The sequence below is a fragment of the Chenopodium album genome, chromosome 9, assembly GCF_948465745.1.
Source record: "Chenopodium album chromosome 9, dcCheAlbu1.1, whole genome shotgun sequence".
Lineage (NCBI taxonomy): Eukaryota > Viridiplantae > Streptophyta > Magnoliopsida > Caryophyllales > Amaranthaceae > Chenopodium > Chenopodium album.
The window spans coordinates 55,401,950-55,474,038 of NC_137842.1; the positions used below are offsets into that span (position 1 = coordinate 55,401,950).

At 35.9% G+C, this 72,089-nt stretch overlaps 3 protein-coding genes across 3 annotated transcripts; 2 read left to right on the top strand and 1 right to left on the bottom strand.

Moving 5' to 3' along the window:
* Positions 1-37,551: 37,551 nt before the first annotated feature.
* LOC145558586 (aspartic proteinase 36-like) lies at positions 37,552-42,318 on the top strand. Its single transcript, XM_081619873.1, has 9 exons — positions 37,552-38,188; positions 38,910-39,039; positions 39,186-39,436; positions 39,543-39,770; positions 40,561-40,723; positions 40,919-41,089; positions 41,303-41,369; positions 41,546-41,617; positions 41,775-42,318. Exons 1-9 carry the CDS (start codon positions 37,941-37,943, stop codon positions 41,930-41,932), a joined length of 1,488 nt encoding a protein of 495 aa, XP_081475999.1. The 5' UTR covers positions 37,552-37,940; the 3' UTR covers positions 41,933-42,318.
* Positions 42,319-44,420: 2,102 nt separating this feature from the next.
* Positions 44,421-47,621, bottom strand: LOC145557747 (alpha-galactosidase-like). Its single transcript, XM_081618918.1, has 15 exons — positions 47,410-47,621; positions 47,266-47,324; positions 47,109-47,165; positions 46,985-47,019; positions 46,766-46,869; positions 46,578-46,653; positions 46,383-46,441; positions 46,147-46,212; positions 45,914-45,997; positions 45,773-45,837; positions 45,594-45,676; positions 45,284-45,374; positions 45,168-45,217; positions 44,635-44,775; positions 44,421-44,510 (listed from the first exon to the last, which is right to left on the bottom strand). Exons 1-15 carry the CDS (start codon positions 47,619-47,621, stop codon positions 44,421-44,423), a joined length of 1,272 nt encoding a protein of 423 aa, XP_081475044.1.
* Positions 47,622-53,679: 6,058 nt separating this feature from the next.
* On the top strand, positions 53,680-56,516 carry LOC145557748 (uncharacterized). Its single transcript, XM_081618919.1, has 4 exons — positions 53,680-53,700; positions 53,791-54,139; positions 54,840-55,291; positions 55,551-56,516. The coding sequence occupies exons 1-4, from the start codon at positions 53,680-53,682 to the stop codon at positions 56,514-56,516; spliced, it is 1,788 nt and encodes a 595-aa protein (XP_081475045.1).
* The last annotated feature ends 15,573 nt before the right edge of the window (positions 56,517-72,089 follow it).

Genomic DNA, 72,089 nt, shown 5'->3' on the forward strand with positions numbered 1-72,089 from the left:
GTGGAGGAGGAGACCAATGCATTGGAGTGTGCTCTATTCTAGCTGACTGGTTTGTGGAATAAAACCATTCAGTAGCAGCCCACAAGCATTGGGATTGAGATTTTTTAACTGGGGTGTTTTGTTTTGAGAAGAGCCAGTAGTTCCTTCTTTTCCAGATTTGCTAAATGGAGAAGCAGAAGGTAGTATTCCAAGGTATATTGTTATGGAAGGGTTGGTTATTTTTGAGGTTTTTGAAAAGCCAATGATGGAAGGTTTCATTTTGGAGTTTCTAGGAGTTTGATGGAGGTTTAATGTGTTTCCAGAATTCATCAGCTCTGATACAGTCCAAGAAGATGTGCTCTGAAGATTCAGTCACAGATGGGCAGAAGGTACAGGTGTTTGAGTGGGTTATTTTTCTCAGATGTAGGTTCTTAGCTGAGGGTATTCTATCCCAGGCAAGCTGCCAAATGAACATTTTAATTTTGGGATAAGTATTAGAGTTCCATATTAGATTCCAGTCCCCCTCTGAGACACCCCTTTTTTCCCTGAAGTCTAGTCTGCAATCATTCAGACACTCTCTGGCTCTTCTACTATCAAAACTACCCCTTTTTGTCCAGCTGGTGAAGTTATAGTCATGTAAGGTGGATAATTGAATACATTCAATTCTAGAATAGTGTTGGGGTTTGGTGAGTCCGACTCACCGCGGAAACAACCCCGACCCGAGGAACCACTCGCAATAATTAAAATCATAAAGCATAAATAAATAATCACAAAGAAAAGATAACGAATCTTACCCTCGAAGCGAGCTTCGCCCAAAAACCGGGGCTCTTACTTGAAAGCTACGAGCACGTCAAGCGCCGCGCCTCCAACGGAATCCACCCACAAAAAGGCGAACACAAATTTAAGGTCTGCTACCTTGGGGTTAGCAAGGTCCGACCAAAACCCGAGTGTTATATGAGTTTAAGAGTTTTCCCAAAAATTATGGAATGCTCTTTTTAACTCCCACTCAAGCACTTTACTCCAAATCCCAAGGTTGGTATTTATAGAGGAAAGTATGAGTGGGAATTTCTATCCCATCAATGTGGGATCATGAAATTCCACAAATTAATTTAAAGCTAAATTAAATTAAAATTGCAAACTAATAATAAATCTACAAGTGGCATTACCATGTGAGATGGGTTGGTGAGGACCACATGGAGAGTAGGGGACCATACTTGCTCCCCACTCAATACTCTCCTTGTGCCACATGTCCTCTCCCACTTGCTCCCATATTCCATGCTTCCCCTTAATCCACGGCCCTATGGCCCGAGCCAAGCCACGAGCCAAGCCCGAGCCCGGACCGAGCCCAGCCCGCACCCAGCCCGCACCCAGCTGCTGCTGTGGTGCGGTGCGGCTGCTGCTGTGCTAGCGTGCCTAGCCGCGGCAGCTAGCTGCTGCACGCACCACGTGCTGCGGCTGCTAGCTGCTGCTGGCCGTGGCTGCTAGCACGGTGCGCTAGCACGCACCAGCCAGCCATGCTAGGCTCGGCTTGGTGTTTGCTATCCACCTTTGCTAGGACATTTTTGCCCCTAGCATTCGGATGCTCGGGGCACTCGATGCTAGGGGTATTTTGGGAATATGGTCGATTTATTATTATTTTTGCGCGTCTCGTCTTTTATTATTTTGACTCGACTTCCGACGATCGGTTTCGACGCTCTAAGCTCGAATTACCGACGTCTAAATATTTAACACTCGGGCGACGAATTAATTTCTTCCGAATTAATTCGTCAAGTTGGTTCGTATATTTTGCTTGGGTGTGACTCGAAGGGTTCAGTCAAGATTAAGCTGTAATATTAATTATATTAATATTACTGATCGGAAGCGGCCTCCACCCAGGCATTCCGATCACTTGACCTTACTGAATATATTAGCTTTCTAATAATTCTGAACCCGCTATCAGAATAATACACTTGTTCGAAGGACACCATTCCTTTCAATCTCCCACTTGTCCTTCCGGACAAGTGTGCATTTAGTGTATAGCCCTTATCCTATGTCTCTTCATGAACTACAGAGTAAGATTACTAGTCATCTCTGTTACGTCTAGAAGTGTTTCTCGAAATCCGAGTTTGACTGTCAATAAGCAGATGATTTCTGAAATCCATCTGAGCACGGCCATGCATTTTTCACAGTCTCGCTCTTCGAGAGGCCTTGTAAACAACAAGACATGTTCCCTATTGTTAGTAGGGGGACATTTCCAGTCTTGTAATGTAGCTTCTCTTACTAAGAGGACTCACCCGCCTGATATCTGTCTTTATAATCCCCAGTTACGGCAGACGTTTGGCGGATACCAAAGCGGACCAGTACTCAAACAAGAGATCTCCCACTACTCATGGTCAAAGGAAAAGAGTTCCGATAGTAATAATGAGAAAATACTTATGACGATTTTTAAATCTCTTAAAGTATCCTCATAGGTCGATCCAGTATGGTTCTAAACCAATACCTGTGCAAATGATTTATATCCTCATAGCACAAGAAACGGTGCTACAAATCATACTACACACTAATCTCTGATGGTCATCAATCGTCCACAAAATATGACCTTAATTAGGGATAATTTTCGATTAAAATATTCAATGTTCACTTAATAGGTGTTTCTTTATCCAAGCCATTGACTTGATACCCTATTTTGAATATTTATTAAAATCGAATGGACTCATTATTTAATTCTAAACCACAATTAAATAGAGACGGAGTGATTTAAATTGCATGAAAATTTTAATTACTCCAGAACTGAATGGTTCATCATGGTGCTTTACATCAACATTGTTCAAAATTTGATTAAAACACTATAAAATGGAATTCAAAGCCAGTTCACGACATGCTTGATTCCCATTGCCTCAATGTGTTTGTTGTGCTTCACTTGAGACAAAGGTTTAGTAAGTGGATCGGCTACATTGTCATCCGTTCCAACTTTGCAAATTCTGATTTCACCTTCTGACTTCCACTCTCGAATCATATGAAATCGCCTCTTGACATGTTTGACCTTCTGATGTTCTCGTGGCTCTCTAGCCTGAGCAATAGCTCCATTGTTGTCACAATAGAGGTCTATTGGACCCTTGATGGAGGGTACAACACCAAGTTCATCAATGAACTTGCGAATCTAAACTGCCTCCTTGGCTGCCTCAGATGCTGCCAAGTACTCGGCTTCAGTTGTAGAATCAGCGGTTGTGCTTTGCTTTGCACTCTTCCAACTAAACGCTCCTCCATTGAGACAGAATATGTATCCTGATTGTGACTTGAAGTCGTCTCTGTCTGTCTGGAAGCTTGCGTCGGTATATCCCTCAACAACCAATTCATTTTTACCACCATAGACCAGGAATTTATCCTTGTTCCTTTTCAGGTACTTTAGAATATTCTTGTCCGCAGTCCAATGCGCCTCTCCTGGGTCTGATTGGTATTGGCTCGTAGCACTTAAGGCATACGATACATCCGGCCTAGTACATATCATGGCATACATGATCGATTCAATAAGCGAAGCATACGGAATTCGACTCATCCTTTCTCGCTCATCAGGTGTCTTTGGACACTGCTTCTTGCTTAAGGTTATGCCATGTGACATGGGTAGGTGCCCTCTCTTGGCTCCTTCCATTTGGAATCGAGCCAGTACCTTATCGATGTAAGTACTCTGACTCATTCCTATCATCCTTTTTGATCTATCCCTATAGATCTTGATGCCTAATATGTACTGAGCCTCTCCCAAGTCTTTCATTGAAAAACATTTCCCGAGCCAAGCCTTTACAGACTCTAGCAATGGAATGTTATTTCCAATGAGCAAAATGTCATCGACATATAAGACTAGGAAGGCGATGTCACTCCCACTGACCTTCTTGTAGACACAAGACTCATCTGGATTCTTGATAAAACCAAACTTACTGATGGCTTCATCAAATCGCAGATTCCAACTTCTGCTTGCTTGCTTTAATCCATAAATGGACTTCTTAAGCTTGCATACCTTCTTAGGATTATTCTTGTCGAAAAAACCTTCAAGCTGTGTCATATACACAGTTTCTTCCAAAATCCCATTGAGGAAGGCGGTTGTGACGTCCATCTGCCATATTTCATAATTGTAATATGCAGCAATCGCTAGAAGAATTCGAACGGACTTAAGCATAGAAACTGGAGAAAAGGTTTCATCATAATCAACGCCATGAATTTGCCTGTAACCTTTTGCTACCAGCCTTGCTTTGTAAATAAATACATTTCCATATTTGTCGGTTTTCATCTTGAAAATCCATTTACATCCGATAGGTGTGTAACCTGCGGGTAAATCAACCAAGTCCCATACTTGATTTTCAAACATGGAGTCCATTTCGTATTTCATGGCCTCTTGCCATTTTGCAGAGTCGGGGCTCGTCATAGCTTGCTTGTAGGTTGCCGGCTCATCTCCATCCACTACTAGGATGTCCTGATCTTCGGTTAATACAACACTAAGATATCTGTCAGGTTGAGATCTTGGCCGAGTCGACCTACGTAGGGTAATGGACTGAGCATTTGCATTGTCGGGTTGACTTTGCATATTTTGACTTTGACCAATGTCAACAGCTGCTTGGTAAGCACTTTGATTGTCAACTTGTCCTTGTTGCTCGTCTTCTCGAACTTCGTCGAGTTCGATTTTCCTCCCACTTGTCATTTTGGAGAGATGCTCCTTCTCCAAGAAGACACCATCACGAGCAACAACACTTTGTTCTCGGATTGGTTGTAGAAGTAATACCCTTTGGTTTCTTTTGGATAACCCACAAAGTAAACCTTGTCAGATTTCGGATGAAGTTTGTCAGAAATGAGTTTCTTGACATATGCTTCGCATCCCCAAATCTTGAGAAAAGACAACCTTGGCGGTTTGCTTGTCCATAATTCATATGGAGTCTTTTCCACTGCTTTTGACGGAGCACGATTTAGTGTGAGTGCCGCAGTTAAAAGTGCATGTCCCCAGAAGAGATTGGAAGTTCACTAAGACCCATAGTAGATCGGACCATGTCTAACAGGGTTCGATTCCTCCTTTCAGATACTCCATTCCATTGAGGAGTTCCCGGAGGTGTCAACTCTGAAAGTATTCCATGTTCTTTCAGATGGTCATCAAACTCTTGGCTCAAATATTCGCCACCTCGATCCGATCGAAGCGCTTTGATTTTCTTGCCGAGTTGGTTTTCAACTTCTTTCTGAAATTCTTTGAATTTATCAAACGATTCAGATTTGTGCGACATTAGATAGACATAACCATATCTACTAAAGTCGTCCGTGAAGGTTATGAAATACCGATAACCACTCCTTGCGGGTGTACTCATTGGTCCACATACATCGGTGTGTATTAGTCCCAACAAGTCACCGGCCCTTTCTCCTAACTTGGAGAACGGTTGCTTTATCATCTTGCCTAATAAACATCCTTCGCAATTCTCAAAGGATTCTAAATCAAATGAGTCAAGAATACCTTCTTGTAGAAGTTTCTTGATGCGTTTGATGTTAATGTGGCCAAGGTGACAATGCCACAAGTAATTTTGACTAGACTGTGTAGTCTTAGCTTTCTTTGCAGGATTATTAACGTTATAAATTTCCTTGTCTAGTGATAACACATAAAGACCATTTTCTGAATGTGCCGTACCATATAAAACATTATCGAGATAAAATGAACATGTTTGGTCTTTAACTCGAAATTCAAAACCTTTGGCGTCCAACGCCGAAATTGAAATGATGTTTTTGGTAATGTTGGGAACACAATAAACATTTTCAAGTTCCAAAACTAGCCCCGTGGGCAAAGACAAACTAAGAGATCCTACGAAAATAGCACCAATCCTTGCTCCATTTCCTACCCGGAGCTCGATCTCTCCCTTCGCTAGCCTCCTAGTGTTCCTTAGTGCCTGTGAATTGGAACAAAGGTGTGAGCCACATCCGGTATCTAATACCCATGAAGCCGAGCTAGTGAAGTTAAAGTCTATAACGTAAATACCTGATGTAGAAGCAACGGTTCCGTTCTTCTTATCTTCCTTGAATTTGAGGCAGTCTCTCTTCCAATGTCCCTTCTTCATGCAATAGAAGCATTCGAAATCAGACTTAGAAGATGCTACCTTTTTATCCTTGTTGTCTTTGGTAGCTTTCGGCTTAGGCGGAAAGTTCTTCTTCCCTTTCCCCTTGAAGCCCTTCTTCCTTTTGCCCGCCCTTTTGAACGGCTTACCCTTCTTAATCATGAGCATATCATGCTTTCCCTCATCCTTGAGCGTCTGCTCAGCTTGCTTCAACATCCCATGAAGCTCGGTGAGGGTTTTCTCCATGCTATGCATGTTGTAGTTCATCTTGAACTGGTCATAGCCTTTGTGAAGGGAATGGAGAATGATGTCAATAGCCATTTCAGTTGAATACCCCGCATCAAGCCTTCCCATGTTCTCAAATAATCCGATCATTTTGAGCACATGTGGGCTGACTGGCTCTCCTTTCTTGAGCTTAGTCTCAAGGATCTGCCTGTGGGTTTCAAACCTTTTAGTTCGAGCCTGCTCTTGAAACATATTCTGTAACTCAGAAATGATCTCATAGGCCGATTCCTTCTCGAAGAAGGTTTTCTGAAGTTCAGGAGACATAGTGGCTAGCATTACGCATTTGACATCCCGATCGGCTACTTGCCATCGGTTAAGGGCCGCTTGAGTTACCTCCTCATTGGGAGCCTCGGGCATTTCCTCATCAAGGACATACTCTTTCTGTTCTTGCATAAGAACGATGCGCAAATTCCTTTGCCAATCAAGGAAATTGGTACCACTCAACTTCTCCTTGTCGAGAATTGAGCGTAATGAAAACTGGTTGTTTGAGGTTGAAGACATGATTCTACAATTGAAAGAATTTTAATGAAAAACCATTCAAAATTACTTAAATAAGATTGAATTTTATTCATGCAAATTTTCAATACTTATTTAACGTCTTATTCACACGTAAAATTTGTCCCTATTTTGTGAAAATAAGGCGATTCCAAGATCCGAAGAAACAAATAGTGGTTAAGCATGCTTTGGCTTGTCTTAAACACTCAATCTTCTAGGGTAAGCATTGCCTTGCTAATGGCTCTAAGCCACTCTTGGTTAGACAATCGTCGCATCTAATTCATCTTTGACGATGTATCTCTTTTGCCACGGTATGTGAGGACTCCTCACTCATACCGATGAGTTAAACCAAAACCAACGTGTACACCCGGTGTGCCTTATGCCCCTTGGAGAAGTGATGGCACCTCGCTTTGGCGTAGCCTACCATCACCATCGTCTGGTTAGTAAGTGTTGTTTTGGAAAGGCAAGTTTGACTCAATATTATTAGGGATCTAGGATTTCTATGTTGGTTGATTTAAGTGAACTTAACTAATCATCGCAACATCAAGAAAACCTAAACATGCATCTAACGAATAATTCACACACACATATATATAAGCATAAAATATAGAGCGAAATTATAGATGCATATTGGCAACTAGCATGACCCCTTGAAATCTTCATATCTTCAAAAGGTCTTCATTTGCAATTCAAGGCTTTGTCTTCCAAGATACGCCGTCTTCAAGACTTAACCAAACTATGCAAAAAAAAAACTAGTGCCTACAACTAGGAATAATCTAAATATTAAAGTACAAAAATACTTAACGGTGCGTAGACCGTATTTAGATTTACAAAAATACATAACGGCACGTAGTCCGTATTTTCTATCCTAGTCGGGTCCCACTAGTTGCCATTTCATAAAACCTGTGAGAGAGAATATATATATATTCCATTCATCCATTCACTATTTGTGAATGACCCATGCAATTTACAAATTTAAAACAAAGTAAAAATGCATTTAAACAACTCGCGCACTAGTAACTAATCTAGGTGATTAATCCGATTAACACGCCTAATTAAAACTAGTCAAAGTTGTTTAACCGATTATATAATTTACGTCATTAATAATTGAAGCTCCCACTAAATTCCGCATTTCCTTAATTAATCTAATTAATTAAGTCGGTAGCACCCAAACTTGTCAAAATGAAATTTTGCCAATGCCGCTCAAAACCGAGGCCTAGCCTCCCAAAATTTTAATTAAAATAAACAAAATTAATTAAAATAAGTAAAACGGCAAAAAAATTAACATCAAGCCTTACTACGGCTAGTCACCTCACCGCACCAAGAATACGCACACGCCAAAAAAACGAACACACGACCCACGGCACACGGCCGCGAGCTGCTGCCGCGCGTGTGGCCGCAAGCAAGGCGGCGCTGCCACCTTGGCAGCCACATATGGGCTGCTATGCAGCCCGGCTCGCCAAGGTGGTGTATTGCCTCGTTTTGCGTGCCACGGCCTTGGGATCCGATCCCTTTTTCGCGAGACAAAAATAATTAATTCTAAATTAATTTTAGAACTAATTTAGAGAGAAAAATAAAATTTTAAACAAGTCTAACTTAATAAAATTTTCAAAGTGCAAATAACCAAAATAATTCCAAGAACCATTCTTAATTAAATTGGTTTAGCTTGGTGCAACATAAAATTGAGGCAATTTCTCACTTTCAATTTAATCAATTTAAATTAAACTTGAGAATTTGACAAAGTAAAGGGAAGTTGGAAAAATATGAACTTTAATGTTCAAATGAAAATTCCAACATCTAAATTTTGTGAACCTTTGAAAATTATATCTTCCAACATGAAGATAACCAAATTTCTATCACAAAAATCAAAACTTTATGTTTCCAATCAACTCAAAATGATTAAAACAACAAAGTTTAACACAAAATAACATGGAATTTAGTGGTTTTTAAAGTTTCAATCACTTATCACAAATAAAGATTGAATCTTTAACACTTAGGAAGCCTCAAAAATAAAACTTTCACACTAAAAAGCAATTAGTTTGCAATTATGTGAAAATAAATCAACCTTTAAGCATCAAATACTACCAAGTAAGTGTGCTTTAAGGGGACATAAAAATGCAAAAAATAATGCAAATAATCAACCATATAATCAACAATTTATGCCATTAATTTCAAGGTTAGAAAAGACTTAAAATTTTTCGTAAAAAACGAAAAACCCCTCGAAAAAGGCATTTCTGGTCAGAATTTGGCTAAAATCACAATCCCCTTAAGAGGAAAACCTTTCCAGAACACGTTTTCCACCCAAAATTCACTAGTCTTGGGCGAAAATCTGGGTTCTGGGCCAAACTCGACATTAAAAACGAGATTAAAAAAAAAAAAAAAAAAAAAACCGAGCTACTAATCTAATTAGCAACTTAAACCAGAAAATTAAGCCAAAATAAACCTTGAAAAACATGATTATAAAAATAAACGAGCGGGGCTCCGATACCGCTGTTGGGGTTTGGTGAGTCCGACTCACCGCGGAAACAACCCCGACCCGAGGAACCACTCGCAATAATTAAAATCATAAAGCATAAATAAATAATCACAAAGAAAAGATAACGAATCTTACCCTCGAAGCGAGCTTCGCCCAAAAACCGGGGCTCTTACTTGAAAGCTACGAGCACGTCAAGCGCCGCGCCTTCGACGGAATCCGCCCACAAAAAGGCGAACACAACTTTAAGGTCCGCTACCTTGGGGTTAGCAAGGTCCGACCAAAACCCGAGTGTTATATGAGTTTAAGAGTTTTCCCAAAAATTATGGAATGCTCTTTTTAACTCCCACTCAAGCACTTTACTCCAAATCCCAAGGTTGGTATTTATAGAGGAAAGTATGAGTGGGAATTTCTATCCCATCAATGTGGGATCATGAAATTCCACAAATTAATTTAAAGCTAAATTAAATTAAAATTGCAAACTAATAATAAATCTACAAGTGGCATTACCATGTGAGATGGGTTGGTGAGGACCACATGGAGAGTAGGGGACCATACTTGCTCCCCACTCAATACTCTCCTTGTGCCACATGTCCTCTCCCACTTGCTCCCATATTCCATGCTTCCCCTTAATCCACGGCCCTATGGCCCGAGCCAAGCCACGAGCCAAGCCCGAGCCCGGCCCGAGCCCAGCCCGCACCCAGCTGCTGCTGTGCTAGCGTGCCTTGGCGCGGCAGCTAGCTGCTGCACGCACCACGTGCTGCGGCTGCTAGCTGCTGCTGGCCGTGGCTGCTAGCACGGTGCGCTAGCACGCACCAGCCAGCCATGCTAGGCTCGGCTTGGTGTTTGCTAGCCACCTTTGCTAGGACATTTTTGCCCCTAGCATTCGGATGCTCGGGGCACTCGATGCTAGGGGTATTTTGGGAATATGGTCGATTTATTATTATTTTTGCGCGTCTCGTCTTTTATTATTTTGACTCGACTTCCGACGATCGGTTTCGACGCTCTAAGCTTGAATTACCGACGTCTAAATATTTAACACTCGGGCGACGAATTAATTTCTTCCGAATTAATTCGTCGAGTTGGTTCGTATATTTTGCTTGGGTGTGACCCGAAGGGTTCAGTCAAGATTAAGCTGTAATATTAATTATATTAATATTACTGATCGGAAGCGGCCTTCACCCAGGCATTCCGATCACTTGACCTTACTGAATATATTAGCTTTCTAATAATTCTGAACCCGCTATCAGAATAATACACTTGTTCGAAGGACACCATTCCTTTCAAATAGATGTCCTCTTGAATCTGAAAACTGATGGCTTCCTCTAGATCAGGTTTTGTGTGGATAGGGAGGGTAGCTAAGGTTGTTGACTCAGAATTACAAGGCAGTGGACCTACCAGTAAAGCCCGCATGCTATCAGAATGTAACAAGTCTCCCCAGAAGTTTATGTGTTCTCCATTCCCCACCTCCCAATTTAAACTATGTTTGAACAGCTCCCACCCTTTCCCCACAGCACTCCAAATGTGAGACCCTTTATTAAAAGGGGTTGGGGACTGCTTATTTCTAACATACTTCTCAAAAAGGATCTTCCCATCCTAGTTTGACTGAGTGTCCACCATCCAGCAGAGCCTTGCCAATCCTAATAGATTTGCCTCAGAATTTGACAGTAAACCCAACCCACCCTTTTTCTTTCTCTTGGCAGATGTTTTTCCAGGATATCCAAGATGTCTTTCTACTATTTGAGCTACCATTCCAAAGGAATTTAGAGCAAATTGAGTCAAGCTTTGATAAAATGAAAGAAGGGAGTCTAATGCAAGACATGGAATACCTAGGGATGGTAAGCATAGTGGATTGTAATAGAGTTAACTTTCCCCCCTTTGATAGGGAGTTTGCCTTCCAAGTGGAAAGCTTTTTCCCCATTTTATCAATTATAGAAGAAAGTTGTCTCCTATTAGGTTTCTTCTCAGTTAAAGGAAACCCTAGATAAGTCCCTAAATCATTTGCCTTACACACACTTAGGGCTTGCTCAAATTCATCAATCATATGGATGGTAGTGTTTTTTGAGAAATAAATTTGGCTCTTATATTCATTTATTTTTTGGCCTGATATTGAACAGAAATGTTTAAGAGTGTTTATTACAGAGGTGAGGGTTTTCTTGTCTGCCATGCCAAACAACAGCACATCATCAGCAAAAAGTAGGTGAGAAATGTCAGTGGTTCCCCCTCTGAATCTGAACGGTTTCCACTCTCTGGCTAGGCATTGCTCATAGATTTTTCTGGAGAGATATTCAAGGCATATGATGAATATGTAAGGTGAAAGAGGGTCCCCTTGTCTTATCCCCCTAGAAGGCTTAAATTCCTCAGACAGTTTACCATTTATAAGGACCTGAGAAGAAGCCGAGGATATGCAGGACATAATTAAAGAGATGGTGTTGGGTGAGAAGTTGAAGAAGTGTAGACAATGGTTGATAAAAGACCACTCAAGTCTGTCATAGGCTTTCTCTAGATCCAACTTTAGAGCAAATAAACCTTTTGATCCCTTTTTCTTTGATAATGAATGCAAGATTTCAGAGGCTATAATATAATTGACCTCAGTTCCCCTCCCCTTCAAGAAACTATTTTGGTTTGGTGAAATGATGGAGAGCAGGTGGGGCCTGATTCTATTGACAAGGATCTTGGAGATCAGTTTATAAGAAGTATTTACAAGACTTATGGGTCTGAAGCTACTTATAAGAGAAGGTGAGAAGACTTTTGGGATCAGGCAAATGACAGTTTTATTTACATTCTCAGGAATCTTTTCCTCAGTGAACACTTGCTGAACAAAGGTAAGACAGTCCTGGTTTATGCAATCCCAAGTTGCATGATAGAAGGAGGCATGAAAGCCATCTATACCAGGAGCCTTATTTGGTGCAATGGAGAATAGGGCTGCTCTTAATTCAGGCAACTGGGGTAAGGCAGAACAGTCAAAGAGGCTAGAGGTTTGGCAAGGTTCAATAGCTGCAGTGGGTTCTGAAGTGAAGAGGTTTTTAAAATGATCCAAGATGTGAGAGTGAATCAAGAGAGGATCTTCTATCCACTCTCCAACATTGTTTTTCAAGGAAAGGATTTTATTTCTCTTTCCCCTAATTATTGCAGAGGCATGAAAAAAGGAGGTGTTTCTATCTCCATGAATCAACCAGTTTGATCTTGCTCTTGTAGCCCAAAAAATTTCTTCTTGGTCAAGGATGGAGTTAAGCTGATTTTGGAGATGATGTTCTAGATCCAGCAAGTGAGTGAGGTTTGGGTTCCTTTGGAAAGCCAATTGAGCCCCATTTATTCTTGCAGTGAGTCTCTTTTTTCTGAATGATTGTTGGTAAACAGATTTTCAGCCCAAGGCTTGAGGTCCTTGGCCAGATAGTTTAATTTTTGAGGAAGAGGAGAGTGATAGGAAACCTATTTCTGAGTTACAAAAGGAATGAAATCAAGATCAGTGAGCCAAAAAGGTTCAAATCGGAAGGGAATGGTGCCAGGGAAAGCTTTTTTCTTTTCAAGGTGGAGGATCAGTGGGTTGTGATCTGAAGACATTCTGGGGAGGTTTGCTACACAGTTATGGGGAAATTGCTGAATCCAGTCACTGTTGGCCATGAACCTGTCAAGTCTTTCTAAAATTGGGTTTTTTTTCTGCTTGTTAAACCAGGTATATTTATGGCCTATGTAGCCTAGGTCAATCAAATTGCAGTTTGCAATGGCTTCATTGAAAGATCTCATATGATGTAAAGGGTGACTATTCCCTCCCCATTTCTCATGTGCAAAACAAATTTCATTGAAATCCCCACATACAACCCACGACATATCTATATTCCTGCTAAGCAGTTCTAAATTATGCCACATTTCTAGTCACCAGCATATGAAGTAGAAGCATATAAAGCAGAAAGAAAGAATTTTTTTGAAGAAGATACCTGTACTACAATGTGAATAGCACGAGGCTCTTTTCTGACAATAGAGAGAGAGTGAAAGCCCGAGTTCCACAGAATTAAGATTCCCCCCGAATAGCCAACTGGGTCAACCACCACAAAAGAGTTATATGGTAGGTTGTGTACCAGCTCCTCACAACCAAGCTTCCCCACCTTTGTTTATGTGAGAATAATGATATCAGGTTGATGATCCTTGATCAATTGACGGATATTTCTCTTGAATCCGTCTCTCGCTATCCCCCTAGCGTTCCATAGCAGGACACTCATTCCCGGATTCATGATCGGAAGACAAGCCATTTCTTTCTTTGAGGGGTGTGCCGCATTGTTGTCTAGCTTGACATACTTCCCTTTATAATTGATGTACATTGTGACAATGTTTTTCTTGATTCAAATCCCCGACATCTCGACATCGCTCCCCTTCTTCTTTCCCCATCCTACAGAGAGATGAAGCTGTTGAGCTTCTTGGACGAGGTGCATTAGCTTGACATTATTTGTGCCATTGACTGACTGTACCACTAGCCATTCGTCGGTAATCGACAGGGCTTTTCTTCCGTAAGGAAGAATGGGGACTGGGTCGAGAATGAATTGCAGCTCCCAGGGAATTGTCATCAACGAGCACTCCTCGTTCATGCGCTGAATCCACCATTTCAAAAGAACCGCAAGGGTCTCGCTGATTTGCTTCACATCCAATAAGGAGGGAATGTGAGCCGGAAACAGGTGGAAAGGGTCGTCCGGCGCGGCCATTCTGAGGTTTGCAAACAGGGGTGAGACATTCTGAGGTTCGAGCAGGATTCCCCGCATCGATCTCGGTATGATCGCGTGCCACTCTCCCTGCAATCCCTGAGCATAATACAAGGTGAGGTTCGCCATGGATTCCGGGAAGGTCACCACCGGCTTGGTGGAAGTGATGATATTCCTTGCTGAGCATAATTGCAATTGAATTATCGTCGGAGGGATAATCAGAGGTCTTAGAAAACCTCCCTGATCTGCCAGTTCGTCCGGGTCTAGGTTGATTATTTTGTTGAGGTATTCTTGTAAGGAAAGGTTCGTCATGGTTGTAGTTGTTCTGGTTTTTTGGAGGTAGCTTTAGAAAGAGATTTTTTGGGAGTTGTAGATGGGAGGGTATGGATAAAAGAAAAGTTTGAGGAACATTGCTGTTGGGAATCGATATGGTCATATTGCTTATGGGGAAGGTGAAACGGATATTGAGGTGACAAGAGGGAGATAGGCGGCGAGTGTCAGGAATAAGAGGGGGAGGAAGAGTGTTACAGTGAGTTTGAAGTGATGGTTTGGGTATAAGGATTAAAGAGAGAGAAGAAGAGGAATTATTATTTAAATGACACATCATTTCTTCTCCAGCTGGCTCATCAGAAAGGATTTCAAAAATATTTGTTGTAGGTTGGGATTTTCCTAGGCCCCCATTTTGAATAACCGATATTTTGCGGTTTGAGGAACCCGCGGGTAATACCCGTTTGCTTTTCACCATTTTCCATTCTAATTGCCCCTGTTTCTGGGCACCTTTCAAAGGGGCAATAATCCCACCTGCACGGTTGCCGGAGGCCGTTTTCAGCGTAGGAGTTTTTGAATCCTTGTTTATGATGTCTCTGTAAATGATTGTATGCTTTAAACGCCCCAGCCAGATAGCATTTCTTCTTGTTTTTGCCTCCTCTATGAGAACCATGATTCTTGCGAATCTCAAGTTTCCCTGCTGAATTCGATTAATCGATGATTTGACAAATACACCAATTGAATTTCCAATTTTCCTCAGAACATGATCAGTCATAAACTCAACCGGTAATTCCGGCAGCTCTATCCATATCCAGAAGACAGATTTTTTCATTTCCGATGGTTTAAACCCCAGTTTCTAAGCCTACGCAGAGATGAAAGTACCATTAAGGAACCATGGTCCTCCTTGTAGGACCTTCTCCACATCAATTGCCATATCAAATTTTGACACAAAGAAGCCTTTTCCAATAGGGAAGCTCTCCATTCTTCCTTGAGGTTTCCATATTTTTTGGATGCTCATACAATAGTACTCTGTGGAGAATGAGTTTCCATTCGCTCTAGAAATGATGGCATTTGTCCAAGGTGAACAAAGTGAGGAGTATTCCTCTTCAGAGATTGCCACGAAGATATCCTGCTCTTCGTCAAACAGAGGGGGAGGTGATGTTGCTGGAAACATAGGATGAGGGGGTTTTAATGTTGATTGAGGATTGCTTTCAAGGGCGGATTTGAAAGAAACTGGTATCGGGGTTTGGGTGGAGGGCTGATTGAGAGGCAGAAGGTGAGGGTGGTTTGAATTCGTCTGCTGGGAAGTTGGGGGGTGGGTCTGGTGGTTTTTCGGGGGGGCTTGTGGACTCTCTCTTACTAGCTTTCTCTCTCATTTTTGATTGCCTAAGAATTTACGACACCCAATAATAGTTCTTTTGCTCATTTAACATTGGGTGCACCTGTTAAAGATGGCGGGTTTACGGCCCAAAGGGTTGCTTTCGCTGCTAGTTGTCTAACTAGTACTTCCTTTCAAATCACCACATGCCCACAACTTAATTTTAATTTGACTATTAACTACGTTCACGGTTGATACTACTCCGTATATTTTATGAAGGTAATAAATTGCAATATTAATTCAACAATAATGGTATGATACACAATTACTCCGTATGTTTTATACTTATATTAACGTTAAGGCTATTGAAGCATTATGCTTTAGTTTAGAAAATAATATTATACAGGTTTTATAATAAAAAAATAAAAAAAACTAGTTTAAGAGTCTGCTCATTTCAGCTTAATTTCAGCTTAATTCAATTCAGTTCAGTTCAACTCCAATTAGTTCAGTTCAGTTTAGCTTAAACATGGGCAACGGGTCGTGCCGTGCCTAAATTTGGCACACCCCAGCCCACGGCACGACCCACGTGCCTGGCGGGCCGTGCCGTGCCGGGCCGCGGGCCAAACCGTGCCACTTTTTTTTTTTTTTTTTTAAATGAACGTAAAAAAAAACGATATATAAATATGTTTTAGTACAACTTAATTTTATATAAATAATGTTATTAATTTATGTTTTTGTTAATGTTAATATATTTTGTTTTGAACAAACTTTATTTTAATTAAGGTTATAAAAATTATTTATCTAATTATGTTTAAGTTAATATAAATAATTTTATTAATTTAGCAAAAAACAACAATACATATAATAAAAATTAAATTACCACTGCCGTGCCAGACCGTGCCACGTGTCGTGCCGGCGTGCCGACCCACGGGCCGGCCACCGTGCCTCGTGCCGTGCTCGTGCCGATTCCCAGATTTTTGTTCACGGCACGGCCCACGGCCCACAGGTGGGCCGCCGTGCCGTGTCGTGCCGTGCCGGCGATCGTGCCGTGCCGGCGATCGTGCCGTGCCGGAATCGTGCTGGGCCCGTGCCGCCCGCGTGCCGGCACGGCCCATGCCCATCTTTAGTTTAGCTCCTAATTTCCTTCCCTCATAAAATATTCATTTCGGCTCTATCAGTTCAGTTCAGCTTCAATCAATTTAGTTCAGTTCAGCTTAATTCAGTAAATGTGAACATGTCCTAATATCCGTGTTATTATTAATACTAACTTTATTAAGCGTAAAAAATAAAGGATATACTTGTATATACACATATGTTAACAAAATGGTTTTTTAAAAAAAAAAATAGAAATAGAATTTATTTTAAAAATATGCAAAAAAGCAAAAAAAAAAAAAATTAAAAAAAAAGAGAGAGAGAGAGATAACTAGTAGATTGTATATGGAAACAATATGACAGTCAAACTGCAAAGAATATATTATTTGTTCTAAATTGTTTTCTTGAAATTTTGCAAACAAAAATAAATAAATAAATAAAGTTGCTGATAATTTAGATATATGTTATTATACTAATGGCGCGAATGTTTTTTTATGATGGTCAAATAGGAAAATTATATTATAATAATATGGTAAATATAATTTGAAGAAGATCTGACGAATAAATAAAGAAAAAAAAAGTTGGTTTTGGAGGGCAAAAACAACACCAGGAAATAACGTGTGTCTACAAATTTTTACCTACACCCCACGGCAGGGAACACTATCTACCCCCCTACCCTCCGCGCGTGCTCCGCCCTCGCCCCTTTTCATTTATGAATTTCCTGCAAATTTTTTATAACATGTTCATTTTTTAATTGATAAATGTTCATTTATGTATCATTAGATGTTCATTTTTATAACAAGGAGTTTTTGTTCAAATTAATATATTTTCTGAATTGGATTCTAATATGTTTCTATAAAAAAAATAAAAATAAAAAAAAAGAGAGAAAATTTATATATAAAGATTACTGCGTTCAAATCATTTTTATTGTAAGAAGCATTACATCATCTAATGTTCATTTTTGTTTATTCGTGTTTCAACAAATGTTCATTTTTGTATCATCAAATGTGCATTTTTGTATCATCAAAATGTTCATTTCAAGAGCTATGTGTAAGTTTCATAGTAAGATGTATAGTATACAGATACATACGTCTTAGAATTCTACTTATGTAAATAAAACGTTGTTAAAAAATAATTTCCAATATAAAATAAATTTAATTTAATTACAATAATAACGCATTTCTATATAACGATACTATTACATGTAATAATTGTTTCATAAACATGAAAGTGAACCAAATGTACATATGTGTCTTATTAAATGAACATTTTTTGTTACATTTGATATAATAAAGTGTATATATGTATATCTTCCTTGTTGCACCTCTAATATATATATGTGTGTGTTTTCCATGAAATATATAATATGAGCACAATATATTTATCGCCTTCAACTTCCTTACTTGACAATCCTGTATGATAAGAGATCGATCAAGTTTTTTTAAAAAAAAAAAAATAAATAAATTATAACGACACATTCCAAACAAAAGTACATTAAATATAAAGATTCAAAATTGAACTTTAACGCATTAATAATAATTACAAATTTAGAAATGAACACATTATAACTATATAAAAATATTTCAACATGAAAATGAAAACGTATAAAATCTAAATGAACATGTATTAAATTCTAAATGAACATTTATTAATATGAAAAAGAACACATATAAAAAAAATTCAAAAGAATATCTATAAATGTAAATGACCATTAAAAATAATCCAATATATCAAAATACATTATGTATTGATATTAAATGTGAATAAAATACCATAAGATTAAATTATATTTTAAAATAGAATCACCATAGGTTTATGATGAAGGAACAATATATGATTTATTTTTGAACATTTTTTGACATTTGAATGAACATACATTAATATATATGTGAACATACACATATCCAAATGAACATCTATGTATCAAATTCGAATAAGTATCTATCAATATTAGAGCTAAAATGTATATATATCATTATATACTAGAGCTAAAATGTATGTAATATAATATTCAAATGACGCTCAAGAGCATATAATTTAATATGAAGTTAAACATGTATTATTATAGTCTATGTGGATATTTTCAATATGAGAATGAACATGTACATATTTACATTAAATAAACATATGTTTAAATACCAGAAAACTTTAATTAATATGTAAAGATCATAAACAAAGTTAGGGTAATCTTCTCTCAAGAATGAACCCTAGTAGATGTAAGGTGCGAATGTAAATGATCATATACTACTATCATAATGAACATCTATCAAAATGAAAATGAACATTTATCGAAAATGAACATTTGTTCAGCAACCGTCTTCTCCGACGGAACCTTCGAAGTGTTCTTCTCTGTTTCGTTTCTACAAAAATACCACCAAATATAGTAGATTTTAGTCTATTTTACACAAAAATAAGTGTATTTATAGTAGATTTTGTTTTAGAATATCAAAACGCAAATATATATATATATATATATATATATATATATATATATATATATATATATATATATATATATATAATCTAGGGGTTTACACTCAAAATTCTACTTAAATAATGAACAAATTCTTATTCTTCTTTTTCGGAATTTAGTTGTGATTGACGAACTTCATCTCTAATGTCAGACATTTTTAGATGTTTTGATGTAATTTGCAGTAATATTGAAGCAATTTGTAGTGAGTTTCATGCAAAATTTTGGTTTTTGATAAGAGAGAATTTCATGAAAATGGGTTTGAAATGAAGGTTTTTGATTTTTTTTTTTCTTTTTTGTTTATAAATGTGAGGAATGGGCAGTTACTTGCATTTACCGTGGTTAGTGAGTGGTAACTGTATGGTTAGTGGGGTGTGGGTAAGAGTTTTATTGTAATTGGGGGGGGGGGGGGGGGAGGTAGGTAGTTATGGCTACAAGGGGGTGTAGCCATTAGGAACTAAGTGTCTGTTTTATTATTATGTTATTATTAACTAGTTTTGTGCCCGTGCGATGTCCGGGTTGTTAATTGAATTTTAAGATAAATTTTTAATCTATATGTCAAATTTTAAAATATATTATTGATACAAAATTAGTTAGGAATTGATGTGTTTTTGTGACGATTTAAATTATGTAGTAGACATGTAATGACTAATAATAATAATATTGGTGAAAAATATTTCTTGACCTGTAACCTGAAATAATGACCCCGTCCGAAATGACTTGTGACCAAACCCGATTGACAGGTCTACACACAGTAATAAAATTATATTAGATTGTGAAGTATATATTATTTAAATTGATTAGAATATATTATAATAGATGTGGTGCATTTTGAACTAATTCCTTCGCTCCAAAAAAATATTATGATACAAAAATAAATTTATATGATAATTAATGAGAATTATAATAATCTAATTATTTTTTGAATAAAATAATAATTCAATTTGTACATATGAAATATTGGTACTTTATCGAAAATAAAACTCTAAATTAACAGTATTATCCTAAAATTCTATCCAAATTTGATTGAAAATAGAATTATAAACTAATTTTTTTATCCTACAAATTGAATTCTATATACATCTATCCTACATGGCGCGACACTTGGCAAAAAGTTGAAAAGCCAAGTGTCTCTGTCTCGTCGACTGACTAAAAGTTTAGCTTTATATATTAGTTATATGATGATTTGATTTTATTTCATTCAACTATTTTAGGTTACGTATCGCGCATAGTAATAAACCCAAAAATATTAGTTAAATTAATGGAAAAATTGCGGAAAATAATACAACCTTTGGACGATTTTTTTTTAATAATATAACCTTTTGATTAATTCTTAATAATATAACCTTTGGGGGGGAGCGTTGATTTTAAACAAGATATAACTGGATTCAATCGGATAAACAAGTTACCACAGCCACATGTCACTATATGATTGACTTTAATAATTTTTTTTATTTTTATTTTCTTTCTCCTTCCCTAAACACTAATAAACCACCATTGCTCCACCCTCTCTTTCCATCACCACCACCACTGTACCACTGCCAACCCCCACAACCAAAATCTGCCCTTCCCCTTCCCGACCACCCCGTTGCCAACCCCCACAACCAGGCCAAAACTCCCACATAACCCACCATTACACATTTCCCGACCACCGCAGCCACGCCCACCATTCCTCCTTTCCCAACCACCACAGCCAACCATTCCACCTTTCCTGACCACCACAACCAACCAAGATCACCAAAACCTCCCACACAGCACACCAACCTCACGAACCCAGCAGCCACTGCTACTCCGTCCCTCTCCTCGCACCCGCATCCCAAGTCCCCAATTACGCACCAACGCCACCTATTACCACCAATTACCGCCAATTCGCCAACCAACTCCCCTGCTCTTCAAACACTACTCGAATTCGAACAACCAAAAACATCAAAAGCTCCAAATCGAACAGCAGCGGCTGCGAGACACTCCAAATCGAACAGCAGCGGCTGCGAGACGCTCCAATTCGATTGATTTAATTAATCCAAGGGCCGTGATTTCTTGATGCTGGTTGATGTTGGTGTTGATTGATGGCGATGAACGACGGTGATGTGGTGGGGGGCGAGTTGGGTGTCGTCCGTACTGTCGCCAGGGAGGGTTGCGTGTGGGGAAGGGGGAGAAGAGGTGACTGCGTGGTGGGGGAAGTGGTGGCTGCGTGGTAGGGAAATGGTGGCTGGGTGGTTTTTTTTTTTTTGTTAAAAAATTTTAATCTAATGACATAAAAAAAAAACAATTTTTATCACAAATTAAAATTCTGAAATTAATTACATATTAATTTTTTTAAAAAAAATATTTAGACCATTATGACACGTGTCGTGGGTAACCGGTTTTAAAGGTTACAAGTATTTTGTCTTGTTTAAAATTGACACCCCTCAAAGGTTGTATTATTAAAAATTAATCCAAAGGTTGTATTATTATAAAAAAAAAAAAAAAAAAAAAACCGGTCAAAGGTTGTATTATTTTCCGCAATTTTTCCTAAATTAATTATAGGAAACAAATAAAATTGAGAAAATATAGGTATAGCAAAGTTCAATATAAATTTGTTATTGAGACATAAATAGACAACTAAGACAAGTATGGTCAAGCATACCGTCGCGTAAACAAATTATCTAATCTATATTAATAAACTAGATTAGACTCGTGCGTTGCACAATTTAAAATTTTTTACTCGTAATATTATGCATAAAAATTAGTTTTTAATTATCATTTGTGTAAAAAAGAGTGACAATTATTTTTTGTTTGAAAAATATAGTAGTGTAGATTAAAAAATAATAATAATAATAATTAAAGACATCATGTATTCTTAGAAATGGAGAGAAAATTTTTAATGTTTGACTGACACGTAAGATAGTTTAGAGGTTGATAATGTTATCAATGTTAATAATTAAAGACTGACACATTAGCCTGTTCCGATTGACTGAACTCAGCTGAACTGAACTGAACTGAACTGAATTGAGCTGAACTGAACTGAACTTATTAATTAGTGATTTTTAACTACGGATTAGTGATATTTGATTATTTATTGATTATTTATTACTATACATATGTGTATTTACAAATGTACATATTATTATTGATAATAATATTATTATTATTATTATTATTATTATTATTATTATTATTAATTATTGATGATTATTATTATTATTTATTGATTATTATTATTATTATTATTATTATTATTATTATTATTATTATTATTGTTATTATTATTATTATTATTTATTGATGATTATTATTATTATTTATTGATTATTATTATTAGTATTATTATTTCAATTATTATTGTTATTATTATTATTATTATTATTATTATTATTTATTGATGATTATTATTATTATTATTATTTATTACTTATTGATTATTATTATTATTATTATTATTATTATTGTTAATATTATTATTATTATTATTATTATTATTATTATTATTATTATTATTATTATTATTATTATTGTTGTTGTTGTTGTTGTTGTTGTTGTTGTTATTGTTGTTGTTGTTGTTGTTGTTGTTGTTGTTGTTGTTGTTGTTGTTGTTGTTGTTGTTGTTGTTGTTGTTGTTGTTGTTGTCGTCGTTGTAATAAGAGCTTAAAAGAATGAAATTTGGCTTTATATCATTAGTAATATCATTAGACGTAAATTAAGAGATGAACTGAACTGAACTGAACTGAACTGAACTGAATTTCAACGGAAGAGAACAGACCCTTAATAAGATAGATACTAAAAAAAAATGCATAGATACTAAAACAAATGCATACTAGTTATTTTTTAAGTAAATATAAAGTTATATTTATATACTTCCTCCGTTTTTTTATTATTGCACCATAGGGGTTGGGGACAAATATTTTGGTAGTGGAAAAAAGTAAGAGAGAGAAAGGTAAACAAAATTGCCCATGTAACATATTGATAAATTAAAAAGTAAGGGTATGTTGGGTATTTATAGTGTGAACACAAATAATTTTTTTCCTAAAGAGGAAATGGTGCAATATTTGTGAAACTTCCTAAAAAGACAAGTGGTGTAATAATAAAAGAACGGAGGAAGTAGTATTTATGTAGTATTGTATAACACCAATTTTGTCATGCTTTAATTTAAAAAAATTATTATTTTGTATGGAATTTTCATAATCTTTAGATTTATGAATGATATGGTTGACTTATTTGCATAAATTATATTGTTATTAACTTAGGGCTTGTTCACAATTCCTTAATTTCAGTTCAATTCAGTTCAGCTCCAATCAGTTCAATTCAGCTCCAATAAGTTCAATTCAGCTCTTAATTTCCCTCTATCATAAAATATTCATTTCAGCTCAGTTCAGTTTAGTTTAGCTCCAATCAGTTCATTTTAGTTCAGTTCAGTTCAGCTCACTTCAGTAAATGTGAACATGCCCTGGCCTTAATACATTCTAGTATTCCACCTTTTAAATTGTTCCTTAATTTCTTTAAATAGAAGATAGGAGAGGGAGAAAGGAAATAAGAAAAGGGCATGAAATATTTTCACAATGACAATTGTCATTTATTATACTATTTATATATAGATATATTTTTTAAGAAACTACATTGATCATGCATGTTGGAAATAACTCCAATACTCGTAATAAAGAATAGTTTTGTAAAAAAATAACATAAAATTGAAATATATTTTCCCTATATATCTTAGACTTTTTAATTTAGCTCAAACAATAATAATTCTTATCAAACTTAGCTTGAATCGATAAAAACTCGGCTGCACTTGGATCGTTTGCACCCCTATAAGCCAAGGGCGGATCTATTAAGGTGCACAGTGAGTCACGCGACTCACCAGCACCAAAAAAAAATCTAAGAGACTGCCTATTACAGATAGGCGATCTCTTTGTTGCTTCTATTTGAGATTTGCCCACTGTCAGGTTTTTAAATATCAAAGAGACCGTCTATTAAAATATCAGATAGGTGGTCTCTTTTGCTGCTATTGCCACCACGTCATTAGAGATCTGTTATCTAGATACATGTTTCTTTTTGTCAGCCATTGAATTAGAATAATTTCTTGCGCTGCTTTCATATTTCATGAAAGAGACCTGTTGTATTTAATAACCGGTCTCTTAAGTTATCTAACTTTTTTTTTTTTTTAATAATTCTTGTTTTTAAGTAAAAAACCATAGAGTTAGTTTAATGTAATAGTTTTATAGTATGTATTTTTATATCCTATTTTTGGATTGAAATCATTTTAGTGAAATATAATTTTTTTTTATATAATTTTTGGATTGAAACAAGTGATCAATTATTGATGGTGACTCATAAGTTCGAAAATCTTGGATCCGCCACTGCTATGAGCGGATGTATTTAGGGTGACATAGACATTTCAAGTTTCTATGGCTAAGCATTACTTAGTTGATCAATGCATTATTGCAAAGTTGCACTATATCCAATCATATCATACATCAACAGACAATCTTTCTTTTAAGCACTACTTTTCGTTTTTTCCATGGCGTGAAGATGTCCTATTATATCCCCCAATTTTCTTAAAGTCTATAATAAATAAACCATAATTAACTATTGTTGTTAGAAGATTTGGTGGCACAATGCAGGAAATGTTCAGTAATATAAAAAGGGCCAAGATCCATTATAAGTAGTACTAGGATAATAAAATGGCAATCAATAATATGTTCGAGTAAAAGAAGATTGTTTTGAACTTGGAAAACTTGATATGATCAATAATTGATTATAAAATGGTGTTAGATTAAGTTAAAGTTACATATGTTATTATATGTAGTAGTGTAGTACGAGGACGAGTTAACAATCTTTCTTCAAAAAAAAAAAAAAAAAAAGGACGAGTTAACAATCTTTAATATGATACTACCTATTTTTTATGAAATACCTATTTTAACGCGTTTTGACTTTTGACATTATTCACAAATTTTATTTGGATTCAGAAATATCCAAATAAAATTTATGATTTCTTGATAAAAGAATAAAAAAAAAACATTTTCATGTGATCTTGTTAGATTTTCCTTAATGTGTATTTAAAAAATATTATGTCAACCTCGTAAAAATTGTAGCTATATTAATAACTAAACGTACAATGTCTTTAACATATAGACATATAGTGTACACATATAAAATGTTGTGACATGGTGGTTAAAAACACTTGATTGCAAGAGATTTAAATCTTAACCTCATATCTTTTTATCCAATATCCCCTGTTTACAAGTTGATGCACGAGGAGAGGGGAGTGAGGTAATTAGCTCCCCGACAATTGGGACTTCAAGGTTACAAAGTAAAGCTCCAACATCGGATTAAGTTATTGTTGGTAATCCTATTACGAAACAAAAACACATCTGCATAGATCAAATATAATAATAGTTGATTGTGCTACTAGTACATGCTTAACGATGTAGATAAAGAAAAGTAAAGTTATAGTAACATAATGATGGTAACACATCTTATAACTCATCAAATGTGCGGCTATACACAATTGCTTTGTAATTGTGGTTGTTATGTGCCTAAAAAAAAATTAAAAGGGATTTTTTTTTTTTTTTGAATGATTGTCACACTTTCATGAATTGATATTTGCAACTCAGCAACTGTAATTGATATAGATATATATATGGCCCTCCAAAAATGAAGAAAAACCAAAGTTGTTTGATTAGTTGCTTTACTATGTTTGTTGGTTTATTCAAATGTACTTCAATTATTTTTTATAGGCTACAATGAATAATGCTTTTTGATGATGTGAAAATCTAATTGATACCTGAAATGCTCTTTAATGCTCTTTGTAAAACGTGTTCAAGTATTTGAAAATATTAGTGTGCGTGGACCAGGGAGAAAATGGGTAAGTACTACCTGATGAGTATTGTTCTTCGATCAAGTATAACAATTACTCAATTAGTAAAGATTTAAGGATATAACTGGCTTATTAAGTTAAGCTTGGTTTAATGGCATAACCATGACAAGAAACTATACACAAAGATAATTCTAACAAGCACTCACTGAGTCACATAGTCACATGATCGAGTGGCATAACCATGTTTAATCTCGGGTATGAGTCAAATGTATATATGTAAATAGTAGGGATGATATTCAAAAATCGATCCAAAATAGAAAAAATAAACTACACCAGACAAAAGAGAACCGACCAAGTCTCTAGATTGAGAAATTTAAAATTCCAGCTTTCGGTTCAATCTTGTCCAAAACCCTTAAAATCGATCTTGAATTGGACTTATTTTTTTGTTCATAATTTCATACCTATGAATAAAAATTAAAAACCTTACTACAAAGTTATGTTTAATTTTTTGTACGTGTTAGAATTATCTTACATTGAATATTCGAAATAGCCATACAATCTTTTTTTTTAATAATTATATTGCTGTAATTTTTTTAAAAAAAATATAGCCAATAAAAAAATCTAATTTGGACCGATTTAATGAGTTCGGTTTGGGTTTGGTCCAAACAAAACCGGTTCGATATCTTTGTTAATCAAATTGAAAAATATGGATTCTACTTGTAAATTTCTAGAAGTGGCGGCGGCTGGGTGGCAGATGTCAGAGGTTGAAAGAATGAGGCCAAAGACTGGGTTAATTGGTGGTTGACCTATAATACGCTTATCAAATATAAAAGTCAATTTATTAATTTGTGGGCAGCTCAGGCTATACGCCATTACGCGTTACCTAAAATGCCACTTCTACATTTCTAAAATGAAAATTTCTCCATCATGTGTTGACCATGCATGTAGTTGACTAGTTTAAACGAGTTTCATAATGTGAATACATAAGATCTTTCATTCGTATGCTGTAATTTGGTCACACAATGAGTGCTTCGTTGTAAGTGTTGCAATTAGCCAAAATGGTTAAATAAAAAAAAAAGTTTAAGGAATGTGTTGCGATTAATCAAAAGCTGGAGGAGTAAACAATAAACGAGGGTTTTGGACGGTGATATTTATGTTTTGTTTAGTTTAACTTTTTTTTGAACTTAATTTGACTTAAATTTTTTATTTTATGAGTGTTTTGTTTGAAATAGTCTAAAAATAGTATTTATATTAAATTATTTGAACTTAATTTTTCTAAGTTTGTCTAAATATATTATTGAATTAAATCTAATTTAACTTTAGAATTAAGTTAAAATAAGATGAAACAAAAAATCCTTAATTTGTTTGATTTCATTAGTGGTTGATGACTTGTTGATACCTTCCTATCTACTTTTTTTTTTTTAACTACTTTTTGTGAGATAAACGATGTTCAATTGTTGCTCGTTTGATTCATTTAATTTACCCCGACTTAATTTCACTATCCACGAGTATATTCAATTTCCACCTTTCTTTTCTTTCTAAACTATTCAGTTTTCGAATAATAATGCATATATAACTAAAGTGATTAGGGAGTTAATAGAATCTACTAGACTACTACTCTGCAATTAGACGTGTTTTTTAGTTTAACTAGCCTTTTGGCCCGTTCAACGAACGGGTTGTAGCTCATTTTATCTTTTTTGAAATGTGTTGCTTATTTGTGTTGTATGTGTCGGTAATTTTTTGTAATAATTTGCTTAATTTTCTTACTTATAATTTGCAAGTTAGGAATACATACAGATTTTAACATTAAATAATTTGTTATTTTAACTTTTACATTAAAAGGGGTATAGAGATGAGTACAACTTTTTTTTTTAATAGTGAAAATGAAACACTCCATTTTCTTACTCAAATTTGCAAGTTAGGAATGCATAAAGACTTTAGCATTCAATAACATTTTATTTTATCTTTTAGGCCCTGTTTGATTCACCTTAATTTTGCTGAACTTAAATTATTTTTATTGAACTGAACTTATTTTTACTGAACTGAACTTAATTTTACTGAACTGAAATTATTTTTACTGAACTTAAATTATTTTTACTGAACTGAAATTATTTTTACTGATTTTCTATTATAATTATGCTTTAAGAAAACTGAATTTTACTGAACTGAACTTATTTTTACTGAACTGAAATTATTTTTACTGAACTGAAATTAATTTTACTGAACTGAAATTAATTTTACTGAACTGAACTTATTTTTACTGAACTGAAATTATTTTTACTTAATATTATTTTTTTTAAGGTGAAGAGAACAGAGCCTTAGTACTTTTACTTTAAAAGGGAGTATAAAGAGGAAATGTTATTAATGGGTGTGTTATTTGGCATAAGGGTGAATTATGATGACATGTGTCATATAGATGATTGTGATTTGTCTTTTTAAATATTAAAATATAGAAGTATAGATTGGTCTGCGACTCTAAGCTACGTTAGACTATTGGTATTTTGTTTATCTAAACTTTGATAGATTCGTTAGACGTGGGTCAGGGACACAAGTCAAGTGGTCAATAACGGCCTAATACGATGTAATGTACTCCGTATAATTTAGCAACATTTTAAAAAATTATGTAATTAGTTGATTTCTCTTGGTCCAATTCATATTAATAATAATAATAATTGGGAAAAATCCTCTACCCCCTTTTCAAGTCCTATTTGTATTCCACTTAATTTGAACATAATAATAAAATTTAAATATAAGAATTCTATTTTTTTTTTTTTTTTTTTTGACAAGAGAATTCTAATTTTAAGATATGCTCTAGAATGCTTGACTAGTTGTCATTATCAATTTGAATATATTAAGTTAACGTGCCTTTATGAAACAAATTTGTACTAAAAAAATCCCATAATATGAGAATATGAGATATATTATGCTCCAAGTATCGAGTAGTTAAGATGTTTCTAAGGAATTCAACCACGAAGATACAATTACGTCATTCTTCCCAACATATTAAGTATCGCTCGAGTGATTTCATGTGTGATGTAGGCACCAAATAATTAAATTGGCATGCTATGCACTTTGCTTTCTTCATTTAAGCTTTATTAGGTTTATTTCTCATGCAACATTACATAAACTTGTACCATCTCACTAACAGCTAGTACATAATCAATCTAGCCTACTCCTAATAAACCTCGATTGGGTTGTTTTTAGGTTAGTGAAGTCGATCATCTACCCATAAACTCAAATAGTTTATTGTTAGTTGTTTTTATTTTGGGTTGGTTAGGAAAATGACCTATCGAGTCGAAACCTCTCACGGATCTTCCTGACCTGGCTTAACAGGCTAGAAACATTGAAAGTGAGGGGAAAGGGTGAGAGAATTCGCACCCCAAAGTGTCTGTAGTAGAGTTGATCCAAAGAGGTTGTAAGTTGCAAACATCTTAAAACATTAAAAGTATGCGAGGTTATTCAATTTATTACAACTCTTCTATGATGCAAGTGTATCATTAATTAAGTGTACAACAAACTTCAATCATCTCAAATCACTGTATATATTCAATCAATATACTCATTATTGTTGGTAACTTTAAACTTATTTAGAATTAAGAAAATAGAATATATGATGAAAAAGCACGATTATTTAGTAAGAGTATTTCGTATGGTTTGGTTTGATGTAAAATGTGATTACTAACTTTTGATTGATCTTCGATCTAGTATATAAGTGTATTAAAAATCTATAGTCACTTTCTAAAAAGGAATTAAGGAAGAACATTGAACATATTTGCTTAATTATAGTTCTTATTTTCATGATGAAAAGCAAAAGGAAGAGAGCAATGCTTTTGCTGAATCCAAGGAAAATTACGGCAAGCGGATTAATTTTTCTCTTTTTTTAAAAAAATTCTTTTTTATAAAGGTAAGAAAAATAGAGGACATTAGGAGACCCTTCCTCACCAGGGGAACTCCTAATGCAAACAAGCCGAGTAAATTAGCTTGTCTTTCTTTATTCATTTTTTTTTTAAAAAACTATACTACGAAGTATAATTTTTTAGGTTTCTTCCAAAAAAAAAATAAAAATAAAAAAAATAGGTTGTTTTCGTTTGTAAAGTTTGTTTTCTTAAGAAAGATAATCAAGTTATCTTTTTACATACTTAGGGCATGTTCATATTTATTGAGCTGAACTCATTGGAGCTGAACTGAATTAAACTAATGGACCTGAACTGAACTGAGTTGAAATGAATATTTAATGAGAGAGGGAAATTAGGAACTAAACTGAACTGAACTGATTGGAGCTGAACTGAACTGAAATTAAGTAAATGTAAACAGGTTAATTGGAGTTAAATTAGTCTCATTGCCTTAGAAAGATGCATTGAAAAATATAAAAAATTTATTGCGCAAAATAGATTTCAGCAGAGTAGAGCAACTCTTAAGAATAGGACCATATACTATGCAGTATGCATCTTAATATACAAGCTAGTGTGTAGTCCAGACGTTGCACCGATTGCTTTTTTAATTAGACCTTGTGATTATTAATTAATATACATTTATTTTTGTGTTTATGACATAGTTAATTAGGTGACGTGGCGTGGTCTACGTGGCACAAAAACGTTCTTATTAACGCCTTTTAATATGTTAGTATAGATACTATTATTCATTCGAAAAAATAAAGGAAAATTCTCTTTGGTAGACCTCTAATTATAAACATTCTCAGTGGTCAAATGCAAAAAAAAGTTATTATCCTTGGTGAACCATGTTTTAAAAAGTTTTATAAATGGTAACATTAAGCAAGGTAATTAAGCCACCCTTCTAAACAAAAAACCAACACAAGGTTTTCTCTCTAATGAACCCCCCAAATCCTTCCCCGCCCAATCCCCCTGAATTGACTGATCAATTGATCAGATCAAACAAGAAGCCTAAACGAAAAATCACACATTTAATCTTTGGAAATGAGAATTCGAGTGGAAATCAAGAAATGGAGGTTGACAATTTGGATACTCGTTCCTTACTCCCTTTTTTGGAAGGGGGAAACAAAGCTGCTGAGTCTCAGGCACCTCCTCCGATAACTGGTAACAACCAGAAATCCTTCAGGGACCTGATTCGTGATACCCACTTGTCTCCTCATGAAGAAATGGTGAATCCATTGGACATGGAAGACGACTTAGATGTCTCCGATGATGATGAGGCGCCAGAAGACATCGAAGATAGTGCCCAATGTCCTGTCATTCTCCTCACAAAGGAAGAAAAGAAACAAATTCGTAAGCCATGGAGAAGTACCCTAATAATTAGAATGTTTGATGGCAGTTTAGGGTATATGGGACTGATGAAGAAACTTAAGAGGAAATGGCAATTAAAGGGTGATATGAACCTGACTGATATTGGCTGTAAGTATTTTATTGCTCGTTTTAATAATATTGATGATTATAATCATGTTCTTACACAAGGTCCATGGTTAATTGATGATAAATACTTGACTATTCGAAAATGGACTCCAAACTTCATACCGGAAGATGCCTCCATTAATGTTCTTACTGCCTGGGTAAGGATACCTAACCTCTCAGTTGAATACTTTGACAAAGAATTCCTTAAGAAAATTGGTTCGAAAATAGGAAAGGTTATTAGAGTTGATAGATCCACGGCTTATGCTGAAAGAGGCCAATTCACTAGGCTGAGTGTGGAAATTGACCTCTCAAAGCCTCTCCTAGCCAAATTTTGGCTGAAAGGAAAAATTTGGCGTATTCAATATGAAGGGATCAAGATGATATGCTATAAATGTGGTATGCTTGGTCATTCTGAAGATCAATGTGCATCTAAAAATACAAATGATGGTATGATGGTTGATGAGGTTAATAGTCAACTGGATAGTATTAGCATTACTAAACATGTACCTGCATTAAGGCCTGAAGAAGTAGATACGTATGGATCATGGATGTTAGTCAAGAAACCTGGTCGGAAAAAAACCTCGAGGGTTGAAAAACCGGGTCAGGGGAATGGCAAACAGGGTGAACCAAATGGAAAATTAGATGGTTCGCACAAAGTCAACAGCATATCAAAAAATCAAGGCACGAAACTAGGAGATGGTTCCCGCTTTCAAGCCTTGTTACAGGAAGATGATGAGGTTTTGGATACAGAAAATGGAAATATTTCCAAAGAATTAGAGCAGGGGAAAACTACCTTGAAGGATACGACTGATATTGGGGAAGGAAATAAGGAACAAAACTATTCTGATAATACTCACATCCCAACAATTTTGCTTGGAGATAACTCTCAAAGTATTATAAAAAATATCCCAAAAGATTTACCTTTCTTTATTGGAAAAGATAATTATGGGAAGAATCCTATTAAAAATAAAAAAGATACTCCAAAACATTATAAACAGAAAGTACCTATATCACAGCCATTAGCTCCAATTACTAATCTCCAACCCCCTAAAAACCCAGTCCTTGAGAAGTTTGTGGCAGGAAAAGAAAATTCAAAAAATAGTCCACTGGCAGTTGAAACACAGAAGACCTCAGAAGACCTCTTACAATTCCCTACAATCCAACTAAATGCTACCAGTGATGAACTCGACAGTAACCCCTCCACATCAGAATGCAATAATCTTGAACATCCCCCCGGAAAAGATCCTTTGCGTAGGACAGCCAATGGGGACACCTTACCTGGGCATTGCAGACCCCCTGACGCATGTGATGGAAGTGGATATAGAATCTTGGATGGAACCGATCCCGGAGCCAATGGAGTTAGTAATAACTCTGAAAATCCCCAATGAAATTAGAAGATTATTCCGGTTACTCTCGGATGCTTACATATCTAGTCTTTCACCTAAACCTGTTTTTATGGAAGATAGCTTACCAAATTTTGCTAATAATTTAAGCCCAATATCTTGTATGGTCTAGAATGTACAAGGGGCAGGAAACCGTGAATTTGTAGCTACTCTTAAAGAGACAGTTCGTATTAATAAACCAAATGTAATAGCTCTTGTTGAGACTCATATGGGGGGTTAACAAGCAGAAAAAATTGGGAATAGTATCCGCTACTCAGGGCACACTAGAATGGATGCTCAAGGCTTTAGCGATGGAATTTGGGTTTATTGGAGACCTGATGAAGTGACTGTTGATCCGATTTTGAAGCATGGTCAACACATCACTATGGAGATTCAAAGAATTGGAGGGGAACCCTGGTACTTCTCAGCAATTTATGCAAGTCCCAACCCTTCTAATCGTTCTGAATTGTGAAGGGATCTCAAGGAATTTGCGGCGACCCATGATAAACCTTGGCTTTTGGCAGGAGATTTTAATGATACTCGTTTTTCATGGGAACGAAGTTCAAGTTGTAGTGAAACTTCTTGACGATCTGCTAGGTTCAATGAATGGGTTGAAGACTTGGGGTTACTGGAAGTTGAATTCAGTGGTCCTCAACATACTTGGGCTCGTGGTAATAACATCCAAACACGTACAAGTGCAAGACTTGACCGTGCTTTATGCAATGGTGAATGGAGCCTGAGATTTGCAAATGCAGCTTCAAAAAATTTACCGGCTGTTCAGTCAGACCATTGTCCTGTCCTTATCTCCCCCAATGGTTTTGGCCCAATTTCTTCCATTAATAAACCTTTCAAATTCCAAGCTACCTGGTTAACTGATGAAAAATTTAGAGAGTTCATTGAACAACAGTGGGATAAAAACGCCCCCCTTGGTCCGCATTTAAAAAAAAATTGCTTCTGATCTCCAAGACTGGAATCAAAATATTTTCCATAATATTTTTCGGAAAAAACGAATTCTACTTGCAAGAATTGGTGGTGTTCAAAAATCCTTGGCTGAACAGAAATCCCGTGATATGATCAAGTTGGAGGCTAAATTAAGAAAAGAATTAGATGAAGTCTTGGAACAGGAAGAGCTCCTTTGGTATCAAAAATCCAGAATTGATTGGATTCGAGATGGTGATAGGAATACAACCTTCTTCCAATTGAGTACAATTACGAGAAGATGGAGAAACAAAATCTCTGCTATTAAGGAAAATCCCAATGATGATTGGAATTATGATAAGGATCAAGTTCAAAACATAATTGTGAACTATTTTCAGAATTTATTTTCTGAAGAACCCCCTCAAGAAACCAACAATCTTTCTCCTCTGCCAACTGATATCTTCCCTGAATTCACCCAAAGAGACTGGGAATTCCTGTCGAGGCCGTTTACCAGATGCGAGGTTGATAAAGTAATCACTAATATGGGTGCCTTAAAAGCACCGGGACCAGACGGATTTCAGGCTTTATTCTTCCAAAAGCACTGGGATATTGTAGCAGAGAACGTTTATGCAATGGTTCTTGATGTCTTATCCGGGAAAGGTTTGCCAGAGAATTTAAATGAAACTTTCTTGGTTTTAATTCCAAAGATTGACACACCCGAATTGGCTTCCCATTTCAGGCCTATTAGCCTTTGCAATGTCACTTACAAAATCATTACAAAGGCTATTGTTAACCGGATTAAACCAATGATGCCTCATCTTACCTCTTGCACTCAAACAAGTTTTGTGCCGGGTCGTCAGATTACTGATAATATTGTTATTGTTCAAGAAGTCCTACACACAATGAAAAGCAAAAGTGGGAAAACCGGTTTTATGGTGATCAAAATCGATTTCGAAAAGGTTGACGATAGACTTCGATGGGACTTTATCAGGGAAACCTTGCTAGAAATTCGATTCCCCTGTCTCTTAGTGGACATTATCATGGAATGTGTTACGACTTCTTCAATGAAAATCTTATGGAATGGTGAACCGACTACTAGTTTTACTCCGGGGAGGGGTATTCGCCAAGGAGATCCTTTATCTCCATACCTTCTTGTCTTGTGTATGGAAAGATTGAATCAAGCTATTGAAGAGTCGATCATTTACAATAACTGGAAGCCGATTAAAGCTTCTAAAAATGGTCCAAAACTATCAAACTTATGCTTTGCGGATGATATCATTCTTTTTGCGGAAGCTACCACGAACCAAGCTCTGATTATCCAAAGTGTCCTCACCCGTTTTTGCGGGGCTTCTGGTCAGAAAGTAAGTAATGCTAAATCTCGAATTTTTTTCTCCCCTAATGTAGATTCTACTACAAAATCGAATATTTGCAATGTTTTTAACATGTCTGAGACGGAGGACTTGGGCTATTACCTTGGGATGCCTACAATAACAAGCAGAGTCACCATGAATACCTTTGCTTATTTATGTGAAAAGGTAGACAGAAGGCTGGCAGGTTGGAAATCCAAATATATTTCCCTTGCGGGTAGGATAACTCTTGCTAAATCCACTATCTCAACCATGAGCTCTTATGCTATGCAAACGGCAAAAATTCCCAGAACGATTTGTGATGACATTGATAGAAAAATGCGTAGTTTTATTTGGGGAGGTGATGAGGAGAAGACACGCATTCATTTGCTATCATGGGAGACTTTACAACTCCCGAAAGACCAAGGAGGCCTAGCCATTCGATCTGCTCGTCAAACTAATGCAGCTTTTTTGACTAAACTGGGTTGGAGGGTATTGACTGAACCCAATGCCCTTTGGTCGAGAGTCCTACGAGCAAAGTACTATAAAGGACGATGTGACCTAGATATGTTTGAATCTAAGACTAACATGTCTAATGTTTGGAGAGGTATAACGGAGAATATTGCAACTATGTATGAGGGTGCTCGTGTAGCAGTAAATGATGGGTCAACTACCCTTTTCTGGGATCACAAGTGGGCTACTTCTAAAACCTTGCGGGATCTTGCAACTCACTCAATTCCTACTGAGATTGATGGTGCAACTGTGGAAGAGTTGTGGGATGAAAATTTAGGGTGGATGTGGGATAAATTTGCAGACCTTCTGCCAAGTAATGTACTCCAGGAAATTGAAGCTCATTCCTTGAGGAAAGATGACAATGTAGGTGACTTATTTTACTGGAATGGGGGTTCAAAAGGTCGTTTTTCCATCAAATCGGCTTTAAAAATCATAAGAGCAGATGAGGACTCTTCGAATGAGGAATGGGATCTGGTTTGGAGCTTAAAAGTGTAGCAAAGAGTTCGAGTTTTCTTATGGTTGGTCTTACATGATCGCATAATGACTAATTTTAATCGCTTCAAGAGGAACTTATCTGATGACCCAAGGTGTAAAGTGTGTATTACCCACGATGAAACCTCACTTCATGTTCTAAGGGACTGTAAAATGGCCAGAGAAGTTTGGAGACAAGTAGGTGGTCCTTCTAATGCTCCTAATTTCAGAACAGGTACTCTCCAACAATGGATATCTCGGAACCTGAAATATCAGGTAAGGAATGATATGTCCCCTGAAATTTGGCCTACTTATTTCTCCTTGGTCCTTTGGTGGTTATGGAGATGGAGGAACAACATAATTTTTGGGAAAGAACATGAGAACCCGGTTGATATTAGGCAATTCCTCATTACTCGGTTTGAAGAAACATGGAGGGTGATGGGTGATGATATAACTGTTGCAGCCCGAGGGCAGAGGGTGAGAAATGAAGCGTTTATAAAATGGCTTGCCCCAGCTCAAGGGTGGATGGTTCTTAATTCAGATGGAGCAGCCAAAGGTGCTCCTGGGCCTGCTGGTGGTGGGGGGAGTAATCAGGAACAGTACAGGCCAGATGATGTATGCTTACTCACTAAAGTTGGGCGCTTGCAGGGCCTTTATGGCAGAAGCTCGAGCTTTGGAATATGGCCTGGAACTAGCTGCAAGGATGCACATTAAAAAGCTACAAGTTCAACTTGATAGTCAATCTCTTGTAATGGTGCTGAACAAGACCATGCCTTATAATGGAGAATGTGTGCATATTATTAACAGATGCAGGAACCTCTTAGAAGATAGCAGTTGGACTATAGAAGTACATCACATTTACCGCGAAGCAAATCGTGTTGCAGATTGGTTAGCTAATCAAGGCGTGAGCCAGAACAACCCGACAGAGTTGATTCAAGTCCCTTTTTTAGCATTAGGAAGAATTTTATATGATGATGTAGTAGGAGTGGCTATGCCACGCTTTGTTCCCCCTTAATTGTTTTCTTGTTTTTTCTTGTTTCCGGGGCTTGCCCCTTTTTTGCATCAAAAAAAAAAAAAAAAAAAAAAAAAATTAAGCAAGGTAATTAGGCATTTTAAGCGTAACTATGGTTAACTAATGATGTAATGACTAATTTGATCCTATGGTTAACCCCTTCTTAAAACATGGTTCACCAAGGATAATAACTTTTTAATGACTAATTACCTTGCTTAATGTTACCATTGATAAAACTTTTTAAAACATGGTTCACCAAGGATAATAACTTTTTTTGCATTTGACCACTGAGAATGTTTATTATTAGAGGTCTATCAAAGAGAATTTCCCAAAAATAAAATTAAAAGATATTGAATGAGTGAAAATTTCTATAGAATTTCCCATACTAGGGGTAACATATAATTAAGCACATGACCTTTAATTATTTGGTAGTTGAAGGAAATTGCAACGAAAGAGGTAGCTTAAACAATTTTAATCTCCTCCCAAAATAAAGGCAAATAAGAAGATCAAAGAATTTTCTCTTAATTACAAAGGTTGGTCTACAATTAAATATAAAGTATATTAAAAGAAATTATTGTAATTAATTAATTACCAAATTCTATTCAAAAAAAAAAAAAAAAAAAAAACCAAATTAATTAAAAAAAAAAAGACAAAAAAAAGTAAAAGCAGAGAGCATATAAAAGCTAACGTAATCCAAACTCTCCTAGTCGGCTGCTTCTTCTTCCCCTGCTCTTCACTTTCTCTCTCTAACTTTGTCTCACTTTCTCTCTCTAAATCATCCTGCAAAAACATGCAATTTTCGATCTTGTAATCAATTATTTATTAATTAATTTTACATATATACTCCCAATTCATTCCCTAATTATACTTTAATTCAATTTATTAATTATAAATTATATAAATTCAATTAATTTATTACTAGTATACTACAAATTTTCTCTCTCCTCTAATTCTGGTTGAGTTCTTGGTAGGGGTAGGAGAGAGAGAAAATTCAAGTTCAACAAAAAGCAATGAATCCGAACTTTTACGCAACTATTTGCATCTGGGTAATAATTTCCGGCGCTTTTTCGCCGGCGACGGTGGTTTCCGGCGGTATTCCGACGACCCTAAATCTTCACCGAGCAATCCCTCTTAAAGACAGAGTTGAAGTGAGTCAACTTAGAGCGCACGACCGTGCTCGGCACGGCCGTGCGCTTCAGTCAGTTAATGGAGTTGTTGATTTCCCTGTTGCCGGAACCTTTAATCCGTACCGTGTTGGGTAATTTGACTCATTTCTAGTTAATCATAATTTTTATTATTATTTTTTTTATTTTTTTGAGATTTGATGTAGTGAATTTTGATGGGTTTTTGAAAATTGATGTGAATTTTGATGGGTTTTTGAAAATTGATGTGAATTTAATTGGGTTTGTTTTATTTTATAAGATTTGATTTGATATGATTTCTATATTTATGTTGTTGTTGTTGTTGTTTTTTTTTTTTTTTTTTATTTATTTATTTATTTATTTATTTATTTATTTTATTTGGTTGTTTCTAAAGATAGAACCTTTTACTTCATGTAGAAGTTTTGCTCTGTTTCATTGTTATTGCTTTAATCATATGATTGATATCTGCCAACTTTTTATTTATAATTCAATTTTTTTATTTATAGTTAGTGGCCATATATTGGTAGCTTTAATCACTTTTTTTTCATGGTATTTTGTTCAAACAACTTTTTTTTCATTTTCCTTTTGCTTTGAAAAAAAAACCATGTACGACTGGAATTTCACCAATCTAATTTCTACTACCATATGTATGATGCACGGCAGCACGGGGCACTTGCCTGCCCCATACGACCGGTTGTACCGAACTTGTCCAATACCAAAACACGTTTAACAGTAAAATTGCTAATGTCATTATACGGTGCACCTTACCAATAAATTGAATTTTATGTAGAGAGTGAAGTTTCTAATTTTGTAATGTTGACAATATTGTATTTTTAGGCTATACTATACGAAGGTACAACTAGGGTCTCCAGCACAAGAATTCAATGTACAAATTGATACAGGAAGTGATGTTTTGTGGATTGGTTGCACAGGATGCACTGGTTGTCCTGGAACTACTGGACTTCAAGTATAGTCACTCTTCTTAATTTATTGCTTTGTATTAATTTTTTCAATTTTGTTATCAAAACATCTGAAGCAAAAAAATATTTGAAGTAAATTAATCTAGAAAGACTTGATTTTGTTGTTGTGCAATACTAATTGGACCTTTTACAGGACATTCAACTTAATGAATTCAACCCATCAAGCTCATCTTCATCATCCGTAATCTCTTGCTCCGATAAACGGTGTAAGATGGGAGCTCAATATGCTGATGCCCTTTGTGACAATTCAAACAATTGTGCTTATCAGTTTCAATATGGTGATGGTAGTGGAACTCAGGGTTACTATGTATCTGATTTGTTGCATCTCGAGACTATTGTTGGGAACACTCAATCTTCTAACAGCTCAGCTAAAGTCATCTTTGGGTAAGAATCAAAGAGTCTTTCAATCTAGTGTAGGAGGATTAGATTTTTATATGAATTATAGCTTAAATGTGATTGACTAATATTGGTTTTTAAATTTGTGGAACAGCTGTAGTGTGTCTCAGACTGGGGACTTAACCAAGACAGATAGAGCAGTGGATGGGATTTTCGGGTTTGGTCAGCAGGCAATGTCTGTTGTCACGCAATTGTCGACACAAGGGATTACACCAGCAGCATTCTCCCACTGCTTGAGGGGAGATGATAATGGTGGAGGAATAATGGTCCTTGGGAGTATTGTGGAGCCTGGGATAGTTTATACTCCCCTTGTACCATCAATGTATGTTCCTTTCTTCTTCATAGTGTTAACAACTGTCTATTGGTTGCTTCACTCATTGCTTTGCATCAACATAATAATGAATTAATGATACAAGAATATAACAAGAAAAAGCTGACAAAAGCAAATGCTTACTGATGATTGTAAAGGGCTAAAGGCCACTATCCTTTTGTGTGGGATATGTTTGCTTTCATTTACTTAGGACGAGGCTTAGTCATTATACGTATCGTGTTTACTTGCTATTTCAAAAGCGTCATTACTATATGTTTAGAAACTAATGATGGTGTTTGATTCTCGAACTAGTTAATGGTATCCTTTAGGATACTGGAATCTGTCTGCTTAAAGATGACACCGAAAAAAAAAAAAATTACCTATTTCAACAAATCAAAAGAGAAAACCTGTCTTTTACTCTTCTGCTGGGATTCTTCTTCTATGACACCCTCCTCTCTCTTTTTTCCTGCTTTTCTTCTTGTGTGAAAAAGAATTTAGGGCTGAAAAATTCTTATACTGTAAGTCTGTAACCAATTTTAAATGCAAAGTTTGTTATTTGTATAAAGGTAATCAAGAAAGCACAGATAAATACTTTGCCAACTTTGTGTGAATCTCAGTTCTTCTGATGTACCTCTGATACTGGAAAAAAAAGGGTCAAAAACACTTTTTATTGCGCCTAATGAATATCTTAATGTTATCGCCTTAGCCTATCATGGTTCATCCGATGTGTCATACAACCATGTACTTGTTATTGTACCAATTGTAGTAAGAGCTATTCTGATTACTTAATTCCAACTTGCAGGCCACACTACAATTTAAATATGCAGAGCATTTCTGTCAATGGCCAAAAGCTGGCCATTGATTCTTCAGCGTTTACTACATCCACCAATGCTGGAACGATAATTGATTCAGGAACGACCTTGGCTTATCTTGCTGAAGAGGCTTATGATCCTTTCGTGAGTGCGGTAAGTTTCATTGGTTCTAAATTTCAATCATCAACTTGTAATTAATTGGAAGTAGTTAATGGTGTTCAACCTATAATATCTCAAGCATTTGAGTATAAATGACCTTTAGCTGTTTAAAAAACTAGATTTTCCTATCATTTGTGATTACAAAGAAATCGAGTTCCAGAATATAAACTTTCTACGTTTCTTTTGCAGATCTCTTCTGTTGTTTCTCAGTCTGTGCGTCCCTTATTATCTAGGGGAAACACATGTTATCTGATAACATCCAGTGTCGATGATGTATTTCCTCAAGTCAACTTAAATTTTGCTGGCGGTGCAACCATGGCTCTCAAACCACGAGACTATCTATTGGAGCAGAACTCTATCGTAAGTTTTCTCTATACCTTAGTTCTGTTGTGAAAGAGTAATGTCTAAGACATCTGACTGTTATCCATCCTGTTATTACAACATATCATCATAGCCGATAATGTAATCTAGAGGAAATTAGCTCTATAATATACTCGTAAGCTGTCTCTAAAGACTGAATAAAATCAAAGCTTTGATTTACTACAACTAAGTTGGTGAAATTAATGGTGGCAGGCTGGAGCCGCAGTGTGGTGCATGGGATTTCAGAAAATCGATGGGCAGGGGATGACAATTTTAGGAGGTAAGCTTTTATTAAGAAATAATAGTTTTGCTATTTCTCTTTTTAGAGTAGCTATTTGCTTTGCTTGAAAATCTCATGTTTTAGTAACCTGATTTGCAATGGCCTATTGTTTTCTATTCTTCCCTAAAAGCTCCTGCTTTATCCATTTTAATGAACATTATCATTATTTTCTGCAGATCTTGTTTTAAAAGACAAAATTGTTGTATATGACTTGGCTAACCAACGGGTTGGATGGGTCAACTATGATTGTAAGTGGATATTAATTTCAGCCATACTTTTTTACATCATTGATTTTCTGCATTTAATCTGAATCTTATCTGCTTCAACTCTCTAGGGGGTTAGAAGTTTATGCCATATTTTTTGATGTCAGGTTGTGCTTACTAAGTTGCTTGTGTGTTTGTGCAGGTTCTCAGTCTGTAAATGTTTCTACAAGTACCGGCTCAAATTCAAATACATACGTGAATACAGGACAGTTGAGTAACAGCATTTCATCAATGAATCCTTCTTATATGGAAATACTATTCGGTGTGCTGGTAATGCTGGTCTCTCTGATGTCTATGTGACATCCATTAATGGAATCATTGAGATATTCCAGTTTTCCTTGGTCTGTTCGCCTCACACTTCCTTTTTTCCACATTTATAGAGTCTTGTCATTTATTTATTTGTAGCAAATGGCAGGGCTGATTATAGTTTTGCTGATTATAGTTATTGTTATACATCAGATAGCTAGGTTTCCAGTTTATCTGGTCATTTTTTCTTAAGATAACTACTGTAGGTAGTCCCTTCTTTTGGAATGCCAAGAGAAGTGTTTATAGGTTTGTACATGCAATCAATACGAGTATTAGTTTAGTGAATTTGTTGATAATAGCAAAAATATGTCCATACAATCGCAGATTCGCAGTTGTGATTTTGCTTCAATACTGAATGCTTGTGTATAACTCCGTATTTTATATTCGATTTTTATCTAGAACATCAACACATTGAAATAGATATGGAGTGACTCAAACTGGCAATTGAACTGGTTATGTATTTACGTATACCAAGAGAAATGATAATTAAGCCTTTAACTAGCACTCACTTATCTGTAGTAGTCTTTTAGTGACCAACTGATCATGTAATATTACCAAGCTAAGCTTGGTCTAGTGGTAAGGATTGTACCTTTCAACTTTATTAGGGATACTTTGATGGTGGAGATCCCTTATCCTTTCCCCTCACTCTCAAAGGGTCTGACTTGTAAATACTGGACAAAAAATACGGTTAGGGTCCTTTTCCTTAGTCCTTGCCGACTGATCATGTAATAGTTGTCAGCACCGGTGTAGCTCAGCAAAATGTCTGCTATATTAGCTTAAATATCACATGTTGCGAGATAATATATCGAAAAGAACATAAAGACGATCTCAAAATTAAAAACGATACACCTTTAGAAAGGAGGTAATTGTAACCTTAATAAGTCTGTACGAAGACTAATCCACGCAAAACAAAGTTAACAAGTACATTAATATTCAGCATCAGGTCTTGAGCCGATGTCCACACCTCCACTTGAGGGTTGCAGTGTCATAGGCTTCCCCTTGGACATAAAACCGAGCACAACACGCAGCCAAGTGAGCATAATACACAGCCAACACAGGACTACTGAAGGAACTGCCACTGTCTTGTACAAAAGCAGATTCAGTTCAACGAGTACGGAGTAGTAATGAGTCAACAAAGGGAGAGAGAGTGAGAGACCGGCCTACGGACACTGAATGTGTGCATCGTGCATACCTAAATCAATTATGATCAACAGGTACCCAAACAACATAATTGTAATACACTATTGATCTAGTACGGCTGTACGTTGCTGCCAAGTAAAAAACAGAATTATTATAGTGCAACTCAAGCTGTTAGAAAAAATATTGTGCAACACAAGCTGTTTAGTAAAGTCTAGGCCAGGGTTTGTTCTCTTCACCTTTATTTCAGTTCAGTTTAGTTCAGCTCCAATCAGTTCAGTTCACTTCAGTTCCTAATTTCCTATTCTCTTTAACAATTCATTTCAATTCAACTCCAATCAGTTCATCTCAGTTTAGTTCAGTAAATCAGAACAGGCACTAAAGAGCTGTTCTCGTAGGACGAAGTATGGATAGGTTTGCTAGTACCTTAGTGGGCAATGCAGACCCGGCTCGATACATACGGAGGCCCTATTCTACCATAAAAGAACGAGGCCCCAACATTACAAGTTCTTGTCAATTAAACCAAAAACTAATAATTAGGAAAAAAAATTGGTCATACAAGGTTTGAACCAAACCCGTCAATCAGCTACTACTCCACAAGCAATAATGAAGCAACATTGATAAATACATATGTAGATGGAGGCCATATATGGATGGAGGCCCTGTTTCGTGTACCAGGTTGGGCCCTGTTAATGGCCGGGCCTAAGGCAATGGCACATTTAGTAGATATTAAGCTTATTTCCGTGGAATCATACAAATTAGATACATTAAGCACATTGCTAGGTTCCAAATCATTTATTCAATTTCTTATGTGAAGAACTTCAAACCCTTAATTGATCCATTTAAATGTGTTAAAACCCAACGTTGTAATTAAGATAATGGATTAGTAACAATACTAATTATCTCTAATCTAGTATTGACCCGCGCACAATCAAGCATGTCAATTGTCACGAAATAATTCATCTCCCAAGGATTAAATAACACAATTAAATCTCCAGGCCAGTTTGAACTTGAAATTTTATACTTATTTGTTAAAATGATCTCTGCATCAAGATTGAAACCTAGATTACGACAATTTGAATTTGAGGCAGACAAATTAATAAGTTATTAGGTGAAAAATTACTAAATTGATATCATATCCATATTGCAATTTTTTTTGCCAGTAATCTGACTGGTGTAATGTTTAATCTAGTTTTTCATAAATTTTGTTCACTTAACTATTACATTAAATGATGAATTTATTTTAGGACAGTATATATCATCTTATTATCTCCCTACTCCCTACTGATGCAAGAAGTTTTGCTTGCATTGGGACTGTCGTTTGGTCCATCAGCAGAAGATGATCTCATGTCTTGGGCGTCAAGACGTACATTTTAACAGCATGCGGTTCTACTTGAGCAGATAGCTGATCTTTGACACCAGACTCAGTTGAATGCTGCATTTTCCAAGCAGTTCTTGTATAAGGATCAATCATGTTGTTTGAACATCAAGAAGCTATATAGTAAAATTCACAATTTAACAATATATCGGCTAACTAGAGCAACAAGAAAACTACTCACCATCCATAAATCCCGGGCATCCACCACAGTAGCTGGTTGAAGATCAAGATCGGACCAATTGGCAGTAATATTTGAAGGAGAAGATCCGCGATTCCATAGAATAACAGCCATCCTCTCACCAGACAGTAGACCAGCCCACACCTATATATTTCATAAGCTCACAATTGAAAGATTCTCATGCCAGCAAAAATGAACTAAGTGAAAGCTTGAAATTGGCTAGTTATGTTTCCAAACATAAATCCATTCAAATGCATTGGAAACACGTATTCCGGTTTATGAAGTTTATTTATTTTTAGTTGACATTTTTCCTTTTTGGGTAAGTTTTTTCCTTTTATTTACTAGTGTCCTCCACTTGCTTTATCATTCTCTCTCTTTCTCCTTAATATGTGTGCCTAAATTAAACGTGTCAACTAAATATAAATGGAGGGTAGTATTAAGGACATATAGTAACAAGACAGATACTTTATTATGATGAGTTAGAAGCTTAGAACGAAGTGACAATTTGTTATGGACGGAGTGTATATATATATTACCTCAAGATCTCCATCCTGCTTAACCTTGATTCCTTGAACTCCTAGCTCATCTAATCATTAAATATGTCAGATGATCTATCTTGGGAAATAAGGGAAATAACACGATTTCATCTTACCTTGATTGACTGCAATAACCTCTTTGTTACTCAGCAGTTCTAAGGTGTCCTGATCCATTGATCGCACATCACATCCAATCAACAGAGGAGCCTGCAGAAATCAACTCAGGAAATCAGGATCCGTATTACAGATCTATGAAGCAATTACTAGACGTACACTAGTAATACCTCCGTTTCATATTATTTGCAATGATTACCAATAGACATTTTCTAATAATACTTTATGTCAAATTATTGCAAATTCTATGAAACAGAGGTAGTATTATATATATCTGATGGTAGCTTAATAGGAGTTAGAATTGATCAGTACTTTTATTAGTGCCCATATGCTAAAGTGAGAACGATACTCCTCCTTGGTCATTCCTCCATTGCCCACTTCAAGCATGTCTGGATCTGTGTACGACATACATTACATTCTAAAATCCTTGTGTGAATCCAATAAACAAGCAGTATATCGAAAACTAGCAAAACTGATTGATCTCCTCTTACCATTCCATGATCCAGGACGAGCATATAGTGCCCATTTGTCATTTTCGTCTGCTATTCTAGTGATGCTGAAGTCCAAGATCAATTTCCAGCATTAATAAGTTAATGAAGCAAATAAGCTGTTAAACTAGAATACACTTTCACCTATCCCATTTATCTTGGATATCAAGAGTTGTTCTCCAACTGTTTCCAATACTTGGGGCCCATGTTGCAGGATCTTCTTCTCCCCTGCTCATCAACAAGTTTATGTATGAACCATTTTCTTACAAGATCGATATTCCTCTTTACTTTTATTTTCGGTTGTATACAAAACAAAAGTGTCTACTATTGGAAGCGCTGTTTAGCAGAAACAGAATAAGTTCTGATGAGTAACTTACCAATTACATATGGAGTAATATATCTTCCTGCCGCTGTTAAGTAAGGCCTTACTCATTTTAGGGTACCTATACATAATTAATGAGTGTAAGCGCACACGCGTTAGCAGGACATATGAGGAAGAGGAGAAGATACTGGTACCTAAACAACAAATTATCAGTTTGACAGAACATTCGTGGACAAATACTATACAGCTTTGATATACTTAATTATCTATTATAATGGTAGATGTACATACCTTTCCTTTGCGCTTATCCCAGTGTTTTCACAATTATCATATTTCAAATAATCAATACCCTAATCAGACATGAATAAAAAATAAAAGTTAAAAGAAATCAATAACAATTGAGAAGAAAACTCTGATACATTTTCCCTCATTTAACATTTGCAAATGAAATTGCTTGCTTGGATATTAAGGAAAAATATAGCTCACCCACAATGCAAAGGTGTTTGCGTCTTGCTCTTCATGACCAAGTGATCCTGGCATGGTCTTGCTACAAGTTTGAGTTCTGAAATCAATCAATCAACACTTTAATCCCATAATTGGGGTCGACTACATGAACTAATAAAAGTGAATATTACTGCAAGTATAATATGATGGCAAACTTATTGAATATATACCCTGCATCTGAGTAGATACCGATCTTCAGCCCTTTGATATGCACATCATACACTAGTGCAAAGATTCCTGATGGAAATGCCGAAAGCTTGGGGACCAAGTATCCCTGATATAAGTGTGCAATTAGCCTATTTTGGACAAAATGATAAAGATTTGACGAAGGGCAATTCAAGTAAAAACACAAGCTAACAAGAGATATATGAAAGCGAAATCAGCACTACCTCAGAATCTCTGTTAAGCTCTGCCCAACAATCATCTGGTGCAGTACAGTAACTGATAGAATAAGTACTACAAGAAATAGCAGTCAGCCTAACAAAATTAAATCACATAAAACATATGACTTACCAATGTTTATGTATTTATATCCTAGATCTGCTAGGCCGGTTGACACGATTGCATCAGCTGCAAGAGAATTTTATAATAAAGCAATTAATCTTCGTACTAAATACATTACATAGCACTTCCAAAGTGAGCAATTACTGTCAATAAGGAAAACTGTTACCTGTTTCTCTGATTGTTACCTCGTCGACATTACAGCCAAAGTGATTCCAGCTATTCCACCTATAACCAGAGAAGAAAATATAACTCTAATGCTAACCTCACATAAATTTATGAAAAAGATACGCAGGAAGAAGTTCATATATACCCCATTGGTGGAGTAAGACCAAGGCCATTGTCAAGTAGACTACGTCTCAAATTGGCAGACGGCCTTTCTGATACTTGTTCACCTTCAAAAAGACTACTCACATGTGCTGCACTTGCAGTTCTTTCTACTACCAGCAGCCATATAATCATCCATAGACCTAAAAACAACGAGCAGAAATTGCAGGGAAATAATTCTTTATTTAAAGCTCCCATGGTATGTTTTTTCATTTCTGCCAATGTTGCTTAGACACTAGGTACTTATCATGAGATTACAAATTAATCCTAGAAGGGAACTATCACCAATAATTCACATACAGATACATTACAACTCTATCATAGAAAGTATAGAAACAAATCAAGATTTTTTTTTTTTTTTTTTTGATGGAAACAAATAATCAATGTTCTTATTCTTTTCTAACACAATAATGAGTGTATCAATAGTAATTGAATTACAGTCATTTTCTTTTACCAAACATGCTCAAAAATGGAAAAAATCTAAAAGACTTTTGAAGTTTGGAAACATAATCACAGTAAATTAGGAAAGAAATCAAGTTAATTATTAATCAATCTGATTTTTTTGGAAAGGTAAGAAAAATAAACATCAGGCTTGCAAGGAGATTTCCTAATGTAATTGAGAGATTAGATTAGAAAATTTACATTGGTGCTTCACAGTTCTACTTATCTTATATATCTTATAAAATACACTAAAAAGGATTTAATAAGGTAGTATTTGGCCTAGCTTTTAAAAGTGTTTCTCAATCTAAAAATAGAAGCTGGGCCAAACAAGGGGTTTTCAAGAAATAGAAACACTTTAACAAGAAGCCCAAAATAGCTTCTAGGGAGGCTAGAAGGAGAAGCACCAAATTGTTGTTGGAAAATAAATCTATTTTCTTTTATTTTAATTTAAAATTTAAAGATATTTTATAAACTTTGGATACTTTCTTTTAATTAGCCATTAGTTTTTGTTTTTAATCTTGCTTGAGTTGTTAACCTCCTACTATTAAGGAACATTAACGTTGCATGGCTTGAAAGTTGGGATAACTATTGAGCCATTCATGGAGCATAATGTCCACATTCATATAACAACAGCATATTTGATAACGGTTAATTTTCATTTGTTTTCCTATATATAGAATTCTAAGTGACGGCAAACGAGAATCAAGAGGTGAAAAAATACTTTCAGAGAAAAATAGTGTTTACAATATTCTCTCTTTAAAAGCAATACTATAATTATTACGGAGCATTGGTGTAATTAGGTTCGGGGGTCTTTTGCTGCACACAATTGATCCGGTGGGTTGTTGTATCTTGGGAGAGGAGCGCATAAATACATTCTACCAGTGTAGTGGGGCGTTTTCTCTCTAAGGATAGCGCATTGTGTGCTACAACCCAGGCTACTCTAAACTCGATCATTCTTCTACTATTAATTTACCTTTGTACTACTTGCTTGTTATTTTAAGTATTGTGCTTTTTGACTATTAATAAATACTACTACTGCCTCATATTTAAATTTATTAATTTTGGTTTTATTTTTTCTAACAATTGTAGCTTCTTCCTTGCTGTTTCTCGGGGAGCTATTTTACCCATTTAATGAAACTTTTTTTGGACAAAAAACCCTCAATATTTTGCAAATTGACCACTAAAGTCCCAAATCCTCCCAACAACTTCATACCCATCAAGCTGATCTTTTGGATGAAACAGAAATGAGTTTTCTAATTCTACTATTTTTTTTCATCATCCATAGGCTGAGTTTTTGGGTTTTGTTAATTTGATAGTAATCAAGATATTATAATGCACAATTTGATGTTTATCAGTTCGTGGGGAATGGGGATTATACAACTTGATGAGGTTTGCTAATTCTTGTTTGGCTTTCGCTAGAGATAATACTACTATTTTGTGATTAGTAATTTTTCTGTTTTTTTTGTTGTTGCTGTTTTTGTTTGATTTTTTGGGTAATTTCTTGCTCATTTCGTTTGTTTGTTGGCGAAGGTCACTTTAGAGGGAGGATGTAGAGGTGGTTGTAGACTTGTAGAGACAATAATGGTTTGCCGTTTCTGTTTGTTAATGCTTCGGTGGCGGCGAGTGCGACGATGTGACAATGGGGTGAAACAATTGATCAGTGGATCCTCCGAAGAACTCCATTATTCATATTAAATTAAAATTGATTTTAAATAAAAATTTGAACCTTAATGATAAAGTATTATAAACAATAATATGTAAAACTCACAATAAATAATTCCTCAAAGAAAGAATAAGTCCCTCGAGTAGGGTTCCTAAAATATTCTCTCTACTAGGGTTTCGTGCTTGATTTTACAAAATTGTTAATGCAATTTAATCCTGTCTTTCCACATAATCATCAATCTTCCTCTGTTTTTTGCTCTGTTTATCATGGATGATCAATTGGTGAAAGAGTGGGAAAATCTGAAACTGACTGACGAAGAGAATTTTGTCCTTAGTGGTTCGAGTGCTATGATGGATGATGTTGTTCCGCAACAAAAGGTCGCTTTATCTAGGTAAACTACGTACTTACCAAGAGAACTTTCAATATTGAAGCAATGAGGAGGGTTTTGAAAAACATATGGCGAATTGATGAGAATGTAGCGATTAGGTCTGTTGATACCAACCTTTTTATCTTCCAATTCTTCAATGCTGATGATAAGAGGAAAGTTTTAGATGGAAGACCTTGGGCTTTTGACAATCAGACCCTCTTTTTGAAGGAAATTTGCGCTGATATTTCTTTCGATAATTTCCCTTTTTGGATTTGAATTCTTGATGTTCCCTTTGCGAAACGCTCTTCTTGGTTTGCCAGGGAAGTTGGGGATTGTATTGAATTGGTGAGTGTCTTGAAGTGGATGAATCGGATCCTCTCGGGTGGGACGAATATATGAGGGTCAAGGTGATGATCAACATCAACAAACCGTTACGGAGGGGATGGAGGTTGATGTTGACTTCGGGCATACTAAGTGGATTGGGTTCAAGTATGAGCGACTCGGAGATTTTTGTTATTTTTGTGGCCGTATTGGACACAATGATAAGGACTGTGACGAGAAGGATCAGTGTACTGATGAATCGCCAATTGTTTTTCAATATGGCCCTTTCTTGGCTACCTCAGCTCACCGTTCGAAGGTGCCTATTGCGGAGAGGGAGATGGAGAAAAAATGGGTTGAGAGTATGACAAAAAGAGGTAGTGCAACGGTCTGATTACAATGATCCGAGTGCAATTCGACTTCGACCACCTGGTGCGGCGAGGAAACTGCTATTTTCTTCACCAAAAACTGATATTGCTACCACGCCAAAGCCCAGGTCTGTATCTTTAGTTGCTGTAGCTGACAAGAGTAGTGGTACGCTGGTGTTACGCCCATCTGTGGTTAGTGATAAGGGTGTGAAGGCTGCTGATGCTCATATTATTGTGGGGAAATCAGGACTGTATACAAAGGAGGGGAGGTGACAAAAAATCTGGGGGATGGCGAAACTACGGAGCATCGTGTGTCACGGGGGTCAGAGCTGCTGGCAGGTTCGAAGCTTTGAAATCAGGTGTGCAACAATGGGTCTGAGGCTTTGGATACTAGGGAAAGTGGTGAAGGAGTTTCTGGTTCGAAGAAGAGGAATATTGAGGCTATGAACGTGGCTACCTAAGATTTTCTAGCTGCCCAATATGAGAAAAAGCAGAAACTTTGTGTGAATAGTTGATAGGTCGTCGTCGAGCCTACCAAAGATAAAAACTTAACTTGGTCTCTCTAATGGGTAGAAAGGGCAAGTAAGGGTCGATCCCACAAGGACTAAGGGGAGCACTAACAAGTATCGATTTGTGATAAGCTAAGTCAAGTCTTTTTGGGTTTTGAGTTATAAAGAAAAACTACAAACAATAATAAAAAAGGATCTTGGGAAGGTATCCACCAATTAAGCCATTCACAAACTACAATTTAACATACAAAACATAGCAATTTGGGGATAAATTAGGAGAAGTCATCTAAGGCACCTAACTACTCTCTCAAGCTAGAAGGATTACTTGAGTCATGAATACAACCTACTCTCGTGGTTACAAAGCATAAAACAAGTGTTAAAGCATAATCACGATGACATAAACATTCCCTTGACTGGAAATTCCTAATCTCATGGCATTTCAAGTCAATTAAGCATAAGGGAGCTAACTCAAGTTCATCTCTCGATTCTTCGTTGAGAAAGCTTAGATAAATAGTTCTAGCAATGGCCATTTACAAGAACTAACAATGAAACCACTTAAGCTCAACTAATTAACATCCCACATTAGCTAAATCAACACATGCAAACAAGTATTTGTGAATTCATCAATGGTTTCATCCATTCCAAGTAAAAGAGCTACTCATAAGTCATTATAAATTGCAAAACTAAAGTAGTTAATAACTAAAAACATGAAATCAAACACTAATTTAACATAAACAAGTAATAAAACTTGAAAAGATACAAAAATAAGCAATTAAAGCAATAAAATAAGAGAGAGTAAGAAATTCTCATTGATATTGCAAGAAATAATCAAATCTTCAAGTCTCCTTCCTTCAATTCTTCATATTCCAAGCTTTCAACAAGTTTTTCACACTTTCTCTCTCTAAAAAAATGAGAGTTTCTCTCTCTAAAAATCCTAACCTAAGCTAAAAATACTGTAAGAAGGTCTTCCTCCCTTTACAAATGAAGCCAAAGGGGTTTATATAACCCCCAAGTAAAAGGACGGAGAACACGAGGAAACGACCCGTCTTCAGGTCGGCACGGACGTGCCAAAGGTTGCACGGACGTGCAGACCTGTTAAAATACGACCAGTAGCTACTGCCTGACCTTGCACGGACGTGCAACCCTTTTCTAGCGAAACAACATATTTTTGGAAGGTCATAACTTCTTTGTTACTCATCAGAATAAGGCATGTGACCAATCGTTGGAAAGATCTTGAGATGAAATTTAATCTCCAATTTGAATCACTTAAAAATGTTGAGTGGAATAAAAGTTTTGGTCAGTTGAAGTTGACCTTAGTGCAAAAATCCTTCCAAAACTTTCCAAAAGCTTTTCATTTCTCTTTAAGGCACTCATCCTTCTTCCTCCATTGCTCTATCAACCAAGCTTTCCCTTCTCCTTGTTCACTCATGCTTGATCACGTCCATATATAGTGCTTAAAATAGCTACATTACATCAAAAACACAAACAACCCGTGAAGCATGGATGGTACAAAATTTGTATAAAAATAGGATAAATAATGAACTTTGATTGATGTCAAATAATTACGAAAACAAGGTTCAAAAGTACCCTAAAATCATACCAAATAACACTATATCAGTAGTGTCTCTTCTAGTTTTACCGTGTCTATAGTAGAGGGTCTTGGGGATGTCCAAGCCCTCGAAAAACAATGAAAATATTAAGCTGGAACTGCCACGGGCTTGGCAACTCGCGTGCAATTAGGGGCCTCCAAGACATGTGTTGGAGGGAGAAGCCAAATATTGTCTTTGTAATGGAGACTATTCTTGATGAAAAAATTCTACATAAAATAAAAAATCATTGTGGTTACACGAATGGTGTTTGTTTTAGTAGTATTGGTAGGTCGGGGGGGGGGGGGGTTGGGGATGTGGTGGAAAGATGTTAATGTTGGGATTGTGTCTTACTCTATTCATCATATTTATGCTCATGTGTTGGATGATAATAATGTTCCTATTTGGAGGGATATTGGCATTTATGGGTGGCCAGAACAAGCTAATAAACATCAAACATGGTCTCTTATGACCCAACTCAAAGGCCTTAATGATATCCCATGTGTGATGTTTGGTGACTTTAATGAAATATAAGCTTGTCCGAGAAGGAGGGTGGTGTTCCTAGAAGTGAGCGACTTATGGATGCGTTTCGTGAAGCTATCGATATATGTGCTTTTCGGGATCTTGGATATAAAGGTAGTGTGTTCACTTGGGAAAGAGAAAATTCAATGACAACTTTTGTGAGGGAGCAGCTTGACCGATTTCTAGCAGATGAGGGGTAGTGTGCTTTGTTCCCAAATATAGTTGTTCGCCACTTACCGATATTGAAGTCGGACCATGCACCAATTATTTTGTCCACCGAGCAGAGATGTATTGATGATGGGGTTAGTTCGGGGTTCAAGTTCAAATCCTATTGGTTATCAAATGAAGGCTGCCAAGACACGGTTAGTGGGGCATGGGATGATTCGGGTGGGCTTGGATTGCGTCAACGAATTGCAGTTTGTGGGGAGAGATTAGCAAGTTAGGCAGCTTTGACTTTTGGCTCTATTAAGAAGAAGATAAAAATGGCAGAGAAGGATATTAAGGCACTCAAGGAGGGGCCTATGGATGGTGAGAAATTAGAAAGGTGCCATGCTCTTTCTATTTAACTTGATTCCTTATACTTACTTGAAAAGTCATATTGGTCTGCTCGTGCTCGGGCAAATGAGCTTCGTGATGGGGATAAAAATAAAAAAAATATGTCCATCATAAATCCAGTCAACGCAAAGCTCGAAATAGAATTGCTGGACTATTTGGACAACGGAGTTTGGAAGAACAAAAGAGTTGACATTGAGAAGCTGATTGCTACATATTTCTCCAATCTCTTTGCAACGAGCTCGCCTACCGGCTATCAGGACGCTATGGGAGGACTGGATACGGTGGTCACTGATGAGATGAACTCAATCCTGGATAGAGAACCGACGGGAGAAGAAGTAAGACAAGCTTTGTTCCAAATGCATCCCAATAAAGCCTCGGGCCCTGATGGTATGCATGCTTTATTTTTTTAGAATTTTTGGCATGTTGTTGGGTCAGATATTATTGCTTATGTGCAGAGTTGGTGGAATGGGAATATTGATTTGGCTGATATAAATAACACATGCATTGTGCTTATTCCGAAATGTGATAAACCTACTCTGATTTCGGAATTTAGGCCAATTAGTTGTTGCAATGTTATTTATAAAATCATCTCTAAAGTGTTGGCAAATAAACTAAAAAATTTCCTTGGAGATATCATCTCTCCAAATCAGAGCGATTTCGTTCCGTAGAGGCTTATTATTGATAATGCTATAGTTATGTTTGAAAATTTTTATGCAATGAAGAGAGGAGGTGATGGGAAGGAGGGAAATGTTGCTCTAAAACTGATATGAGCAAGGCATATGATAGGGTGGAATGGGTCTTTTTGGAACAGGTGATGATTAAATTGGGGTTCTCTTAAAGTTGGGTTCATCGTATTATGTGTTGTCTTAATAGCGTCTCTTTCGCTTTTAAGATAAACAGGTAGATCTCGGGGTCTGTGGTTCCATCTAGAGGATTGCGCCAGGGTGATCCGATTTCTCCGTACTTAGTTCTGTTATGTGCGGATGCTTTTTCGACTCTTATTTCGAAGGCGGCCAAGGATAATTTGATTCATGGTGCTAGAATTTGCAGAATTGCTCCTAGGGTGTCTCATTTATTTTTTTTGCAGATGACAATATACTTTTTGCTAGAGAAAATGTGCAAGAATTCTCGGTTATAGCTGACACTATCAGCAAATATGAGAGAGCTTTCGGTCAGAAAGTCAATCTAAGCAAGACAGAAGTTGTTTTTAGAAAAAAAGTGTGTCCGAATCAAAGGCAAGAAAGTATTGAGATTTTGGGTGTTCGGGAGGTTAAAAGACATGAAAAATACCTTTGGTTGGCAACTATCATAGGGATATTGAAAAAAGAAATTTTTGCTGGATTAAAGGAGAGACTATGGAAGAAACTGCAGGGTTGGAAAGAAAAGCTGCTTTCTCGTCCGGGAAAAGAGGTCCTTATTAAGGCGGTGGCTCGGGCTATCCCAACTTATATGATAAGTTATTCAAGCTTCCCGACGATTTTATCGATCAAATTCATGCTATGCTTGCAAGATTTTAGTGGGGCTCATCGGAAACTACGAGTAAGTTGCATTGGCAACGGGGGAGCTATTATGTCGTCCGAAAGCTCTTCGAGGATTGGGGTTAAGGGACTTAAAATGCTTCAATCAAGCTTTGTTAGCGAAGCAAATGTGGAGACTACACCATAACCCGGGAACTCTCATTCACTCGATTCTAAAAGCTAAATATTTTAAGAATTGTGAGGTTCTTAAGGCTACTTGTGGCTACGATCCAAGCTATGCTTGGAGAAGTATATGGGGTGCAAGGTGTCTATTATTATAGGGGCTCAAATGGAGGGTTGGAAATGGTAGTGAAATCAAGGTATGGGATGAAGCTTGGCTGCTAGGGAACTCCTCTTCCATCGTGCCTACTCCATGTGCAACGAGTGATATGGAGCTCAGAGTGTGCGATTTGATTAACCATGAATGCGGGGAGTGGGATATTAATGCGATAAAAAGCAATTTTAATGATGTTGATGCTGCTAGAATTCTCACTATTCCTCTATCAACTCGTAGTCCCTCTGATAGAATGTTTTGGTGGCCTTCAAAGGATGATATGTACATTGTAAAATCTGGCTACTGGTTGGGTAAAAATGTTTCGCAGGAGCAGGGGTCTGATTTGAATGAAGTGTGGAAGCTGATTTGGTCTATGGGTTGTCCTCCAAAGTTGAAGCATTTTCTATGGCGTGCTTGCAAAGGATTCCTTGCTGTTAAGGAGCGTCTTTTTTATCGCCACATTGTCCCCGATAAAACGTGTAGTATATGCAATGCCCCCGAGGAGACAATAGTTCATGCCACCTTCGATTGCAATGCGGCTGCCGAAATCTGGGCTGCTAGTCCGTTGAGTAGTCAGGTACTCTCTGCCCCTGCTAACTGCTTTGAGGAACGATTTATATGGTGCTTTATGAATTTATCAAAGGATGAGCTTCTATCTATGTTAACGTTAGCTTGGGCCTCTTGGCATTGTAGAAACAAAGGTGTTTTTGAGCAAGAGAGCTTTAGTGCGGTTGATGTTGCTAGAGGATGGATGAATTATGTTAGAGAAAGCAACGAATATATGGAAAAAGTTTCCAACAGGGCTGCTGATGTGGTGTGTCGTGCCCCGAGTTCATGGAGCTCCCCAAATGCAGGTATGGTGAAGGTGAATTGTGACGCTCACATTGGTGCAATGACAGGTTTGAGAGTGGTCATAAGAAGCGAGCAGGGCTCTCTCCTTGCTGCTGCAGTGTGTCAGGTGGAAGCTGGATAGGATGTGTGTGCTGCAGAAGCAGCAGCTTGTAGGTTTGGCCTGCAAATTGCGAAGAGATTGGGTTTCACAGATGTGCTTCTTGAATCAGATGCTGAGCAAGTTGTGAAGGCAGTTAAGTCCAAGGCAAAGGGTTTCTCACCTATCTTCTTGATTTATGATGCTATCAATAGTTTAGCTTCCTGTTTTAATTATTTTTCATTATCTCATATTAAGCGTGCGGGTAATACTCTAGCCCATTAGATTGCTAGATGGGATACTAGAGGATGTAATGAATTTGTTTCCCTTGAGTCGTTTCCACAAAGCTTGACCACTTTGGCGGGAATTGACCTCCTTTAATGAAATTCGCAGCTTATCTTCAAAAAAAAAAAAAACAATAATATGTAAGAAACAATTATTATTTTATGGGCCAAACAAGGTAAAATAGTTTTTATTTCTCAGAATCACTTCTTATTTTGTTGAAACCAAACACTTTTGTTTCTTCAAAGTGTTTCTCTAAAAACAGTTTATGGAAAACTAATTCTAGGAAACAGAAGTTGTTTTTCAAAAGCTTGGCCAAACAAACCTAAGTCTACCCATTATAATTTAGGAAAATTTGTCAAAAATATTCCCAACTTTCACGTATTCGCTATAAATAATCCCAACAACTTTGGATTATTATTAAATAATCCCAACTTTGGAGTGTATTCGCTCAAAACTGGCCCAAATCGGTTACTAACTTGTTATAATAAGTTAAGGAGACACGTATCACCACGTGATTGGTTTATAAATTACAAAAAATTAAAAAAAAAAACTTACAAAAAAAAAGAGAAAAACTTTTTTAAAATGTAACCCAGCCACCACCACGAACCACCTTCCCCACCACCCACGAATCACCTTCCCCACAACAGTCGCGGAGGTCGAAACCCCCTTCCCCACCCATGCATTGGCCAGAACTCTGTCTCTCACGCCGGTAGCTCCTTTTCCCCCAAAACCACCAATTTCGTAGCCTAAAACCCCCGAAATCCTACCCACCCGACCACCCAAAATCCCTAAAACACCTTCCCCACCGCATAAAAACCACCAACTGCCCCTCCACCACCATCGGAACCCTAGCGTAAGGGTTTCGATGGTGGTGGAGGGGCGGCTGGTGGTTTTTAGCGGTGGGGTATGGTATTTTAAGGATTTGGTGAAGGTTACGGGATTGGTTGTTTGAGGGAAAGGAGTGTCGATTAGGGCGATGTCGGCGTGGGGAAAACGTGGCCGCGTGTGGGAGGGGGTCTTGCTACAGCAGGCTAGGTCGGGGACTTTGGCTACGCCGGTGGCAAGCCCAACGACGGTGGTTGTCGTGGGTTGGGGGCTTGGCCATATGGGGTTGGGTTTTTTTTATTTTTTATTTTCTTAAAAAAAATTTATTATATTTTCAACTATTAACATGATGACATGGGTCAATTAACTTAAAAAAAAATTTACCTGTTTAACAGGTTACGGGTCACATGGACCTGTTTTGAGCGAATACACTTCAAAGTTGGGATTATTTAATAATAATTCAAAATTGGAATTATATAAAGAGAATACGCGAAAGTTGGGATTATGTTTAACAAATTTTCCTATAATTTAAAAATCACGTGAACATATTGTCAAGTATAAACTCTGTTTTTTGAGGGATTCTCTAAGGTGTACTTGAAAATATGAGTGCACTTGTCACAAATCATGATCACTCTAGCTTCCTAAACTTCGTTCAATCATTTATACGAAGTATCTTTTTATGACTATACTAAACCTAAGGTAATCTGCTAAGATGAAACTCCATGCCCTAAAATTTATGGATAAACTACGAATTTATGTTTTTCTACTAGTGTTCTAAGATGAAAACAATATATATATATATATATATATATATATATATTTTTTTTTTTTTTTTGGGGTCTGTGATGCAATAGATCAAACAGCAGCATACGACATACAACAAAATGTGACAAGTACAACATAGAACAAAATATATGAGATAAAGACATGTCAATTTTAGCATAGCCTAAGTCAAATGGAATCATACAAAAGGGATCTAAGATAACAAGTATTATTCCTAACTCCTACTCCCTCTGTCCCTATTTTATTACTCCATTCGACTATGCACGTTCTCCAAGACATGTATTAGAACATTTATATCTTTATTTCCATACACGTAAAAATTATTAAAACGTGATATTAATAAAATATAAAATGAGACGAATCTAACAAGACCACTCATGACTATATTACCTTTTATAGATTAACGACAATTTATGGTCAAAGTTTTCAAAGTTTGACCCAAAAAATGGCAATGGGGAAAAAATAAAGGGGCAGAGGGAGTAAGAGATATTATTAGCCAACAGTAAATAATGTAAATCTTTCCCGTCGCATACTTCATTATACTACCTTCATTTCATATTATTTCTACAAGTTAACATAAAGTGTGAGTAGAAAATATCTTATTGTTGCAAATAATATGAAACAGAGGTAGTACTAACATTTCCAAGCCAATTAACTCAAGTAAACAACTGGCATTCTGCCACAATAAGCTTTATAGAAATCAAGTTGGCTTGAAAATCAAACACTTGACGACATTCAAAGAGATCGTATAATTTAAGTAGGTTCACCATTTTCATAACACATTATCGTGAATTTTATCAAGAAATTTCCATAATTCAGCCTTTGATTTTAATAGATATTAATAGATATTATACTTATGATAATATTTGTCGCGGATTAGGATAATATTTGTATATATTATGTATCCTTATTATACTAGGAATACGTTTCTTGTGCAACTCTATATATTGATCAATGGTACACACTCCAGATTTGAGGAGTTTTCCCAAAATCCAACATGGTATTATAGCTTAGGTTTTTTTTTTTTATCTTCCGCGGCCTCGTTTGTAGCGTAGCAAACTTTTAATGCCTCCAATTCCGGTTGCCCAACCACCGTCTCCACAACCACAGCTGCATCAGCAACGACCTGGTGGTGGCGGTGCTAGCAGGGGCGGTCGTGGACGCGGTCGTGGTGGCCCGTGTAAGGGAGGAAAAGGCAAGGGGCATGGACAATCGAACTCCTAATAGCTCGCTCAACAACAACAGGCTCCTCAATAGGGTTATAACCCAAATAGGGCACAACAGCCCAACCAATTTCAACATTGGGCCCCTACCGCCCCTTTCCCAGCAGCCTCTAAGGGCTGTGTATGTAGCCCAGTTTCCTCAACGACAATTCCAAGCTTCATACCCAGCCTATCAAGCTTCGAATTACGGGACTCTTATGACTTTCACGAAATTGGGGAACTCTTTTGCAACCATGTCACTCCCGCAAGACAACTCATGGTACGTGGACTCGGGCGCGACATTTCATATGACCAACAATTCAAGTACTCTCAAGCCCTTGTTTAATTTGAGCACCAATAATCATATTTTAGTTGGTAGTGGTAGTCGCATTCCAGTGACAGCTTATGGTCACACCACTTTGCCTTACCTAAAACCCCCCTTAGCACTCCGTGATGTTCTTTTAGCACCTCAAACTGTCAAAAATCTTATTTTTGTGCGTAAATTCACATCTAATAATTTTGTTTTAATTGAATTTGATCCTTTTGGTTTTTTAGAGAAGGACTTACGTACGGGGAAGGTAATAACAAGATGCAATAGTTCGGGGGACCTATATCCAGTAACTAATAACACTAGCCCATCCACTTATCTTGCAACATTGCTCACTGCTGCCACCACACCCTCTTTGCATGATCTTCTTGGACATCCCGGGTATTCTGTTTTAAGCTTTCTTAGGTCTAGAAATTTAATTTCATGTAATAAGGAGCATGACCCCCTTTTTTGTGTTTCTTGTCAATTAGGAAAACATGTTAGGTTACTGTTTCATAATTCCAACAGTATTACTTCTATTGCTTTTGAAATAATTCATGCCAATTTTTGGACTTCACCTATTCGTAGCTATCAAGGTCACAAATATTATTTAGTACTATTACGCGATTTTACTCATTTTGTGTGGTATATTCCATTAAAATTCAAATTACAAGCCTTTCAATCTTTTTTGAATTTTAGAGCTTAGGTTGCCACTCAATTTGAACGGCCAATTAAATCCTTTTAAAGTGACCATGGTAGGGAATTTGATAATAATCCTTTTAAACTATATTATGTCACTAACGATTTAGTTTTCCATTTTTCTTGTCCACACACTTCATCTCAAAATGGGAAGGCCGAACGCATGATCCAAACCTTGAATAACATCTCCCGTACTCTCCTTATTCATGCTTCGATTCCTCCTTCCTATCGGGTAGATTATCTAGAAACGAAAACCTATCTTCTTAACATCGTGCCTACCAAATCTCTTGCCAATGGGACTCCCGCTTATGCTTTGTTTCGTAAAACACCATCATATGACCATTTGCGTGTCTTTGGTTGCTTATGTTTTCCAAATCTAATGGCTACGACCCTCACAAACTAGCCCCTAGGTCCACTTCATGTGTCTTCTTAGGCTATCCCACAAATCATCGGGGATATAAATGTCTAGACCTTTCCTCGAATAAGCTTATCATTTCTCGCCACATCAATTTTGACGACTCTCAATTTCTATTTCGGAATCTAAGTCACTACCAAAATTCTAACTACTCCTTTTTAAAGGCCCCTGACCCAAGCCCACTTCTTTCCCCTTTATGGAAACACCATTCCTCTAATACCCATCATCACAATAGGCCCACTCAACAAAGCCCAACTGCCCCACAACATACTCCTACTCACCTTGTGGATCAGAGAAGTCCGAAGGTAGGCACCGGTACCAATGATGGGCCCACAACCCACCGATCTGGTTGGCCAGCCCACCTTTTCACTTACGCTGGGCCATCTAGGCCATATTCTGATGGGATAACTTCTCCCGCACTCCACCCACGGAACACAGATACACCCCACCTCGCATTATTCGCTTTACTTGTCCACCCCCTTTGTCTCCTCGTGTGACTCGTAGTCAACACGTAATTTTTAAACCAAACCCTAAATATCACCAAGCTAATATGACCATCCCATCTCATAAATCACCGCTCCCTAAGACATAGAAAAATGCTCTTAATGACCCTAACTAGAATGCGGCGATGCAAGATGAATATGATGCTCTTATTAAAACAGGGACATGGGAGTTAGTGCCTAGGCCTACGAGGGGTGAATATTGTTAATTGTATGTGGCTATTATTTAAACACAAATACAAGTATAATGGTGACCTTGAGAGGCACAAAGCTCATCTTGTATGTGATGGTAGGTCGTAGGAAATTGGTGTGGATTGTGATAAGACATTCAGCCCGATAGTTAAACCGGCCACTATTTGAACTGTTCTCAGTTTAGCCATGGCTAAAAAGTGGTCGATTCGTCAATTAGATGTCAAAAATGCCTTTTACATGGTGATTTGCAGGAAACTGTTTATATGAATCAACCCATGGGTTTTGTTGACCGGAGAGCTTCCTCTCCGAGAGGCTCTATATGGTTTTAAACAAGCTCCCAGAGCTTTGCAAATTTTCTGATAAAATTGGGTTTTATCATTGCTAAGAGTGACAACTCTCTTTTTACTTTCTGACAGGACGAAGATATGGCATATTTGCTCTTATATGTTGATGATATTATATTAGCTACCTCATCTGGCAGGTTACTTATAGGGATCATTTCTCAGTTGCAAACTGAGTTTCCTATGTCTGACTTAGGGCCTCTGAGTTAATTTTTTAGGGATTGTTGTGACCCGTACTCCTTCTTATTTGCTACTTTCACGGGAAAAGTACGCAAAAGAGATTTTAGAGCGTGAAGTTATGGCCTCTTGTAAGCCTGCAACTACTCCAGTTGACACTAAGTCTAAACTTAGTGCGGATGTAGGACCACTTTTCGGGATCCTACTTTGTATCGCAGTTTAGCAGGTGCTCTTCAGTATCTCACTTTTACCTGGCCAGATATTGCATATGCGGTACAACAGGTGTGTCTGTTTATGCATGATCCCCTGGAACCTCATTATGAGGCATTGAAATGCATTCTGCGTTATGTTCAGGGCACCATTGATCATGGCTTACATTTATATCCATCTGCTTCTCATTGATTAATCACTTGCACAGACGCTGACTGGGGATGTTATCCCGATACCCATCGTTCTACTTCGGGCTATTGCTACTTTCTTGGGGACAACCTCGTATCTTGGTCATCTAAGCATCAACATACTTTGTCTAAATCGAGTGCAGAAGCAGAATATCGAGGTGTCGCAAATGTTGTGTCAGAGGCATGTTGGCTTCGTAATCTTTTACTTGAGCTACACTGTCCTCTTTGACAGGAGACTATTGTTTATTGTGATAATGTCAGTGCTATACTGCTATCTACCTTTCTGGCAACCCGGTACAACACCAACGTACCAAACATGTGGAGATGGATATTCATTTTGTTCGAGAAAAGGTTGCTTTGGGACAAGTTCGGGTTCTACACGTTCCTTCTAGATATCAATTTGCGGACATCTTCACAAAAGGCCTATCATGAGAGTTAAATTTGGATTTTAGATCCAGTCTTAGCCTACAACCTCTTCCCGCTACGACTGCGGGGTGATTGATATTATTTGTCGTAGATTAGGATCTTATTTGTATATTATATTATGTATCTTTATCATACTAGGAATACGTTTCTTGTACAACTCTATATATTGATCAATGGTACATACTCCAGATTTGAGGAGTTTTCCCAAAATCCAACAAATATGTTGTCTCTTCCAATCACAAAATTTATAACATTAAGGAAAAGAGAGAAAAGATCCCTTCAAGTAAAATTATATTTATTCATGATGATGTACACCTACAAGACAAAGCTTAACACCATCGTGTCTAATAACCAAACTTAGGCCCTATTCAGTACACCTTAACAAATAATATCTAGTAAAAATAATTTCAATTCAACAAAATTTGGTAACTCTAAAGAAGAAATATAATAAAGAATCACAAAAATAATTTCAGTTCAGCAAAAATAAGTTCAATTCAGTAAACTTGATTTCAGTTCAGCGAAAAAAAGGTGAAGTGAACGTAGCCTTAAAACATGTCTTCTATCTTATATATAGGGTTGTGTAAGGTTGATCAAAACTATCCAAAAAATCAAAAATCCAAAAACCAGATTCATAATCGTTCCGAAAATTAGAATACTCGATCCGATAACCATAACGATTCGGGTACCCATTGCGATAATTTGTTATCGGGTGTGGTTATTGGGTATCATTTTACTTTACTACATAATCACTTTATAATATCAATTATTAGTAATATTATTAATAAGTTGGTCAAGATCATGAAGTATTGTTGTCAATTAGTGTTTAATTATAATTATTGGATATCTTATTGGGTACCCGATAACCGATACGAAAATCAAAAACTTATCGGTTCGGTTTATGGATATCACTTTTAGTGATATTTTCCTGGTATCGGGTAACCTGAACTGTTAGCACTAACAATACGAGTACCCGTCCCATGCTCACCCCTAGGGTTGTGATACAATGAGAAGAATCTCAATTAAAAAGGATGAGAAGCAATCTTGAGCGTACAAATAAATCCAGTGAATTACATTTCAATGTGCAAATGCACATTTAGAAAAATAATTATGCAAATTTAATTATAAAAACTAGTTTTAGGCCCGGACAATGCTCCAGGTCATTTTTTATATATAAAATATTATAATAAATTAAAGTGACATATATTGGTGGTTTTATAATTTTAAATAATATTATTGAATATTTCAAAATTCATTATGAAACATGCAATAACCTAAATTATTTTATACTTCATATTAGTTTGTTTTATTTGTTACAGGAATCTTTATATACCATTATAAATTTCTTCAAAGTAAACACATGTTGTGGTTTTAAAATTGCTATATTTTTTTGTGTTATATATTTTAAATACGTAGTACAAATAACCTATATGAATTATGGTATGTATATGTATATGTATATGTATATGTGTGTGTGTGTGTGTGTGTGTGTATATATATATGTATATGTATATGTGTGTGTGTGTGTGTGTGTGTGTATATATATATATATATATATATATATATATATATATATATATATATATATATATATATATATATATATATATATATATATATATATATATTAATATGACATGAGTTACATGACCCCACATCATTTATCAAGTCATGACGACACGTGGCACACGTGGCAAGAATCATGACACGTGGCATGATTACAATACTTGCCATGGGTTGACGAGCTATTAATATTTTGTAGATTTATTTTTCACATTTATTAATATTATGCACATTTAATTCTAAAATTTTGTAGATTTATTTTTCACTTTTATTTCCTCATTGTTTATCGTTGACGAGCTCTCTGTCTCTCTCTTCTCCATTAAAACATATTTAGAGTTCTAACTTTAAAAGATATCTTTTTTTTTTCAATGTCGAGAATTAAAGATATCAAATGTTATAATTGTGCATTGGCAAACGTGAGAAAAAGGTGTCAATTAAATAAAAATGGAGATAGTATACGAAATAATAATGATAACTAAAAAGAAGGCAATCAATCATAAAGAAAAAGGAAAGAGCCTTTCTTAATAAAAAAACGATTTATTTAATATCATTTGATGGTTTTTTAATGTAATTCTTTGTTGATTTATTTTAACTAAACTAGAATAATATAAGATCCTTTCTTAATTAAAAAAAAACCTCTTTATGTAAAATAAATTTTACTCTTTCGTAAATACGATTATTAAAATATATACTATATTCTTCATAATTTTCTCAAAAAAAAAAAAAAATCATCATAAGGTCAAACAAAGGCTAAATTTAGATAATTTTTTATTCACTTTATATATTGGGAAAACTCTTTTTTTTTTAAAAGAAATATATTGGGAAAACTCATAAAATATCACATTTAATTTGATAATGAATTTACTTGAAATCTAAGGGTTTTTTTTTTTATAATTTTTATTTTATTTTAAAAGGTATGACATAGTGCTATAACAAATTAAAAATGAAATATATAAATGAAATTTAATCAATTTTTTCACAAATTTATATGTTTCTTTTTTCATGCATCATTAAATTAACATTAATTAAGGAAAGATATGTTTAGTTATGAGTTTGATTAAAACTATTCAATATAATCCCAGCTTGCTTTACAAGTGCAGAAAATAAAAAATAAATTAATTGTATGCTTAAAAAAAATAAAATAATTATAATAATAACTCATGGGTTTACTTTTGAAAGGGTTGAGTTAGCAGTCTAGGGGTGTCCATTCGGATTTAATCCAAATTTAATCCAATCCGAAATATAATTCGGTTTTCAATTTTTCAATACGATTCGATCCGAATTACTCTCCCAATTTAATATGAATTGAAATTTAGTTATTTTAATGCGATCCGAAAATCTGAATTAAAATGCGTTAATTTTTAGCTTCTAATACGACAATATAAATAAAAATGCAATTATAAAATTATCAATTGTCCAAGACTTAATTCAATATTGATACAAGTCTTGAAAATATCATGATTAAATTAAATTGTTTAACATTAAGTCAACGTTAATTACTACTAAGTGTCCAAGCTAGTACAAGTACTAGGAAATACCCTTACAACAATAATACCATGTAACATCAAATGTTAAATTAGCAGCAAACTACAAGGCGGCACCATGCACCACCATATATATATATATCAGCATTCAACAACAACAACTTCATTGAGATAGCAAGTCAACAAGTTCATAAATGCTTAATTTTACGATTCAGTTTTTGGTTTTGCTTGGATTCAATTAGGGTCAATCCAATCGAATTCGCTTTTCAAAAAATCTCAATCCGATCCAATCTGATCTGATTTAAAAATCGGATCTGACTCGAACTGAGAATTCAGTTTGGATTGGATTGGATTTCGATAATTTGAATAATAGACACTCCTATTTAGCACCGTTAAATTTCAACTGAGATCGTTTAACTGCCCGTTAGCACTGTTAAATTTCAACTAAAACCGTTTAACTGCCCGAGACCGGCCGACCCAAATGAGAACCAAACGTCCGAACCGATTATTTAATTTAAAAGCGAAAGCCGGCCTAAACTGTATTTTAGTTAGCCCAAAACTTAACCAATCCCAATAACCGTATAAGAACCGAACCCATTAACGAACCGAACCAGTTATAAATCGAACTTAATAGAACTAAACCAAAAAAGAATTGAACCATTTCAAACCTGAAATCGTTTGAATAGAGTTAAAAACCGTTAGTTTACACCGAACTGTTTATAAAATAAACCGTTTACAAACCGAATCTCTTATAAATTAAACCGTTTACTGGTAAAAACCGAACTGCTTATAAACCGAATCGTTTACAAACTAATTAGTTTTATAAATTGGTAGTCTCATTAGAATTAATCTTGTTATCTTAATCTCTTAGGGCCTGTTCACATTTACTTAATTTCAGTTCAGTTCAGCTCTAATCATTTCAGTTTAGTTCAGTTCAACTCCAATTAGTTCAGTTCAGTTCAGCTCCTAATTTCCCTCTCTCATAAAATATTCATTTCAGCTCAGTTTAGTTTAGTTCCAATCAGTTCAGTTCAACTCCAATCAGTTCAGTTCAGTTCAGTTCAGCTCCGATCCTAATTTCCCTCTCTCATAAAATATTCAGTTCAACTCAGCTCAGTTCAGTTCAGTTCAGCTCCAATCAGTTCAGTTTAGTTTAGTTCAGTTCAGTTCAACTCCAATCAGTTCAGTTCAGTAAATATGAACAAACTAAATGTTTTAACTATGAAGGGAAGTCATTAAAAGGAATTTTAAATGAAATATAATTATACACACATGTTGACTACAAAATACAATATTACTAGAGTATAATTTACCGATCCAAATGAGAACCTTACTGATTAAAAACCGATTACTCCCTCTTTTTTTTTTTTTTTTTTTTTTTTTTTTTTTTATTTTTTATTTGCATCAGTTCAGAACCTTACTGATTAAAAACCGATTACTCCCTCTTTTTTTTTTTTTTTTTTTGCATCAGTTCCCTATTATGGTAGGGTTTTTATTTTTAGCTATATATAGAATTGAAGCATATATATATGTATATGTATATATGTATATGTATATATATATATATATATGTATATGTATATATATATATATGTATATGTATATATATATATATGCTTCAATTCTATATATAGCTAACTTTATACTATATTTTATTATTTCTCTATCTTATTTTATACTCCACTTAAATTGATTTATCTTTTTTCTTTCTCATTGTCCCCTTTACCCTCTCTCACATACTTTCACTTTTATATAGTCTCCACATTGCTTTTACTATAATAAATTATTCATCTACTCAAATAAAAAAAAAACAAGCAGAGGTAGTATTTAAAACCGCAAACCGTATTTAAGTAAACGCAAAATCAAACCGATCTGAATAATAATTTTAAATAGTATTAGAATCGAACGCGATCACGAACCAAACCATTTTAAAACCGAATCGAAAAAGTACCGAACCATTTCTAACCCGAACCGAACCGTTTACAAACCACAACCCGTTTGCACCGAATTGTCGAACCGTTACAAGTCGAACCGAGTTAAAACCGCACAAAAATAAGCTGAAATTGAACTGACCCGATAATAATTTGAACTGAAAAAACGACACGTAGGTCACTTGAACCGATTTCTAACTGACCCGTTTTAAATCGAACCAAAATCAAACCTTTAAACCGACATAGGTTGAGTAGATATTATAAATACTTTCTCAAGCTTACAACACCAACTCATAAAGCTTTGCTCTTGAAACTCAATCAATATAATTCTTTGTCTCTCTTGGTATTTCTTCTTTATTACAATGGCGAACCAATCAAATGCTAACCAAGGCATTGGAATTGTTAATTTTCTTAAGCACAAAACTTACTTCGTAGTCGGATCAACTGGCTTCACGGGCAAAGGTATTGCTTATTTCTCTACTAACTTAGAAATTATCTTTAGCTATGTATGTACTTGTATTTACTATCGCTTAAATTTGATGAAAATTACGTATTAGTGCGTGCCTTAGCTCTATAAAAGTATAATTATGTAACAGTCTTTATATATATATAAAATTTTCAGTTAATAAAATTTCTCTTTCTCTCTTATATCTAATGGTAACTTTTTTTTTTCCTCTCTATCTCTCTTTACTCCAAAAGTTGCGTAGGATTATGTGAATTTACAAGTAATACATCTAAAACCGGAAAAAGTATATAACAATATTCATTAGACTATTGAATATATATATGCAAAATTTAGAGACCGTCTTACCATCATAACTCATAAAACTACTTGTGCCTTAAAATTAAAAATAAAACTCAATAAAAATAAGTTTAATTAAATAAAAATAAGTTTAGTTAAATAAAAATAAGTTAAATTTAGTAAAAATAATTTTAATTCAGTAAATATAATTTCAGATCACTTTGCTCTTGATACCATATTATATTTACTGATTACTGAAGTAGTACTAGTACTTGAAGTCAACTCATGAATAAAGTCACTAGTTAAGCTAATTTGTATGATAATTGAGATTTAGCAATTACCACACATTTTATGCACTTAAAGGGTTCTTGTTGTGTGATTGGCCTCAGTGTTTATTGAGAAGCTATTGCGGGAAGTTCCAAAAGTGGAAAAGATTTACCTCTTGTTAAGAGCAAAAAATGCGGAAGGTGCAGCACAAAGATTGAAAACTGAAGTGAGTTTAATATGTCCGGAGTTTCCTGTCAAAAAAAAAAAAAAAAAAAAATTTCTACATTATAACCCTCTAACTTTGCGTTTTCTACGATGTGCCCCCTTTTAGAAATCTACATTGTAATCCTAAAATACATTTAATTTCTATACGGTAACCTTGTCGTTACCCCACCGTTAACAAATTCCGTTAGTGGAACACACTCTCCACTTAATAATTTTTTTTTTTTTTTTTTTTTTTTTTTTTTTTTTTTTTTTTTTTTTTTTATCGATTTGCTTATTAAAAATTATTCTATTAAAGGTTTGGGGCTATTTTAGTTTTTAAGAATCCATATTGAGCTCAGATTTGGCAAAAAAATGATGCAAAGTCTCGTTTTGTGTATTAAATGCGTTAACACGCAAATTGAGATATTTTTTAATACACAAAACGTGGCATTTATGTTATTTATTTGCTAAATTTGAGCTCAATTTGGCCGTTTAAAGACCAAAATAGCCCCCAAAACCTTTAATAAAACCATTTTTAACACGCAAATTGATAAAAAAATATTAATTATTGAATGTGCCCCACTAACGGAATTTGTTAACGACAAGATAACGATAAGGTTATCGAATAGACACTAAATGTATTTTGGGGTTACAATGTAGAATTCTCAAAAAGAGAGGACACAACGTAGTATAGATTACGGAAAGTTAGAGGATTATAAACTTATAAGGTAGAAAAACAAAAAAAAAAAATGTACGGAGTATTATTGTAAATGTTTCATCTGTTTTTTTTTTTAATTTTGGAAATTGCTAATTAGTTGCAATATTTTTCAGTTTTGACATTTCCATCTCTTTATCTCTCTCCTACCCACATTGGCCCTTCTTATTTTTCTCTCTATCTCTCTCCTCTTACAAAATTGTATAGAAAACCGTGAAAATAAAAGTGTAGCATCTAAAAAAATAGAGAAAGTATTACAATATATTGCCGGATTAGTCACAAATTCACAATACATACTTTATACTCCCTCCGTTTCTTATTTCTTGCAACAAAGGGGGGTTGCACGGTTCCCAAGTCAAAAGTTTTTAAGCATGATTAATAAAAAGTAAGGGTATGCTAATAATGTAATTAAGGAGAGAGGGTGAATAATTAATTAAATAACTAAAAGTTCAGCACCACCACCGATGAACACACACGCCACCAGAACCACCAGCAACGAAAAGCTACCACCAACGAAACCACCCAGAAACCACCCGAAACCACCTAGAACCACCCGAAATCACCCAACGACACCACAACCACCACCCAGACCCACCACACCAAATCCACCCACCAAACCCACAACCACCAAACCCCTCCTCCACCCCTACGAAACCACCAAAACCCCTCCTCCACCCCTGCGAAACCACCGACACCAACGACACTACCAGATCTAGACCCACCGACACCACCAAGGCACCAACACCACCGAAAACGACCAGTTCAAGAGCCACGAAACCACCAGACCCACGCCACCAACCCCACGACCCACAAAACCACCCACGAAACCACCAGACCCACGCCACTGCCAGACCCACGACCTACGAAACCACCAAGACCCACGCCACCAACCCCACCAATCAGATGTGAAACCCACTAAAAGGTGGTTTGGAATATGATTCTGAGAGATGAAGATGATGCAATGATAGATGAAGGAGGAGAGAGAAAGATAATGGGTTTGATTATTTGGGTGTGATTTAATTGATAATCAATTTAGATTAAGGTTATAATGGGTTGTTATTATGGGTAGCATTATGTTAAAATTTTTTTAGTAAGAGTATATTGATCATTTTGATAGAAAAAAGTTTCCAAATAAGGAAAAAAATAAGTTTGTTGCAAGAAATGTGAACTACCCCAAAATGACAAATGTTGCAAGAAATAAGAAACGGAGGGAGTAATATCAAATTATACATAAATTTTAATTGTATACAATTAATTACAATATAGTAATGGTTAGAGTCTTGTCTTTACAACGTATCAGTTCAAAATGTACTTTTAACACATACTTCGTAATGTATAATACCTTCGTTAATTGTTATCTGCAATTTTGAGGTATTATATATTTATGAGATACGGAGTATAAAATATTTCAAAGTTGCTGATAACAATTAACGGAGATATAATTTTTTTTTTATTTTTTTTTTAAAAGGTAGTTAATTCAATTAAGTTGTTTTTATACAATATTGATTTATATTTTATAGTAATAATTAAGTCCAGCTCACATCCGATTTTACATATTAATCTAGATCATAGATTGTGAACTATTTGCCCGATTAAAAAATGTGCACGGAGAAAGATACGAGGAGTTTATGAAGGGCAAATTGGTTGCAGTGGCTGGAAATATTACCGATCATCCTTGCTTGGGTATGGATGTCGATTTGGCTTGTGCCATTGCGAACCAAATTGACGTGATTGTAAATATTGCAGCTGATGCCAGATGGCATGCCAGGTTTACCTCTTTTTCTCATCATATACTCGTACTATTTTTGTTTTGTAAATATGAGCAACAAAAGCTTTGGCAAAAACTTGTGGGCAAAGATTTGTTTGTGAGTGTTGAATAGAGAGAGAAAATTATAGATGCATATGATGAAAAGAAAGATATTGTTGACTTGAATGAACAATACAAGAGGGGGGTGAATTGTATTGCAGAGGAACTAGGGTAATTTTTGCGGAATTTATAAAGGAACTCGAATAAAAACTAAAAGTGCAAAGAGAGATTTTACGTGGAAAACTTCTTGGCCCTAATCAAGAAGAAAAACCACGACCACAACGGATTTTAACTCAACTCTTAATAATAATAGGGCAAACAACCTATTACAAATTAAGACTCTAAACTCAAGTTCCTC

Excerpts from the sequence above, each read along its gene's own strand:
- LOC145558586 (XM_081619873.1), top strand. The coding sequence starts at position 37,941 with ATGAATCCGAACTTTTACGCAACTATTTGCATCTGGGTAATAATTTCC. Across the intron at positions 38,189-38,909 it reads TTTAATCCGTACCGTGTTGG|GCTATACTATACGAAGGTAC; the intron begins GTAATTTGACTC and ends TTGTATTTTTAG. Across the intron at positions 41,618-41,774 it reads TGGATGGGTCAACTATGATT|GTTCTCAGTCTGTAAATGTT; the intron begins GTAAGTGGATAT and ends GTGTTTGTGCAG.
- LOC145557747 (XM_081618918.1), bottom strand. The coding sequence starts at position 47,621 with ATGGGAGCTTTAAATAAAGAATTATTTCCCTGCAATTTCTGCTCGTTG. Across the intron at positions 46,213-46,382 it reads GGGATAAGCGCAAAGGAAAG|GTACCCTAAAATGAGTAAGG; the intron begins GTATGTACATCT and ends AATTATGTATAG. Across the intron at positions 44,511-44,634 it reads ATGCCCGGGATTTATGGATG|CATTCAACTGAGTCTGGTGT; the intron begins GTGAGTAGTTTT and ends TGGAAAATGCAG.
- LOC145557748 (XM_081618919.1), top strand. The coding sequence starts at position 53,680 with ATGGCAGAGAAGGATATTAAG. Across the intron at positions 54,140-54,839 it reads TAAAGCCTCGGGCCCTGATG|ATGACAATATACTTTTTGCT; the intron begins GTATGCATGCTT and ends TTTTTTTTGCAG. Across the intron at positions 55,292-55,550 it reads GGGCTCATCGGAAACTACGA|GGGCTCAAATGGAGGGTTGG; the intron begins GTAAGTTGCATT and ends CTATTATTATAG.